The sequence below is a fragment of the Oncorhynchus kisutch genome, linkage group LG19 (genome assembly GCF_002021735.2).
Source record: "Oncorhynchus kisutch isolate 150728-3 linkage group LG19, Okis_V2, whole genome shotgun sequence".
In the NCBI taxonomy this organism is placed as follows: Eukaryota; Metazoa; Chordata; class Actinopteri; order Salmoniformes; family Salmonidae; genus Oncorhynchus; species Oncorhynchus kisutch.
In genome coordinates this window covers 48,589,239-48,661,327 of record NC_034192.2, presented here as the reverse complement: position 1 = coordinate 48,661,327, position 72,089 = coordinate 48,589,239, and the positions used below count along the sequence as shown (strand labels likewise).

The following is a 72,089-nucleotide window of genomic DNA, read 5'->3' as shown; positions in this document are numbered from 1 at the left end:
AGCCACCTGGGAGACACACCAAACATGTGGAAGAAGGTGCTCTGGTCAGATGAAACCAAAATTGAACTTTTGGGCAACAATGCAAAACGTTATGTTTGGCGTAAAAGCAACACAGCTCATCACCCTGAACACACCATCCCCACTGTCAAACATGGTGGTGGCAGCATCATGGTTTGGGCCTGCTTTTCTTCAGCAGGGACAGGGAAGATGGTTAAAATTGATGGGAAGATGGATGGAGCCAAATACAGGACCATTCTGGAAGAAAACCTGATGGAGTCTGCAAAAGACCTGAGACTGGGACAGAGATTTGTCTTCCAACAAGACAATGATCCAAAACATAAAGCAAAATCTACAATGGAATGGTTCAAAAATAAACATATCCAGGTGTTAGAATGGCCAAGTCAAAGTCCAGACCTGAATCCAATCAAGAATCTGTGGAAAGAACTGAAAACTGCTGTTCACAAATGCTCTCCATCCAACCTCACTGAGCTCGAGCTGTTTTGCAAGGAGGAATGGGAAAACATTTCAGTCTCTCGATGTGCAAAACTGATAGAGACATACCCCAAGCGACTTACAGCTGTAATCGCAGCAAAAGGTGGCGCTACAAAGTATTAACTTAAGGGGGCTGAATAATTTTGCATGCCCAATTTTTCAGTTTTTGATTTGTTAAAAAAGTTTGAAATATCCAATAAATGTCGTTCCACTTCATGATTGTGTCCTACTTGTTGTTGATTCTTCACAAAAAAATACAGTTTTATATCTTTATATTTGAAGCCTGAAATGTGGCAAAAGGTCGCAAAGTTCAAGGGGGCCGAATACTTTCGCAAGGCACTGTAGCCTATTTGGTGAAAGACCAAGTCCATATTATGGAAAGAACAGCTCAAATAAACGAAGAGAAAACACAGTCCATCATTACTTTAAGACATGAATTTCAGTCAATATGGAACATTTCAAGAACTTTGAACGTTTTTTTCAAGTGCAGTCGCAAAAACCATCAAGCGCAATGATGAAACTGACTCTCATGAGGACTGCCACAGGAATGGAAGACCCAGAGATACCTCTGCTGCAGAGGATAAGTCGATTAGAGTTACTAGCCTCAGAAATTGCAGCCCAGATAAATGCTTCACAGAGTTCAAGTAACAGACACATCTCAAAATCACCTGTTCAGAGGAGACGTGTGAATCAGGCCTTCATGGTTGAATTGCTGCAAAGAAACCACTACTAAAGGACACCAATAATAAGAAGAGACTTGCTTGGGCCAAGAAACATGAGCAATGGACATTAGACCGGTGGAAATTGGTCCTTTGGCCTGATGAGTCCAAATTTGAGATGTTTCGTTCCATCTGCCGTGTCTTTGTGAGACACGGTGTGGGTGAACGAATGATCTCCGCATGTGTATTTCCCACCATAAAGCATAGAGGAGGTGGTGTTATGGTGTGGGGATGCTTTGCTGGTGACACTGTCTGTGATTTATTTAGATTTCAAGGCAGCAGGGTAGCCTAGTGGTTAGAGTGGTGGACAAATCCCCGAGCTGACAAGGTACAAATCTGTCGTTCTCCCTCTGAACAGGCAGTTAACCCACTGTTCCTAGGTCGTCATTGAAAATAAGAATTTGTTCTTAACTGACTTGCCTAGTTAAATAAAGGTAAAAAAATAATTTTAAAAAGGCACACTTAACCAGCATGGCTACCACAGCATTCTGCAAGGATATGTCATCCCATATTTTCAACAGGACAATGACCCAACACACCTCCAGACTGTGTAAGGGCTATTTTACAGAGAGTGATGGAGTGCAGCATCAGATGACCTGGCCACAATCCCCTGACCTCAACCAAATTGAGATGGTTTGGGGTGAGTCGGACCGCACAGTGAAGGAAAAGACGCCAACAAGTGCTCAGCATATGTAGGAACTCCTTCAAGACTGTTGGAAAAACATTCCAGGTGAAGCTGGTTGAGAGAATGCCAAGAGTGTACAAAGCTGTCATCAAGGCAAAGGGTGGCTATTTGAAGAATGTGTTTAACACTTTTTTGGTTACTACATGATTCTAAATGTGTTATTTCATAGTGTTGATGTTTTCACTATTATTCTGCAATCTAGTAAATAGTAAAAATAAAGAAAAACCCTTGGATTAGTAGGTGTTCTAAAACTTTAGACCGGTAGTGTAGAAGTGTATGCTTTCTCCCTGAGGAAACCTACTGGAGAAGCACTAAAATAGCCATTTTTCATAACCTTAATGTAAGTAGGTAGGTAGGTAGGTAGAGATAGACACATAGATAGATAGATCTTTTCTATAACCTTTAGGGAGCACAATATGGTCTATTGTTGGCATATAGGTTTCTCACTTATCGGTGGCACAAATTGTGAAATGGGGCAGAGGAATTAGAAGGTTATATGCAAATTAAATACTGTGGCTTGTACTAAAGTTTTTAAAAAAGTGTCATTTTTGGGGGATTGTAGTGATTGACGGACATTATTGGAGTATTTACTACTGTGTTTCAAGTAAATGTGTGAAAGATGCAAAATGGCTAAATTCTCCATGGTTGGGAGATTGCAGTAAGCTGAGAATGAATTCACTGTAAATTGATGGAGACATTTATTTAGGAGACATTTTGGTCTGGTTATATGGTGGTTGTGTTGTGTAGGAGCCATTTTGGCATGGTTATGTGGTGGTTGTATTGTGTAGGAGACATTTTGGCCTGGTTGTGTAGCGGTTGTGTTGTGTGTTTTTATGCAAACACATTAATCAAAAAGAACTCATCTGTTGTTCCTCTGACAGTGAACGATAAGCCAAAGATCGCACTGGGCACAGTCTGTTTGAATCAACGCTATTTCCACGTCATTAATTTAAAAGAAAAACGTGGATTAATGTGGAAAAATTATTAGATTTGCAATGTCATCAATCTATACGCATTTCAATATTTTTTTACCCATACCCATACCCATACCCATACCCATACCCATACCCATACCCATACCCATACCCATACCCATACCCATACCCATTCAATATAATATAAATAAAATCTAAACATTTAACTGATGTCTATTCCCTGTGGGACGGCTGTGTTAACAATTTACATTGTTCTCAACATGGAAAAAGTTACATCTTCCCCCAAAAATCCCAGGGCAGATATTGATTTGGACTCAACCAGCTGAGTGCTTCATTTTGGAAAGGGGTTAAGGGGGAGACGGCTGCATTGAGAGATGCTGTCATAGTGGTTGGAGTCATTGCACAGTGGTGGGAGTCATTGCACTTGAATACCACCCACCAAATACCACACAGCTGGTTCCCTCCACACTGCGCTAAACTGCAGCAAGAGAACCAGCACACCAACACATCCAGAGCGATAACAGATGGTGATATGGGAGTCGTTTTGTGAGCCCCATTGCTCCTAATCCAGCAGTGTTGTGTTGGTGGTGAACTTGTGTAACCCTTCACACTGCATCGCCTGTAGAGCTGCAGAGGAGAAGGAATGCTTAGAGTGGAGATGCTAAGTGGCTTAATCCTTTGTCTGTAGCGCTCAGATGGAATATGATATGACTATTTGGTTCATGTCCCAGAGATCTTGGTGGTTTCCAAATATTGCTCGTTAGCAGACATTTACGGGAACAAGTGTCATCGCTGCAGGATTAGGGGTGGCAGTAGCCTTGAGGTTGGGGAGGCAGCCAGTGACCGGAAGGTTGCCAGTTCAAGTCCCAGGGCTGATAGGGAAAATCTATTGGATGTGAGCAGGCAACCAGAGGGTTGCTGGCATCAGAAGTGTTGAACCTTTTAGCAAGGCACTTAACCCCAAACCTGCTGCAGGCACTCTGCTCTGTTGCTAAACCTCTGTTGCTTTTGTGTGTGTGTTGATAGCAAATAAACACATTTCCTTTTCTATTAACAATAAAGTTCTATCCTATCCATGATTCTATGATGTATAATCTAAAGATAGTTCCTTGAAAGATCTACGTACTGTCATGCAAGTAAATGTGTGATTTTTTGTTAATAAATGCAAAATGGCTAAATCCTCCATGGTTAGGAGAATGCAGTAAGCTGAGAATGAATTAACTGTAAATTGATGGAGACATTTCTTTAGGAGCCATTTTGACACGCTTATATTTATTTATTTTACCTTTATTTAACTAGGCAAGTCAGTTAAGAACAAATTCTTATTTTCAATTACGGCCTAGGAACAGTGGGTTAACTGCCTGTTCAGGGGCAGAACGACAGATTTGTACCTTGTCAGCTCGGGGGTTTGAACTTGCAACCTTCCAGTTACTAGTCCAACACTCTAACGACTAGGCTACCCTGTGTAGAAGCCATTTTGGCATGGTTTTGTGGTGGTTGTGTTGTGTCGGAGCCATTTTGGCCTGGTTATGTGGTGGTTGTGTTGTGTCTGAGCCATTTTGGCCTGGTTGTGTAGTGGCTGTGTTGTGTAGAAGCCATTTTGGCCTGGTTGTGTTGTGTAGGAGCCATTTTGGCCTTCTTGTGTAGTGGTTGTGTTGTGTAGGGGCCATTGGCCTTGTTGTGTGGTGGTTGTGATGTGAAGGAGCCATTTTGGCCTGGTTGTTTGTGTAGGAGCCATTTTGGCCTGGTTGTGTAGTGGTTGTGTTGTGTAGGAGCCATGTTGGCCTGGTTGTGTGCTGGTTGCGTTGTGTAGGAGCCATTTTGGCCTGGTTGTGTGCTGGTTGCGTTGCGTAGGAGCCATGTTGGCCTGGTTGTGTAGTGGTTGTGTTGTGTAGGAGCCATGTTGGCCTGGTTATGTGGTGGCTGTGTTGTGTAGGAGCCATTTTGGCCTGGTTGTTTATGTAGGAGCCATTTTGGCCTGGTTGTGTAGTGGTTGTGTTGTGTAGGAGCCATGTTGGCCTGGTTGTGTGCTGGTTGCACTGTGTAGGAGCCATTTTGGCCTGGTTGTGTGCTGGTTGCGTTGCGTAGGAGCCATTTTGGCCTGGTTGTGTAGTGGTTGTGTTGCGTAGGAGCCATTTTGGCCTGGTTATGTGGTGGCTGTGTTGTGTAGGAGCCATTTTGGCCTGGTTGTTTGTGTAGGAGCCATTTTGGCCTGGTTGTATAGTGGTTGTGTTGTGTAGGAGCCATGTTGGCCTGGTTGTTTGCTGGTTGCGTTGTGTAGGAGCCATTTTGGCCTGGTTGTGTGCTGGTTGCGTTGCGTAGGAGCCATTTTGGCCTGGTTGTGTAGTGGTTGTGTTGTGTAGGAGCCATTTTGGTCTGGTTATGTGGTGGCTGTGTTGTGTAGGAGCCATTTTGGCCTGGTTGTTTGTGTAGGAGCCATTTTGGCCTGGTTGTATAGTGGTTGTGTTGTGTAGGAGCCATGTTGGCCTGGTTGTGTGCTGGTTGCGTTGTGTAGGAGCCATTTTGGCCTGGTTGTGTGCTGGTTGCGTTGCGTAGGAGCCATTTTGGCCTGGTTGTGTAGTGGTTGTGTTGTGTAGGAGCCATTTTGGCCTGGTTGTGTAGTGGTTGTGTTATGTAGGAGCCATTTTGGCCTGTTTTTGTAGTCTGTAGTTTGTCTGTCTTTGTATATTCCACTTAATTTGTACACTATCTGTTGGGTCATGGGTCACTAGTCACATGTACTAGTGGAAATGCACATGTAGGAAGAGCTTATCGTTCTTCCTATGCTCAGTAGCATAGCTTCTTTAAGTCAACATGAAAACGCTAGCTTCTTATCATAACAGTAGACAGAGAAAGCCAGCAAATAACCTGAATAGTAACATATAATATCCAACCACTTGCCATCCTTCTTAAAGTTGGTGAGTAAACCATTCCCACACCATTTATGTTTTTTTAAAGGGGCAATGTGGGTTTTGTAAATACATGTTTTGACTCATTTTGATCTTATGGATGGTCAATGCTTGCATCCATAGCTCTGTCTATGAATTTGAAAGTGGTTACATTTCTGCAGCCCCCTGTTTTCCAAAACGTGTTTGTTGTTGTTTGAATCCCGAGTGCCCCTTAAATTACACCAATCAGTGCTATGTTATGTACTGGATGATTTGTGTATGGTAATGTTTCAACTATGTCAAAGTTAGCCCCTTAAGAAAAACTGTGATGACTGATTATATTTTTTGAAAATTGGGGCATTGTTAATATTAATGGAGCATCAGAAAGGATATATCTGTTGGGTCACTGTGACACATCATGACTTAACTGGTCTTGAGCCTTGTCAAACCATTAACAGCCTCAATGGTTTACAGAAGAGTCAGTCGTCAACACAGCAGAAGGAGAGATTTGGCCATTGAATTGAGTCTTGATTTAGTAATCAGCTGAAATAACAGGAGGGTGCCAAACAGCGTGTCGTGTTGATAGATCACTTTAGAAAGCACTGTGATAAATGAACCCGGTGATGTATGGCATTAAAGTTTCACTGCAATCGTTCGCGGATCAACTCTGCTGCCATGCATTACCTCACTTTTTCAAGGAGCAAATATTATCTTTTTCAAAGTGGAATGCTTACAGTGCATGGGCAAGAGGAGACCCTCTCAGTCGCCTGTGCTAATAGTGTTTTCTTTCAAAGGAGCTCCAAGTCTTTGTTAACAGAGTAAGCGAAACTGAATGCTGAAAGATTTGACGTAGTCCAAGCTCTGTGTGGTCATGTTCTAGCCAAAATATTAGAGGGGAAAGTGGGATTGGTTAAAGCTATAATTTACAAAGCAGGGTATTTCTGGAGGCATTATGGGTAAAGAGTCAAAATCCAATCTCTAAACTGCACTGACATTGGAGGAAATGTTGACTTGATCTAAATAGTAAATAATTATTTGAGTGGGTTGTTTCTAATACTGTACATATACAAAATACCATGATAGTGGTTTTTGTTGTTATACTAACCTATTGTACAGTAGTAGTGCTGTACCGCACCTCTACGAAAGAGGAATCATAGGGTCAGATACAGTTCGCAAAACATATCAACAAAATGGTGATGTCCCATTGGCTATCACTGGATTTGAATACTTCATCTCAATTAAAGTAAATTTACCTAAGTTGAATTTATTCATTTATTTTGCTTGGACTGTTGTATGAACTGGGTATATGCTCAACTACTGGGGTTAAAGGGGTTACTGGACTGATATTAATAGATAACCCTTAACCTAACCTAACCTTTTCCCAAACCCTTATACCAGCAAGCTGTTGCAGTTGATAGTTTGTTGTTCGTTTAGTATCTGCGGGTCATCTATAGTATGTGGCAAACTCATTCCATGGAGGGCCGAATTGTTTGAGATTTTAGATTCACCCTTGTACTTGATTGATGAACTAGGTCACTAATTAGTAACGAACTCACCTCACCTGGTTGTATAGTTCTTAACTGAAAGGAAAAAACAAAACCCCGCAGACGCTGGGCCCTCAGTGGAATGAGTTTGACACCCCTGATCTATAGGGCCTATACAAATAAGTATAACCATAGAGTTATGGGTTAGGGTTTTAAGTATTTATTTTACCTTAAAAATTTATCAAGAATCCTACATATCAATCCATCCTAATAAACACAGCAACAGTATACCTACATGTTGCCCAGGTTACATTTGTAGAGTACTGCTCGAACCACAAGATGGGGCCAAAGTGTTTTGTATGCTTTAGACAGATACAGGTCCTAGAGTAATACATGTAAGTGGAATTTGAGTGATGGACAGGCCCAACTGTTCACTACTATTCTCCCAGATTTCAACTGTTCATTTTCAAATCCATGACAAAGTTCATAGGATGATCAGAGTTTCAAACTGCCAATGGAATTGGACATACTGTACACCAGGGGTACTCAACTACTATTTCAGAAGGTCCGGTCAGACACATTTCCTAGGTGGCAAAGGTCCGGGTGGATATGGTCATTTATCGGCATAGTAACAAACCCACCTTGCAACCCATATAACCCCAAATGGTTCAAAATTCTACCCCCCTGTTGTTGGTGGGGAGAATATTTAGCAGTTTTAAAGCTAATTTCCTGAAATTGTATACATTTTGCTATGTCTTATATGTGTTCATATGATACCTGAGTGACTCCCAAAAATTAATTGCGGCCCCCTAGGGGTTGAGGCCACTGGGCACCTAACCTGGCTCCTACCTAGGTAACATGGGCTTGTTGATCAACTGGACATTTCTGTCCTCGCTCACTAAGAGGAGAACTTCCATTGACTACCAAATTTCGAAATTGCAGTTTAAGCATTCTAATATTACAACTCTCAACAGCAGTAAGTTGAAAGTCTGAGTCGCCCGCCCATAAGGAAAAAAGTGTAAATATACAGTACCAGTCAACACTGGACACACCTATTCATTCAAGGGTTTTTCTTTATTTTGACTAGTTTCTACATTGTAGAATAATAGGGAAGACATCAAAACTGTGAAATAAAACATGAAATCATGTAGTAAATGTGTTAAACTAATTTTATATTTGAGATTCTTCAAAGTAGCCACCCTTTGGCTTGATGACAGCTTCGCACACTCTTGGCATTCTCTCAACAAGTTTCATGAAGTAGTCACCTGGAATGCATTTCAATTAACAGGTGTGCCTTCTTAAAAGTTCATTTGCGTTTGAGCCAATCAGTTGTGTTGTGACAAGGTAGAGGTGGTATACAGAAGATAGCACTATTTGGTCAAATACCAATCCATATTATGGCAAGAACAGCTCAAATAAGCAAAGAGAAACCACAGGCCATTATTACTTTAAGACGCGAAGGTCAGTCATTTCTGAAAATGTCAAGAACTTTGAATGTTTCTTCAAGTGCAGTTGCAAAAACCATCAAGCACTATGATGAAACTGGCTCTCATGAGGACCCCCACAGAAAAGGAAGACCCAGAGTTACCTTTGCTGCATTAGTTAACTGGACCTCAGATTGCAGCCCAAATAAATGCTTCAGAGTTTAATCAGGCCTTCATGGTAGATTTGCTGCAAAGAAATAACCACTAAAGGACACCCATAATAAGAAGGGACTTGCTTGGGACAAGAAACACGGGCAATAGACATTGGCCCTGTGGAAATCTGTCCTTTGTTCTGATGAGTCCAAATTTGAGAGTAGGTGAGCGGATGACCTCTGCATGTGTGGTTCCCACCGTGAAGCATGGAGGAGGAGGTGTGTTTCTGGTGACACTGTCAGTGATTTTAATCTAGAATTCAAGGCACACTCAACCAGCATGGCTACAACAGACATTTGCAGCGATAAGCCATCCCATCTGGTATGCGCTTAGTGGGACTCTCATTTTTTTTCAACAGGACAATGAACCATACACCTCCAGGCTGTGTAAGGGCTATTTGACCCATGAAGGAGAGTGATGGAATGCTGCATCAGATGACCTGGCCTCCACATTCACCCAACCTCAACCAATTTGAAATGGTTTGGGATGAGTTGGACCGCAGAGTGAAGGAAAAGCAGCATACAAGTGCTCAGCATTAGTGGGAACTCCTTCGAGACTGTTGGAAAAGCATTCCTGGTCACTACCTCATGAATCTGGTTGAAAGAATGCCAAGAATGTGCAAAGTTGCCTTTAAGGCAAGGGGTGGTTACTTTGAAGAATCTCAAATCTCAAATATATTTTAATTAGTTTAGTGTTAAACTATTTTAATTAGTTTAACACTTTCTTTATGGTTACTACAGGAATGTATTTAGAATGTATATATAAACATATGTAAAATGTATATCGTAATATGTTCCATTTTTTGATTAATTTATTTCAAAATACATTCTGGAATACATTCAACAATATATTTTAGAATATATTAGAATATATATTTTAGAATATTTTAGAATATATAAGATGGACATATTTTGTAAAATACATTCAACAATGTATTTTAGAATGTATTAGAAAAATATGTTGTAAAATACATTCACCAATGTTTTTGAGAAATGTCTTATGCAATATATTGCATTTCATTGTATTTGTAATAAATATATGTTTACATTAAAATATATGGCAAAATATTAAAATTGGCTAATTCGTTTTGCAATGAAATGTTGTCTGTCTTAGCACATGCATATTAGTCTCATTAAAACTGCAAAAGTGGTAGTGTACAAGATAAGACAAGAGCTGGATGACACTTTCCTCCCATGGGTGGTCTAAAGAGAGCTGCCGGAGCTACAATATATTTTTGTCAAAATGTATTTTTATTGTACTTGAAACATACCAAAAGCAATAAAATGCATTTAAATTACTACAAAAAGTACTACAAACATGATATATTGTCGGGCACTTACTATTGTAATGTATACGCAGGGAGTCAGGAAGCAGAAGGTGAGATAATAATAAACATGGAGAAAATACAAAACATGAACATGCGTAGTTAGTGAAGTTCAGGTGTGCGTGACAATGGGGAGCAGGTGTGCACATTGAAGTTTGCCAGGTGTGCACAATGTGGGTTGCCAGGACCGGTGGATAGTAGACCGGAGGTTAGTAGACCTGTTGAGCCCAGGAGGGAGGGAGGGAGCAGGAGTAGGCGTAACAACTATATTCATTTTTATTTATCTAACCTCTTGACAATGGAAAATTCATTTTTTAAGAAATTTAACATTTATGCTAAAATTAGGTGAAATCAAAATGATATATTTTTCTCACCGTAAAAATTTCAATTATATCATTGCCAAAGTTTTCATTAAGTTAATAAGTTTAAGACTGCTATGTAGAACACCATCTTGGTCTGCCTGTTGAGTGTGGCTGCTGTTCACTATATAGTAGAACACCATCTTGGTCTGCCTGTTGAGTGTGGCTGCTGTTCACTATATAGTAGAACACCATCTTGGTCTGCCTGTTGAGTGTGGCTGCTGTTCACTATATAGTAGAACACCATCTTGGTCCGCCTGTTGAGTGTGGCTGCTGTTCACTATATAGTAGAACACCATCTTGGTCTGCCTGTTGAGTACGGCTGCTGTTCACTATATAGTAGAACACCATCTTGGTCCGCCTGTTGAGTGTGGCTGCTGTTCACTATATAGTAGAACACCATCTTGGTCTGCCTGTTGAGTGTGGCTGCTGTTCACTATATAGTAGAACACCATCTTGGTCTGCCTGTTGAGAACGGCTGCTGTTCACTATATAGTAGAACACCATCTTGGTCTGCCTGTTGAGTACGGCTGCTGTTCACTATATAGTAGAACACCATCTTGGTCTGCCTGTTGAGAACGGCTGCTGTTCACTATATAGTAGAACACCATCTTGGTCTGCCTGTTGAGAACGGCTGCTGTTCACTATATAGTAGAACACCATCTTGGTCTGCCTGTTGAGTACGGCTGCTGTTCACTATATAGTAGAACACCATCTTGGTCTGCCTGTTGAGTGTGGCTGCTGTTCACTATATAGTAGAACACCATCTTGGTCTGCCTGTTGAGTACGGCTGCTGTTCACTATATAGTAGAACACCATCTTGGTCTGCCTGTTGAGTGTGGCTGCTGTTCACTATATAGTAGAACACCATCTTGGTCTGCCTGTTGAGAACGGCTGCTGTTCACTATATAGTAGAACACCATCTTGGTCTGCCTGTTGAGTACGGCTGCTGTTCACTATATAGTAGAACACCATCTTGGTCTGCCTGTTGAGAACGGCTGCTGTTCACTATATAGTAGAACACCATCTTGGTCTGCCTGTTGAGAACGGCTGCTGTTCACTATATAGTAGAACACCATCTTGGTCTGCCTGTTGAGTACGGCTGCTGTTCACTATATAGTAGAACACCATCTTGGTCTGCCTGTTGAGTACGGCTGCTGTTCACTATATAGTAGAACACCATCTTGGTCTGCCTGTTGAGTACGGCTGCTGTTCACTATATAGTAGAACACCATCTTGGTCTGCCTGTTGAGTACGGCTGCTGTTCACTACATAGTAGAACACCATCTTGGTCCGCCTGTTGAGTGTGGCTGCTGTTCACTATATAGTAGAACACCATCTTGGTCTGCCTGTTGAGTGTGGCTGCTGTTCACTATATAGTAGAACACCATCTTGGTCTGCCTGTTGAGTGTGGCTGCTGTTCACTATATAGTAGAACACCATCTTGGTCTGCCTGTTGAGTGTGGCTGCTGTTCACTATATAGTAGAACACCATCTTGGTCTGCCTGTTGAGTGTGGCTGCTGTTCACTATATAGTAGAACACCATCTTGGTCCGCATGTTGAGTATGGCTGCTGTTCACTATATAGTAGAACACCATCTTGGTCTGCCTGTTGAGTACGGCTGCTGTTCACTATATAGTAGGACACCATCTTGGTCTGCCTGTTGAGTACGGCTGCTGTTCACTATATAGTAGAACACCATCTTGGTCTGCCTGTTGAGAACGGCTGCTGTTCACTATATAGTAGAACACCATCTTGGTCTGCCTGTTGAGTGTGGCTGCTGTTCACTATATAGTAGAACACCATCTTGGTCCGCATGTTGAGTATGGCTGCTGTTCACTATATAGTAGAACACCATCTTGGTCTGCCTGTTGAGTGTGGCTGCTGTTCACTATATAGTAGAACACCATCTTGGTCTGCCTGTTGAGAACGGCTGCTGTTCACTATATAGTAGAACACCATCTTGGTCTGCCTGTTGAGTACGGCTGCTGTTCACTATATAGTAGAACACCATCTTGGTCTGCCTGTTGAGAACGGCTGCTGTTCACTATATAGTAGAACACCATCTTGGTCTGCCTGTTGAGAACGGCTGCTGTTCACTATATAGTAGAACACCATCTTGGTCTGCCTGTTGAGTACGGCTGCTGTTCACTATATAGTAGAACACCATCTTGGTCTGCCTGTTGAGTACGGCTGCTGTTCACTATATAGTAGAACACCATCTTGGTCTGCCTGTTGAGTACGGCTGCTGTTCACTATATAGTAGAACACCATCTTGGTCTGCCTGTTGAGTACGGCTGCTGTTCACTACATAGTAGAACACCATCTTGGTCCGCCTGTTGAGTGTGGCTGCTGTTCACTATATAGTAGAACACCATCTTGGTCTGCCTGTTGAGTGTGGCTGCTGTTCACTATATAGTAGAACACCATCTTGGTCTGCCTGTTGAGTGTGGCTGCTGTTCACTATATAGTAGAACACCATCTTGGTCTGCCTGTTGAGTGTGGCTGCTGTTCACTATATAGTAGAACACCATCTTGGTCCGCATGTTGAGTATGGCTGCTGTTCACTATATAGTAGAACACCATCTTGGTCTGCCTGTTGAGTACGGCTGCTGTTCACTATATAGTAGGACACCATCTTGGTCTGCCTGTTGAGTACGGCTGCTGTTCACTATATAGTAGAACACCATCTTGGTCTGCCTGTTGAGAACGGCTGCTGTTCACTATATAGTAGAACACCATCTTGGTCTGCCTGTTGAGTGTGGCTGCTGTTCACTATATAGTAGAACACCATCTTGGTCCGCATGTTGAGTATGGCTGCTGTTCACTATATAGTAGAACACCATCTTGGTCTGCCTGTTGAGTGTGGCTGCTGTTCACTATATAGTAGAACACCATCTTGGTCCGCCTGTTGAGTACGGCTGCTGTTCACTATATAGTAGAACACCATCTTGGTCTGCCTGTTGAGTACGGCTGCTGTTCACTATATAGTAGAACACCATCTTGGTCTGCCTGTTGAGTGTGGCTGCTGTTCACTATATAGTAGAACACCATCTTGGTCTGCCTGTTGAGTACGGCTGCTGTTCACTATATAGTAGAACACCATCTTGGTCTGCCTGTTGAGAACGGCTGCTGTTCACTATATAGTAGAACACCATCTTGCATGGCACTATAGTGTTTGTTTATGTCCACCTGAAAAGGACAACAAGATATCACACCTTCCAGTCAGTTATCATCAAACAGTTCAACTTTTTACCTGTCATTTAGCCCTTTAGCAAGGCACTTAACCTCTAACCTGCTCCAGGGGCGCTGCTCTGTGGCTGAACCTGCTGCTTCCAGCCTCTTGGTTGTGTGTGTGTACGTGAGTGGTGAGTGGTGACTTTCACGTTTCAATGTACAATTTACAAAAAAGTGTATTGTACTAAGAATATATCAAATTTATTTAACAACAAATAAGTAGTACAGTCCATCTCAATATAAGACTGTCTCCTGCTGATCTTCAGTCTGACAGCAGAGGGAGACCGATACTCATCCTGAAGCTGTGGCCCCATAACAAATCTTGTATTTTTGTGTATTTATTTTACCTTTATTTAACTAGGAAACTCAGTTAAGAACAAATTCTTATTTACAATGACGGTCTGCCCCGGCCAAACCCTAACACGGACAACGCTGGGACAATTGTGCGCCGCCTTATGGGACACACAATCACAGCCGGTTGTGATACAGCCTGGAAACAAACCAGGGTCTGTATTGACACGTCTAGCACTGAGATGCAGTGTCTTAGACCGCTGCGCCACTCGGGAGCCCCGAGTGTATAATCAATAATCGCTAATAATTTCTACCCAATGTAATTATATGCTTTCCTATGTAATAGAATATTGTGTTTTTTATTGAATCTGATTCAATCAGGATGAGTTATGCTGTAAATATCAAATACTATAACCACTATACATACATGCTGTATACATACTGTCACCACTATTTATACTATTTGCTGTACAGTAGCAGTGCATGGGTACAATCACTGGGGAAGCCAACACAAAAAGAAAGTGGTATTAAAACTTGTGTGTTGTGATAATTGCATTGTTTGCTCTATAACCTGTTAGTTAGTTTATATGCCCTGCCACCATGACATATAGGCCTAAGGCCGAGACAATAAGAATACATTCAACCACACATTTGTTATCACAAAACCGGAGAGCAACATGTGTCCTGTGGAGTCCACAAAACATATCACATTTAACAAACATGACCTACAGCATGGTCAAGCAAGGTAATGTTTCCAACATTTTCGACTACTGAACAACTATTGACTTAAAACACTGGAAAGTTACTGCAAGTCGCAAAGAAAACAGGAGTTGCCTCCACTGTTCCAGCACCATTTCAACTTCAATGGTAAGGATTTCTGTCTGTGTGTGTGTGTGTGTGTGTGTGTGTGTGTGTGTGTGTGTGTGTGTGTGTGTGTGTGTGTGTGTGTGTGTGTGTGTGTGTGTGTGTGTGTATGGAAAAAACATGTTGACTCAACCTACTTGCTTTTAGTTTTTGTGGTCCTGGGCTACCTGGCTAAAAGTCTTGCTCGCTAACCTAACTTCCTTTCATGGGTAACGATTAGTCAGCTAGTTAACATTAGCCTTCTACATATTGAACTTCCATCCTCTCAAGTCAGAGGCACCACGTATGAATTTATGGTTGGTTCAGAATTGCCGTTATAATCATTGGCTAGTATGGAGAATGAAGTCAAACCACAAGTCCAAATCCATATCTCCGTCCACGGCTAATTTAGGAAAGGGCCCATTTTAGCTAGCTAGATAGCTAGCCACCAGAGGACAACAACACAACAAGATGCAACAATTCAAGTTTGTTTTCTGTTAATGATGTGTGAAGCCAAATGAAGTGTGAAGGTGTGAGGCCAAATCCAAACTTGCTGCACTTGACATTTTGGTGCACCAGCACCATTCACAGTTGCGCTCACTCAGTTTAGCTCAACCCTGATTGGCAATTATTGTATATGTTTTTAGTTTTTTTATCAAGAGAGGCCAAATGCTCAATTCATGCTCAATTCATTTCAGTGACACACTTATGGAGGAATAGATGGGTTAGACAAACCCTTACAGGAAGATGCTTTGAGACCTAGAAGAATTAGAACCATAAAACAGACATTCCAGCAAGGACACTTACAGTCATTGCGATATTGCAAGTAAAGAGAGGCTCTCAAAATGCCACGCCTCACCAAGGCTTAAATCTCCCTAAAATGACTGCACTCAGAGTAAATACAAGCCATATTTATTTAATCGTACCCACGGTGCATTCATCAGAAAAACTCAAGAACAAGCTATTTTTATTTTTTTAGATTGGTGGTATTTTCCAAATGTAGTTCAGCACCAGTGTAGATATGCACACAGGCAACAGATAAGTGAATCTTATTTTATAGGCGTTGGTGCATTTTATATCTTGAAAGAATGTATTTCTTCCTCTTTGCATTCCATATGAGGGAACTTGGGTTCAAGGAATTTTCATAAAACACCATTTAAGCAGCGTTGATAAGGCCCCCTTTGGACGGAGATAAGAGCCTATCGAGGCACATTATTGATTTTCGTCCTGACCTGTTTGTGTAAGGAAAGCTGGAAGTGGTGAAGCTCTTGTCAAAACAGTGAAGCTTGTCTTTGGGGAAAAGAGGTCGGGTGAGAGGAAAAGAGGGGGGAGAGAGCGAATGACCCTGGCTGGTTCTGACGTGTGAACCGAGTGGCGGTTTGCTCTTTCATTCGCTCACTGTGATTAAATCCTATAGGGGGGGACCCTAAATCACTACACTAGGCTGACACACAGAAGCACTGGGGGCATGCAACAGATGAAAAAAAATTCTATAGCAAACCACAAGTCCAGGCAGGTATCAGTCTGTTTTCTTCCATTTGGTGGCTAATGAATACAACCATGACATGGATAAGAACAGGGAACACCTTTCTACTGTGAACTTCATACAAATACAGTAGTAAACAGTTGTGGGTGAGCCATGGTGTCCCGTTGATAACATGTTTGCTACAATACTTACTGTGCCTAATCACAACTCTTCAATGAATTTGTGGCATACAGCTCAACTTTTTTCCAGACGTAAGTACAAGCAGTGATCTCTATTAACATTGCCACGTTTTTCAATGGAGCCTATTTTTGAGTTGATTGGTTCTGAAAGACTAAGAAGTCGTGTTTCTTGGGTGGGTCTTGTATACACTGAGGCTCTGTGGGATCCTTTTGCCGTAGTTAAAAACAGCTTTCTGTTCTGGTGTCTGGGAGTGCCAACCGAGCACCCTGACTGCGTGCTAGATGGCAGAAGCACACTGGGGGCTGATGCACATGACCTTCTGCTATCAGAACAGACACGCTCGTTTATCACAGCAACCTTGAATCATTGTTTTACTCAGCTTGAGCCTCATGTTTCTGCTCGCAAAAATTTGCTTCCTTTTTCTTTACAACCCATAGTCACAGTCAGCCAGCCAGCCGCTTGGCACTAACTCATCTTTCTCTCTGTTCTCTGCTCTACTCTTTCTGTAGCAGAGCTCATTAATGCCTGACTACACGGCCTTCCACAAATACGTTTCAATTCTGTGTTCCTTTACTATTGCTCTTTTATTTGACTGTGTGTTGGAGCAGAGGGCAGTCGGACCCAGGAGGCCCCATTTGCATTGTGTTCGCTAGATTGGGTTATTTACGATGCAAGGTTGAAGCTCATAAACCCGATGAGAATTCCTCAGTGGTAGCCGGGTCTGAGAGGGGGAGTCAGAGGGTTCTCCAGGGGCTGACGCAAGCTGCCCAATCACCCCTAGCTTTATGGGCTAAAAGACAGGGTTAAACAGTGGACAAATACACAAGAACAGGACACATACTAGAGTGACAAGGAGAGATTAAGCATTACGATCGGTGGGTTTGATGGGAAGCAAGTTAGCCAGACCATTGAAGAACGAAGAACTTCAGAGTTTTGAACTGTAACTGAACTTTTGTCTATGTTTAAGTATCATATCACATTCACAATAAACTGAAAACATCAGCCCATGGGAAAGACTGGGTGAGGCAGGTTGTAACATACGTTTGGTAGTGAGTGGTAGAACAGCTTTGCATTTAGGCAAAGATTGACCTCTGGTTAAGTTTGGGTCTTGTTTTTGTCAATATTGTTTTCATCCAAGGAGCTTGAAGTAATAAATGAACAAAAGTACAGAGCCACAAGCAGGACGATTAATGTATTGTCTATTGTGAAGTATTGTAATTCTAGTCAAGAGGAAACTATTAGGTGCTAAGCTATCCTCCCTGAATGGCAGGTGAAAACATTTCCTACACCAATACCCAGAGACATTTCTCCAAAACGCTCCAAATTGCGCTCACGTTTCGCTTGACCCTTCGCCTCAGCAAACTCTGAAATTATATTCAAGGTTGGGTGTTGCTATGTTAAATTAGGGGAGTTTATCTCTTGGTGGGACAGGAGTTGTAGCTGGAGGGGGAGAGCGAGCGTGATTGATCGGCCCAACTTCCTGCCGGAGAAAGGTTTGATTAATGGCGGGCCAATCGGCAAAACACACCAACTGTGAGGAGAGATAACTACCAATACAAAGAGCAAATTACTGTCTGTACTGTAGCAATTAACCTCAGAGACTCTCTCAGACTCCCTCCAAAATCCCTCTCTTCTGTTCGGCTACCTCACACTAACTCACTCCAACCACAATGGTCCTTGTCTGTGAATCACTTCTCCGTTTTCAGGGCTTGAATTTAGGGTTACTTTCGGGTTGAATTAGCTGTTTGTGAAGATGTATGGGCGAATTACTGTCAGTTTTTTTAAAGGTGCCTCATTGTGGAACGTGCAGTTGTGTTCTTGCATCATCCCTTTTAGGATGGTTACCTAAATAGTGTTTCAGTGAAGTGTATGGGACGGAATAATTGCTTGTCATAAGAGAAGATACAAATGAGGTAAAAGAGCAAAGTGACCTGTGTATGATTTGCAAGAGGATGTTTTGTTTCCTCTTCAGTGTGCAGTTTTCAGGGCTTTAAGGGCATGTTACTCTCATAACATGTTACTCTCATCCAGTGTTGGATAGTAGTGAACTACATGTAGTTCAACTAGTAATTACATTTAATTTAGCCGTAGCTTGGTGGTAGTTTCACTAAATCCCAATCTAGGTAGTGTTTTCAGTAGTTCATTACTTTTTTGGCACGTACTGGTGTAGCTAACTACTGGAACTACACACTACTTTTTTGCAAAAATACAATAAAATGTGTAAAATAGGCAATCATTTCCTTTCTTTTAAACATAGCTTTTGTGTTTCATATGCTAAATTACACGTTCTGTTAACATACGTTCTGTTAACAAATGTCTATGACATTTCAGAATTACATATGAATTTTTTTTACTAAGTAGTTTGTAGCTTTAGTGTTGCTTAACTTCTTCCAGTGTGAAGTAATTGGTTGCTTGGTAAACTACATTTTCAGAGTAGCTTCCCCAACACTGCTCTCATTACACTCAAAGAATTACTGGGTGTGCTGACTTGTCCCCAATGCAGAGGGGGTATTATTTATTGACTGGAGTAGGAAAATACAATATGAAGACATGAAAAGCGTTGGTAATACAGGTGTTTGTAGGGTCAAATGTAGAAACATTCTACTCGACTCAACTACTCCATGTTTAATTGAAGTTGCCCACACAAGTTTTGTGTAGCCAGATACCATAATCATGCATTCCAATTGACGCTGACAATAATTACAGGACTCAAGCTTTTCATAATCAGTCATATCTGACTCATACAAAGGTAATGGCTGTCTATGATATCAACAAATGTTTCTTGTCATAACTTATTCAACCATAATGAAACAAATGTTATTTCAAGCAAATTTGATTCGAAACATGTGCTTGAATGTCAGAGGGATTTATGGATTCCCCACTGATGACCTTTTTACTTCTCTGTGCATAAAAAACAGAGTTGCACCCTTGTCTGACATCGTTCTGTTATACACCCCACAGAGGTCTGGTTTCTGTTTACTACAACATATCCAGGAACATGTGTGTTTACCATACAAAGCACTGTTTACAGACACTATGTCATAGTACTGTGAACTATGGAAAATATGTGTTTTATTCCCTGCTGCACTGTAAGACGGTCTGGACATGTCTAACTCAATCAGTTCCATGTGTGGTTGTTATGGTTTTTTATCATTGTTTCCCTAGAAAGGTGAAATTCTATAGCTTAACAGTCCATAGACCACACAGTGTGGAATTTAAAGGGCGTAGGTAATCTTATTAAAATAGTATGTCGAGTTCAACACAGGGCCATGTCCAGGGTATGATGAGAAGACGTTGCATGTATCTCCTCAATCACTTTATTAGATTTGGAATAAATAGTGCAAATCTATTCATGAACAATAAATCACATACAATTAATGTTTGATGAACCGGGGTTGAAATATCAGGGCAGTTGTAATATGAACAAATGCTGCACTTTGGTCCCATTACCAACTGTCAACATGGCTTTATAATACAACCATGTAGGCAGGGCACTTATTTTTATGACTAGTGTTAGAAGGATTATTTTCATTATTAAACCCGACCTCTGTCCTGGATCAGGCCTTATTGGTTCAAACGTGACAAAGATAGGTGCACTAAAGGTTTAGGAAAGCTGGTGGAATAATACTATGTGCTTTTTGACAGCTTAATTATTGACCTGTCGTCCCAGCCAATCTGTTTCGTATAGACTTTGCCATGTGGGCTGCAACCAATATGGGCAATTACACTACAAGGCGTAAACTTCCAGTCACAGTTATCAGACATTTCCCCGTAAAGACTAAAAGGGAATTAAACTGGTCCAGTTCCTCTTTTTGTAGGTTTAATTATCCTAAAAACAATACAATGGTTTAGAAACCAAACATGAATGCACAAAGAAGCATGAGCCATATGTCGTTTTCTAAACAAACAGACATGACCACAACCAAGACCCACATATTTCCGATCCAGTTTGTTCACATGAACTTAATTTAAGACAAAAAGGAAACGATATCAAAAGTTTTGGTTCTCCATGTTTGGGGTAATCTGGTGTAAACAGAAGTTATAACCACAGGGAGGCTGAAGGGGTCCTTGGAAAGCAGAACAGTTCTCAGAAGTGTTCTGAGAACAGGAAGTTCCATAGTGCTATGGATTTATGAAGTGAGAAGCAGAACTGTCCTAAGAACCGTGCAGTATTGTGAGGAACATTTTTTGAAGTGGCAAATGTCTTTCCCCTCCTTATTCTGTCTTGACCTTAACATCAGCCAACAACTTATTTGGGTGGCCACTCACCCATGGGGTTTCGCTGTCTGACACTCCTCCTCTATATAAAGATGACAAATACGCACCCAATACCTCATAACAGAATACTCTTGCTGTAAATGTATTTTTCCATGTATCGTACACACATTGGTGCAACGTGACAGATGATAGGCCTCATTTTTCATAGAGCAATTGTGGGACTTGGAGATTAGTTTTACACACTCCTCCTCCAATATACCCGGTTTAATTTGGGCTTCTCTGCCATGGCGTGTTTACTCTGATTCAACACCCCTCAGCTGGAGGCTTCACTCCACATGCCATTTCCTTTTCTCTCCCTCAAGACTTCACAGTCCTTTCTTATTAGTCTGCCTCTAAACAGCTGCCATAGCAGGAGGGGAATAGATTTCAGCAACACCCCAGTGACTTTCAACAGCATTATCACAGGGGGAAAAACTGCATTATCACAGGAAAGAGAAACAAATGAAAATGTAGACTGAGAATCACATGACAGAAAAAAAACAAAAGCACACAGTCACAGCAGGACGATTAATGCATAGTCTATTGTGAAGTATTGTAATTCTAGTCAAGAGGAAACCATATGTCATGGCTTTTATCTTCTACTGCTTCAGTTCAAAATCATGGTTCTGGTTCCTGATTCAGTCCAAAATCATGGTTCTGGTTCCACATAGCACAAAGGGTGATAATGAGGTTGACGTCAAAGTTAAGTTCCTGTCTCTAGTTAGTTGCAGTAGTTAGCTGTCTCTAGTTAGTTGCAGTAGGGATCCAACCCTTTTTTTTCTTCCAAATTTAGCCTAAAATGACATACCCAAATATAACAGCCTGTAGCTCAGGACCTTTAAAAAATATATATATATTTTTGTACCTTTATTTTATTTAACTAGGCAAGTCAGTTAAAAACAAATGCAAATTTTCAATGACGGCATAGGAACGGTGGGTTAACTGCCTTGTTCAGGGGAAGAACAACAGATTTTTACCTTGTCAGCTCTGGGATTCAATCTTGCGACCTTTCAGTTACTAGTCCAATGCTCTAACCACTAGGCTACCTGCCGCCCCAAGCAAGGATATACATATTTTTGATGCCATTTGAAAGGAAAGGAAACACTTTGAAATGTGTGGAAATGGGAAATTAATGTAGGAGAATATAACACGTTAGATCTGGTAAAGATAATTCATTTTTTTGTACCATCATCTTTAAAATGCAAGAGAAAGACCATAATGTATTATTCCAGCGCAGGCTAGATTTTGGCCACTAGATGGGATCAGTGTATGTGCAAAATTTTAGACTGATCCAATGAACCATTACATACCCCAGGGGTATGCACAATGCCACCGGGGGTACGCCAAATAAAATTGTGATTCACATGATTTTTTAGCCATTTATTTAAAAAAAATAAAAAGTTATTCACATTTTCAAACTTTCCATTTATATATTTCAACGGGGCTATACATTTGGGCGATTTTTTTTCTCTCGCCTAAGTAGCCTCGTTTCAGAGAAATAACAACACAATGTCAAATACAGGTAACCTAGCCAAATAATTGACATCCAATCACATTAACCGTTACTCTCTCGCAGGAATTCCACTGACGGTCCATATGTAGCCAAACGTAGCTGCTGCTCATTCAGTTTGCTTGAAAATTGATAAACGGTTCAAAAAAAGTAAGTCCACAAAGACACATACCAGCTTTACTGGTAGTACTGCTACTACCAGCAGTACTACACCTGCACCTGTTGACTACACAAGCTGTTCTGCTTCCATGAGCACATCCAATGCTGGAATCAGTAATTCTACATTTGTCATTAGCCCAGCTAACATGGACACTGACAGTTGTGAATCTGATGCAGCCGACGAGCTATTGTCCCCTTACCCGGGAAAGCACCGAACAACAGACGGGGACGTTGGACCATCGAAGAGGTGCAAATATGATGAGAACTACATTGATTTGGGGTTCACTTATATTGGGAGTATTGCCTTTCCTCAGCCACAGTGTGTTATATGTGCAAAAGTACTCTCTCACAACTCGATGAAACCTTCACTCTTGCTCAGACATTTAGAAACAAAATGTTCCAATTTGAAAAATAAGCCACAGTAGTTTTTGAGCGAGGATTAAGACAACTTTCGAGTAATAAGACATGTATAAAAGCAACAGATACCATTAATAATAAGGGGCTAGAAGTGTCTTATATGGTGAGCTACCGAGTGGCTAGGACAGGCAAGACCCATACTATTATGGAGACCTTACAGTGGCAAGACAAATAATGTGAACCCTTTGGAATTACCTGGATTTCTGCATAAATTGGTCATCAAATTTGATCTGGTCTTCATTTAAGTCACAACAATGGGTAAACACGGAGTGCTTACAATAATTGGTGTGTTATTAGTTTATTTTTCTTGTCTATATTGAATACATCATTTAAACATTCACAATGTATGTTGGAAAAAGTATGTGAACCCCTAGGCTAATGACTTCTCCAAAAGCTCATTGGAGCCAGGAGTCAGCTAACCTGGAGTCCAATCAATGAGATGAGATTGGAGATGTTGGTTAGAGCTGCCTTGCCATATATGAAATACTCACAAAATTTGAAGCATTGCCTGATGTGAACCATGCCTCGAACACGAGATCTCAGAAGACCTAAGATTACAAATCGTTGACATGCATAAAGCTGGAAAGGGATACAAAAGTATCTCTAAAAACCTTGATGTTCATCAGTCCACGGTAAGACAAATTGTCTATAAATGGAGAAAGTTCAGCACTGTTGCTACTCTCCCTAGGAGTGGCCGTCCTGCAAAGATGACTGCAAGAGCACAGCGCAGAATTCTCAATGAGGTAGAATTGAATCCTAGAGTCTCAGCTAAAGACTTCCAGAAATCTCTGGAACATGCTAACATCTCTGTTGACGAGCTTACGATACGTAAACCACTAAACAAGAATGGTGTTCATGGGAGGACACCACGGAAGAAGCCACTGCTGTCCCAAAAAAACTACATTGCTGCACATCTGAAGTTCGCAAAAGTGCACCTGGATGTTCCACAGCGCTACTGGCAAAATATTCTGTGGACAGATTAAACTAAAGTTGAGTTGTTTAGAAGGAACACACAACACTATGTGTGGCAAAAAAATGCACAGCACCAACATCAAAACCTCACCCCAACTGTAATGTATGGTGAAGGGAGCATCATGGATTAAAGCAGCCCCAGGGCCTGGACAGCTTGCTACCATCAATGTAAAAATGAATTCCTAAGTGATTCAATACATTTTGCTGGAGAATGTAAGGCTATCTATCCACCAATTGAAGCTCAACAGAAGTTGGGTGATGCAAAAAGGACAACGACCCAAAACACAGAAGTAAATCAACAACAGAATGGCTTCAACAGAAGAAAATACGACATCTGAAGTGGCCCAGTCAGAGTCCTGACCTCGACCCGATTGAGATGCTGTGACATGACCTCAAGAGAGTGGTTCACACCAGACATCCCAAGAATATTGCTGAACTGAAACGTTTTTTTTGTAAAGAGGAATGGTACAAAATTACTCATGACCGTTGTGCAGGTCTGATCGGCAACTACAGAAAATGTTTGGTTGTGGTTATTGTTGCCAAAGGAGGGTGAACCAGTTATTAAATCTAAGGGCTCACATACTTTTTCCAACCTGAACTGTGAACGTTTACACTGTGTGTTCAATAAAGACATGAAAACCTATAATTGTTAGTGCGTTATTAGTTTAAACAGATTGTGTTTGTCTATTGTTGTGACTTAGATGAAGATCAGATCAAGTTAAATGACCAATGTTTGCAGAAATCCAGGTAATTCCAAAGGGTTCACATACTTTTTCTTGCCACTGTAATTCTGCTTGCTGTCCCCGGATATGGCTGGGAGAAAAGGCCCAAAAAACTATACAGTGACATAATCAGAAGCCACTGCTAGATTTCTGGATTGGGCTGTGCTCAGAGTATCCTGGCTTGGCAAATCGCGCTGTTAAGACACTGATACCCTTTGCAAGCACATACCTATGTGAGAGTGGATTCTCAGCCCTCACTAGCATGAAAACTAAATACAGGCACAGACTGTGTGTGGAAAATGATTTAAGACTGAGACTCTCTCCAATACAACCCAACATTTCAGAGTTATGTGCATCCTTTAAAGCACACCCTTCTCATTAACATGTGGTGAGTTATTCACAATTTTCGATGAACAAATACAGTTTAATATGTAAGATGGCTAAATAAAGAGCAACATTATTGATTATTATTATTTGTGCCCTGGTCCTATGAGAGCTCTTTGTCACTTTCCACGAGCCGGGTTGGGACAAAGACTCACACTCATTCTTATGTTTAATAAATGTATCACATAACGTGTGTGTGGCAGGCTTACAATGACGGCAAAAAACAACATTTGAGAGTGCGCTGACCCTGGTGCTAGAGGGGGTACGCAGCTGGAGGTTGAATGTTTGAAGGGGTACGGGACTATAAAAGGTTTGGGAACCGCTGGTGTAGATGAAGTGGAGAAGACAATTCAGAGGGTAAATGGACAAGACAAACAATTTAAGGGCCTTTGAATGGGGTTGAAGGTGCTCCGCTTTGTGTCAAGAACTGCAATGCTGCTGGGTGTTTCACACTCACAGTTTCCAGTGTGTATCAAGAATGGTCCACCACCCAAAGGACATCCAGCCAACTTGGCACAACTATAGGAAGCATTGGAGTCAACATGGACCAGCATCCCTGTGGAATGCGTTCGAAACCTTGTAGAGTCCATGTCCCGACAAATTGAGGCTGTTCTGAGATGGTGCAACTCTATATTAGGAAAGTGTTCCTAATGTTTGGTATAATCAGTGTACATCTAGCTTGTGTTTCTATGCATCCGCAGGACAGAACGTCAGTGTTGGGTAAGCTAAAGGGGGGGGGGGGGGGGGGGGGTACTCTTTGTTAACTGATTGTGCGCAATCTCTAATATTAAGGAAGTCTCAAGGTTCTGCTTGACTGAGTTAGAATGCCTAAGCTGTAGACCATACTATTTACCATGAGAGTTTTCATCTATATTCTTTGTAGGTGTTTATTTATAACCACAAACCGATGCTGGCACTTACCGCACTCAACGAGTTGTATAGGGCCATAAGAAAACAAGAAAATGCACATCCAGAGGCGGCGCTCTTTGTGGCCAGTGATTTTAATGCAGGGGAAATTAAATCCGTTTTATCTCATTTCTACCAGCATATCACCTGTGGAACTACACGCAAAAAATCTACAGTAGATCCCCTTTACTCTACACACAGAAACACAAAGAAAGCTCTCCCTCACCCTCCATTTGGCAAATTTGACCATAACTCTCCTCCTGATTCTTGTTTACAAAAAAAACACAAACAGGAAGTACCAGTGGAAGTGGTCCTATGAAGCAGATGCTAGGCTACAGGACTGTTTCGCTAGCACATACTGTAATATGTTCCTGGATTAATCCGATGGCATTGAGGAGTTAACCACATCAGTCACTGGCTTCATTGAAAAGTGCATTGACGACGTCATCCCCACAGTGACCGTACGTACATACCCCAACCAGAAGCCATGAATTACTTGCAACATCCGCATTGAGCTAAAGGCTAGTGCTGCCGCTTTCAAGGTGCGGGACACTAATCCGAAAGCTTAAAAGAAATACCCCTAAGCCCTCCGACGAACCATTAACAGGCAAAGTGCCAATACAGGACTAAGATCGAATCCTACTACACCGGCTCTGATGCTCATCGGATGGGGCAGAGCTTGTAAACTATCAAGGATTACAATGGGAACCCTAGCCGCGAGCTGCCCAGTGGCGCGAGCCTACCATATGAAATAAATGCCTTCTATGCTCGCTTCGAGGCAAAGAACACTGAACCATGCATGACAGCACCAGCTGTTCCGGAAGACTGCATGATCACGCTCTCCGTAGCCGATGTGAGAAAGACCTTTAAAACAGGTTAACATTCACAAGGCTGCAGGGCTAGACGGATCACCATTATGCGCACTTAAACATGCACTGACCTGCTGGCAAATGTCTTCACTAACATTTTCAACTTCTCCCTGACCCCATCTGTAATACCTACATATTTCAAGAAGACCACCATTGCTCCTGTGTCCAAGAGCACCAAGAAAACCTTTCTAATTGACTATTGTCCCATAGCGCTCACATCTGTTGCCATGAAACACTTTGCATGGCTGGTGTCATGACATTGTCCTGGGGGATAGGTTTATGACAGTCATGAATACCTATTCCCCCCTTTTCCCTTCTCTAACCTACTGAGGTTACATTTAAAAAAAACCTTGGTTAACATAGAGATTCTGGGAACATCAGTATGTTGGGTGAAATGAACTATATTCTGGTAATCCGAACAATTGAACATATGTGGTGGTACTTAATGAATATGATGTCAGTTCGGTTGTCATCTGAGACATTCTCATTAATGATAAGATGACAAACTCTACAGTCTAAAGTATATACATGTACATCAGAGTTATCAGATTCACATGGAATTGTTGTTTAATTTAAAGGTTTGAATATGAAATTATTATTGATGGGATGAAATGGGATTTTAGCTTCTAAAATGTGAGATGTGGGTTTAGTTAGGGCTGCTCACTCAGTGGCCCGCCCACGTGAAGAGACAGAGGTTGTAAACTATGACACACACACCTTTTCTCCCTTCCTATATAAAGCCTTGACGACAACATAACTTTCTGTTCCAATGAGGTAGGATGACGAGCCTATGTCAGAATGGTTTAGATAAAACTACAGAACGAAGCCAACATCAGCATGAGCTTTGTTTGCGAATGGTATGAACTTTGAACTCTTATTCATGACAGAAATTATACCTCCTAGCCATTGAGTTAGCGACCGCAGTTGCAAACGCAGGTTAGGAAGGAACGGACAGAGTATCCCATCTACCACACAACGACGTTACTACAACTTATCCAAGTGACCACCAGATACATTCTTCAAAGGACAGAGGACTCGGTTTGGCAACACGGTCTTCCATCTAGCACCAACCTACTGATGCGCAGCTCAGAGTAAATATTCATTGCATTTTCCTTTTCCAAATGGGCGGTAATTTAGAATGCACACGATACTGTATTTACGATAGCACAGCTTCGCCTTTGTTCCAGTCTCCCTCTCTTTTACTCAACCCAGCCCATTTTCCTTTGTGTAACAAGCTGTCATATCTGTTCCGCCCACTAGGGACGTTTTCCAATGACGTAAAGCATTATCCAGGTATAATTCATTATTTGTATATGTAATTCTGTGTGATTAGTTAGGTATTTAGTAAATAAATAATTAAACCCAATTTTGTATTGCTGATTCAACTTGTTAGCCAGGGTTCTTGAAGATAACCAAGAATTTACAACTTTCAGATTATGAGACTGAAGTAAGATGACGATTAATGTTGACTGGATGTAAAATAATTACTAGGTCTTTAAAAGTTTATTCGGAAGATAACAGCTATATAAATATTATTTTGTGGTGCCCGACTCTCTAGTCAATTACATTTACATGATTAGCTCAATCAGGTGATATTAATTACGGAGAAATTATTTTATAGAATAGCATGTTTTAGCAATTAATCCAACATAGCCACTGGTCATGGCTCACATCAACATCATCATCCCAGACACCATGTACTCACTACAATTTGTGTACTATCCCAATACATCCACAGAAGACACAATCTCTATTGCACTCCACACTTCCCTTTCTCCCCTGGACAAAAGGAACTACTATGTGAGAATGTTGTTCATTGACTACAGCGCAACATTCAACACCATAGTGCGTTCCAAGCTAAGAACCAATTGCCAATTTTAAACAATCACATTTGTTACCCAGAAATAATTGTGAGATAGGGCTGAACACTTCCCTCTGCAACTGGATCCTGGACTTCCTGATGGGTCACCCACAAATGGTGAGGGTAGGTAACAACACATCCACCACGCTGACCCTCAACATGGAGACCCCTTAGGGGTGTGTTCTTTGTCCCCTCTTGTACTCCCTGTTCACCCACGACTGCGTGGCTGCACATGACTCCAACACCATCCTTAAGTTTGCTGATGACACAACTATGCCTGATCACCAACAATAATGAAACAGCCTGTAGGGGGAGGTCAGAGACCTGGCAGTGTGGTGCCAGGACAACAATGTCTCCATTACCTCCCATTTACATCAATGGGGCTAAAGTGGAGCGGGTCCTTCAAGTTCATCGGTGTCTACATCACTAAGGATCTATCATGGTTAACACATATCAATACAGTCGTGAAGGCACAACTTCCCCCTCAGGAGCCTGAAAAGATTTCGCATGGGCCCTCAGATCATCAAAAGGTTCTACAGCTTTCTAGTGCGTATGGCCCAGTACATCACTGGGGCTGAGCTCGCTGTCATCCAGGACCTCTATACCAGGCAGTGTCAGAGAAAGGCCCTAAAAATGGTCAAAGACTCCAGCCACCCAATACATAGTGGTAACAATTCACCAAGTCTAGAATCAACAGGACCCTGAAAAGCTTCCACTCCCAAGCCATATGACTGCTAAATAGCTAGTTAAATAGTTAACCAAGTAGCGATCCAGACTATCTGCATTGAATCTTTTTACACTAACTTTTGTAACTCATCACATACGCTGCTGCTACCGTTTTATTATCTATCATTTTATTCCTATATGTAAATATCTACCTCGATTACCTCGGAACCCTGCACATCAACTCAGTACTGGTACCTCATGTACAAAGCCAACAATGCAGTAAGCATTTCACTGTTAGCCTGCACCTGTTGTTTATGAAACACGTGGCAAGTAACATTTGATTCGATTTGGATCTCTAGTTAGTTGCAGTAGTTAGCTGTCTCTGTACATAGTAGTGGACACGAGGCCTCAGATTTTGCACTGAAGTTAGAAATTTGTAGTAATGTCATTGGGGTTGGTAGAAGTCAAAGCTTAAAGCAGTGAAGAGGAGGCCCGGTGGAGGGATGTCCCTTTGTTTGTTTAAAGGGCAGGGAAATCAATGGCCCTTGGTTTTGAGTCATGAATCTGACCTCTCGTGTTGGCACCTGTATCAATCATGACTGAGCTTAGTTCTATGCATCACTGCTCGTCACTTTTGTCTCTTCTGGCTCAGGATGTCTTAAGCTATTCTCAGATGCTAGTCAGTACTTCATGCCAGATGTCCATTAATGAACAAATAACAAACGTCGACATCCATCCCTGGTTGTGAACTTTGTTGGAGGCAAGCTAATAGTCATAAGATATAAATGGATTGAACAGTTAGAGCTACCATTACTGTAAACGAATCAAAAATAACAGAATAAACTGCATTATGCTAAAATATTATTAGAGGATGAGCCAGCTTTGAATGTAAAACAGGTAAGGGCCAAAAACCAGCCATACATCGTACTGATACTACCCGTTCCACACACAAACCCTACTTTCATGGAAATATTAGGACTGCAGCCCTACAGTCCCTATCCCATCTTATCGATCCTGTTACAGATCCTGGCGATTCAAAACTGAACCAAAATATAAACAACATGAAAGTGTTGAAATGAAAGATCCTAGAAATGTTCCATACGCACAAAAAGCTTATTTCTCTGAAATGTTGTTTGCAAATTTGTTTACATCCCTGTAAGTGAGCATTTCTTCCTTTGCCAAGATAATCCATCAACATGACAGGTGTGGCTTATCAAGAAGCTGATTAAACAGCATGATCATTACAAAGGTGCACCTTGTGCCGGGGACAATAAAAGGCCACTCTAAAATGTGCAGTTGCGTCACACAACAAACACAGTGCCACAGATGTTTTCAGGGAGCGTGCAATTGGCATGCTGACTGCAGGAATGTTCACCAGAGCTGTTGCCAGAGAGTTTAATGTTAATTTCTCTACCATAAGCGTCATTCTAGAGAATTTGGCAGTTCGTCCAACCGGCCTCACAATCAGAGACCACGTGTAACCATGCCAGCCCAGGACCTCCAAATCTGGCTTCTACATCTGTGGGATGATCTGAGACCAGCCATCTGGACAGCTGATGTAACTGTGGGTTTGCACAACCGAAGAATTTCTGCACAAACTGTAAGAAACCGTCTCAGGGAAGCTCATCCCTGGGCTCATCATCCTCACCAGGGTCTTGACCTGACTGAAGTTTGACGTCGTAACCGACTTCAGTGGGCAAATGTTCACCTTTAATGGCCCCTGGCACGCTGGAAAAGTGTGCTCTTCAAGGATGAATCCTGGCTTCAACTGTACCGGGCAGATGGCAGACAGCGTGTATAGCGTCATGTGGGCGAGCGGTTTGCTGATGTCAACGTTGTGAACAGAGCGCCTCATGATGGCAGTGGGTATTGTATGGGCAGGCATAAGCTACAGACAACGAGCACAATAAAATGTATCAACAGCAACTTGAATGCACAGAGATACCGTGACGAGATCCCGAGGTTCATTGTCGTGCCATTCAGTCGCCGCCATCACCTCATGGTTCAGGATGATAATGCACGGCCCCATGTCACAAGGATCTGTACACAATTCTTGGAAGCTTCCATGGCCTGCATACTCACGAGACATGTCACCCAATGAACATGTTTGAGATGCTCTGGATCAATGTGTATCACAGCATGTTCCAGTTCCCACGAATATCCAGTAACTTCGCACAGCCATTGTGTTGCCCTGCCTAAGGCAAATGGTGGTCACACCAGATACTGACTGGTTTTCTGATCCATGCCCCTACTTTTTTTGTATCTGTGACCACCAGATGTATATTTGTAGTCCTAGTCATGTGAAATACATGGATTAGGGCCTAATGAGTTTCCTTACATGAACTGTAACTCAGTAAAATCTGAGACATTTTTCCATATTGCATTGATATTTTTGTTCAGTGTATATGTAATTCAATGGTGTGTGTGTCCGGAATGACCAACTGGCACTATTGTTGTCTCAGTGATTGTGTTGAATGGAATTCCAATAGAGCTGGCCTGTTCCTATTCATCTGTCACTGCTATTGAAGTTGGAACAAGCAGATAATATCAAATTGATATGACCGATTTAGACCAATATTTACAATCTTTTAAAGTGCCAAAGAACATATTTGTGTGAGCTAACATGGGAGGGGTTGCAACGTCTCTCGTCAAAAGGAGTGGACCAAAGCGCGTGGAAAGTGTTCATTATATTTTATTTAAAAAAAATACTCAAACAAAATAATCAAAGTGAAAACGAACGCGCACAGTTCTGTCAGTTACAGACACTAAACAGAAGACAAGATCACACCAAACCACAGAAGGAAAATTACAATTTATATGTGATCCCCAATCAGAGACAACGAGAGACAGCTGCCTCTGATTGGGAACCACACTCTGCCAAAAACAAAGAGATAGAAAACATCAACTTTCCCACCCGAGTCACACCCTGACCTAACCAACCATAGAGAATAATAGGGATCTCTAAGGTCAGGGCGTGACAGGGATCACTGAACTGCACATTGTAATTTTCTCTTAATAAAATTAAACAGTTTGGCAAACATCACCTTACAATGAAAAGTACCTCAATTTGAATATGGGATAGAGAGCCAATACAACCAACCAAAGGCGTCATTCAAGAATGATGACTAAAACAATGGAGCCTAGGTTGGATTGGTCTAGTTGTCAAGGCCCACCATTGACAACTAGACTAATTACTAAGTAATGGGCATTATCCTTCTCTTTCACACAAAGATTGGAACTGTGGATCACAGCATCGGCCATACATACAGATCAGCCAGCCCTATCTAACATGAGACCCATCCAAACTTTGGTCTGTGGCAGTCGTTCTAATGTCATACCATAATCTTAGCCAGGAGTGTAAAATGTCTATTTAAGTGCTAGTTACAGCATGCTCAGTTTGATTTGAGGTGCAATACGGCTCTGATGATTACACAACATGCCCATACTGTTATTCCCAGAGACTAGCATTCCGATACAGTTAAAATGTTATCGCCATTCTAGTCATTGCATGCTAGGAATATGGGACCAAATAATTAACATTATACTACTTTAATACACATACACTGAGTATACAAAATATTAGGAACACCTGCTCTTTCCGTGACATAGACTGACCAGATGAATCCAGGTGAAATTCACTTCAATCAGTGTAGCTGAAGGGGAAGATACAGGTTAAAGAAGGATTTTAAAGCCTTGAGACAATTGAGACATGGATTGTGTATTTGTGCCAATCAGAGAGTGAATGAGCAAGACAAAATATTTAAGTGTCTTTGAACAGGGTATGGTTGTAGGTGCACCGGTTTGAGTGTGTCAAGAACTGTAACACTGCTGTTTTTTTCAGTCTCAACAGTTTCCCGTGTGTATCAAGAATGGTCCACCACCCAAAGTACAGCCAGCCAACTTGACACAACTGTGGGAAGCATTGGTGTCAATATTGGAGTCAGCATTGGAGTCAAAACGCTTTTGACACTTTGTATCATCCATGCCCCGATGAATTGAAGCTGTTAAGAGGGCAAAAGTGGGTGAAACTCAATAATAGGAAGGTGTTCCTTGTGTTTTGTACACTCAGTGTAAGTTAATTTGTCTCAATACTTTTGGTCCCCTAAAATGGGGGGACTATGAACAAAGAGCTATAATTTCTAAACGGTTCAGCTGATTATGGATGAAAATAAACCTCTAATGAACGCTGAGTCTGCAAATTAACCTCAGTCATTGTATCATGTGCCACTCACTGTCCAAAAACGTTTGGCGCTCACTGTATTATCATTGGAAATCATTAATACTCTGATCTACTGTCATTTCATAAAGCAATCTGTTGTAGCTAGATCTGGAATATTACATAGACTGGATTGGACCTTGGCCAATGCATATTGATAGTGTAGGTCTTACCCCTCCACACGATTACTGTGTGTTGGTTGGAGTGGATGAGGAGTGGATTAATAAACAACTTCTTATCTAAAGCCTTGTTCACACTGCAAGCCGTAATGCTCAAATCGGTTTGTTTTTCAAATATGTTTTGGAATACTGACTGTCAAACAGCAAGTTACAAGTGACCGAATCAGATTTGTGTGTGTTCAGTCATGTCAGTCATTTGCTGACATGGCTAAACTAGTTGTCATAGTAACGACTGGTGTGTGCTCAGTGGTGTAGGCTGATTGCTGGTGGTGCTTGTGCTTCCTATCCCTCAGAAGTTATGTAGCAAGCCAAGGTGACAACTATGCCTGCCATGGACGTTTCCCAGTTGCTTTGAATGTTCAAAATCATAGTGTAAGAACGCTTTTAAAGCCTCCAAAGGATAAGATAATCCAACTTTCAAAATAAGTCATCTTTGGCTAGCCACAGGAGTAAACTAGCTTGCTAGGTAGCGGTTTAGCTTTTAAGCACATTACTAATTTGTTTGTAAACAATTAACAAGCTAGTTATCTACCACATGTTATTGTCAAACAGAGTAGCTATCAAGCAACAAGATATGCCAAATAACAGTCTAAAAACCACTTGAGGGCAAATAAATCAAATTTGTAGAATAGGGGAACCCAAGAGCAGACTCAGACAAGGAGACTGAGATGAAGTAACGAAGGTATTTATTGAAACACAGAGGGGAGATGGAGTGCAGGACAGGGGAAACCAGGTGCGGAGGCTGAGGCGAGAGGGGTTGAGACAGGGTAAGCAGGTCCAGAGGGGAATCCAAGGGAGTAGTAGAGTGGGGAATCCAGGACAGAGTAGCAAGATGATGAGACGTGGGACTGGAGACAGGGACCAGAGTCAGAGAGGGCAGAATGAGCAGAGATTACAATCTGGCAGTGTGAAAGTGGCAGGGCTGAGTATTTGTAGAGGTCTTGATTATGGAACAGGTTGCAGCAGGTGGGGATCTGCTCTGACTCCAGCACACATGTCTCCGCCCACACAATCACACACACACACAGAGAGAGAGGGAGAGAGTACTGGGGGAGTGGTGGCAGGTCAACAAGGTGAACAAGGCTTTAGAGGCCTGTTTATAGTCAGTGAGTGTTCAAAGCCATAGAGACGAAGCTGCCATGTTTGCTTTGAGTGTTTTAACTGAGTTTGAATCAGTTGGAGTCTGTTGGAGCTGATATATTTCAACATATTGTGTCTACCTCTACTACAGCATATGGGTGCCACAGCCTTGAGTTGTGTGAGACAACCTGTGAAACATCAAGATATTTGGACAGATTCCACTGTGTTTCTTGCACCTTATTTATATATTTATCCAATTGAAAAGTTCAAGTTGGAATCCTTAGTTGCTACATCCTTTTTTAAAACGTACTTATACATTAATGATATGCTGCATACCCATTGATTCTTGAAGAATATAACTTTGAAATGTCTCTTGAGTTTAGTTCAACTGTCATGCCCAATTAGAATCCAGAATAAAATCTTATTTTACAAGTCACTTTTGTTATAACGTAAATGTAAATAAACACTATATAGCCTTAAAAGATGTTTAAAACCATCCATTGATATCATGGATGGTCAGTCCTTACATCCATAGCTCTGTCTATGAATTTGAGAGTGATTACATTTCACCTGCCCGATCCCGTAGCTTTTTTTTTTAGCAAAACAGGGCGTTGAATCCCTTTGTTAACTTAGTTTAAAAAACATACCTTTCTGTATTTTCCCAGAAGACCGTGAGTCTCTCAGCACCAGCATATGATAGGAGTCTTCCTGTGTGTTTTAAAATGTCTCAAAGCCAATAAATCATTTAGAGATAACAAAACAGTGGACTCTCCAGGATGTGTATCAAGAATCGATGTTTGTTAAAAAAAAGTCAAAGCTCAGTGTGGGCAAGTCATTGATTCCCAATATGTCAGTGTCTCACCTGCTGCTGTAAGTAGTCCACAGTTCTCTTGAAAAACCTCTTAATTTCTAGATACATGCAATCAATGGTGCTCTCTGCCCCATAACATTGGTTTGTTTTTGTTGTGACTGTTAAAGAATTAGAAAGAGTACAGTGTCGTGCCACAGAGGGGTGTCATTAACATAAAAAATACATTTTAGTCAATAGTTTATCTAGGAACTGTAATATCCTCTTAGGACATTTGAAATGTAGTGCCTGTTGAAGTTCATCAAGCTCTTTTGTAAATTGGACCTGCAGTGGATTGACATTGGTTTGGTATTTGAATAGATTTCTAAGGCTGTCAAGTTCCATCAGAAACATTTGATTAAAGGCTTACTGTGACTGGTTAATGTATTAGATTCATTGGCCTGCAGTTCACATAACAGGAAATCAAATCCAGTTTTTTGCTCCAATCGATTTGCGGTAATTGGATTTTGTCATTGTCACAGTTGTTGATCCTTTTATTAGTCCTCGTTAAAATGGAGGTGAACGCCGGTCGAGACAAGACTGCTCATCTGCCATCTTCCCAGCTTTAATAGCCAGGGTCGAGAGAAGTGGCTTGCGCCCTAAATGGCATCCTATTCCCTATATAGTGCACTATTTTTGACCAGAGACATTTGGCCCCTGGTCAAAAGTATTGCACTATAAAAGGAAAGGGGGGCCTTTTTGGACAAAACTATAGACTACTGATTGGAGAGGATAACAACATCGCTGGGATTAAATGAAAAACTTGACTTTAGGATCAATACAACTAATCTACCTCAACACAATTAGCAAGATAACACTCTTAGAAAAAAATAAGTCATCTAGAACCTAAAAGGGTTCTTTGGCTGTCCCCATAGGAAAACCTTTTGAAGAACCCTTTTTGGTTTCAGGTAGAACCCTTTTTTTCACAGAGGGTTCTTTCTACCTGGAACCAAAAAGGGTTCTCCCACATTCTTTCCTATTGACCCCCACTATAAAATAAATAACAAAACATGCCAAAAAAAGCTGCTGTGTTGTTCAATGTACATGGTAACCAGGTCAAAATTCTGACCTACGGTTAGCAACGCTCCCTCAAAGGGAAATAGAGCCTGCGAGAAGAGCCCTGTGGCTTCAGGCTATTCGGCGTGGGAGTGTGGAAAATGTGGAGACCGGGTTTCCAAGTATAGCGATGTGTGTGGAAAACCTTTAATCACAGATAAGACATTTTATTGGCAAGAAAACAAGAAAATTAGGTTTGAGAAATGTCCCGTATTTGCTATGAGCCAATGGGGTAACCTAGGTAACAGCCGAATAACCTTTTTTGGAACCCTAAGAGTGTATGTTATGAGCAATTTAGTGAGTTATCTGGCTAATTATATTCTGTTAGATTACGTATGAACTGCATGATTGTCAGTGTATGAATACTAAGACTGAAATGTGCTACATCAGGCTACCATTTCTCTTATCATACTATTCTCTTTGACACAAATTGAATCAGATACATTAGGTGTTACTCCTCACTCCCTGCCATGTGCAAGGTCTGAAACATACTGTGGGAGGGGAAATGGACTGTTTGATTGAATACGGAGAAAATGTAATTAGCAGTTTCCCAAAACTGTGTACATGTTACGTTCTGACCGTTATTTCCTTTGTTTTGTCTTTATATAGTATGGTCAGGGCGTGTGTTGGGGTAGGCAGTCTGTTTGTTTTTCTATGTTTGGTTTCTGTTTCGGCCGAGTATGTTTCTCAATCAGAGGCAGGTGTCGTTAGTTGTCTCTGATTGAGAATCATACTTAGGTAGCCTGGGTTTCACTTTTGGTTTGTGGGTGTTTGTTTCCGTGTCATTGTTTGTCGCCACACGGTACTGTTTCCGTGTCAGTGTTTGTCGCCACACGGTACTGTTTCCGTGTCAGTGTTTGTCGCCACACGGTACTGTTTCCGTGTCAGTGTTTGTCGCCACACGGTACTGTTTCCGTGTCAGTGTTTGTCGCCACACGGTTCTGTTTCCGTGTCAGTGTTTGTCGCCACACGGTTCTGTTTCCGTGTCAGTGTTTGTCGCCACACGGTACTGTTTCCGTGTCAGTGTTTGTCGCCACACGGTACTGTTTCCGTGTCAGTGTTTGTCGCCACACGGTACTGTTTCCGTGTCAGTGTTTGCCGCCACACGGTACTGTTTCCGTGTCAGTGTTTCCCGCCACACGGTACTGTTTCCGTGTCAGTGTTTGTCGCCACACGGTACTGTTTCCGTGTCAGTGTTTGCCGCCACACGGTACTGTTTCCGTGTCAGTGTTTCCCGCCACACGGTACTGTTTCCGTGTCAGTGTTTGTCGCCACACGGTACTGTTTCCGTGTCAGTGTTTGTCGCCACACGGTACTGTTTCCGTGTCAGTGTTTCCCGCCACACGGTACTGTTTCCGTGTCAGTGTTTCCCGCCACACGGTACTGTTTCCGTGTCAGTGTTTCCCGCCACACGGTACTGTTTCCGTGTCAGTGTTTCCCGCCACACGGTACTGTTTCCGTGTCAGTGTTTGTCGCCACACGGTACTGTTTCCGTGTCAGTGTTTGTCGCCACACGGTACTGTTTCCGTGTCAGTGTTTGTCGCCACACGGTACTGTTTCCGTGTCAGTGTTTGTCGCCACACGGTACTGTTTCCGTGTCAGTGTTTGTCGCCACACGGTACTGTTTCCGTGTCAGTGTTTGTTGCCACACGGTACTGTTTCCGTGTCAGTGTTTGTCGCCACACGGTACTGTTTCCGTGTCAGTGTTTGTCGCCACACGGTACTGTTTCCGTGTCAGTGTTTGTCGCCACACGGTACTGTTTCCGTGTCAGTGTTTGTCGCCACACGGTACTGTTTCCGTGTCAGTGTTTGTTGCCACACGGTACTGTTTCGGTTTCATTTCTTCACGTTTCTTTAGTTATTTTTGTATTCAGTGTTCAGTGCTTTCTTTGATTAAAGTTATGGACACTTACCACGCTGCATCTTGGTCCGATCCTTACTCCTCTTCAGACGAAGAGGAGATCCACCGTTACAGTACAAATTTAACTTAGGGTTCCAAAGGTCAGATGTAAACCCATTACATGGCTTTTGTTCTCCACTTTTGTTCTCCACTGTTTTTTAACTCCCTCGATTGATTTGTCCCTTTCATTGCACTATTTTATATCTAACAGAGTTATCTATCTCTTAATCTCTGTATATGTGTATATGCTGTCTGCCTAATGCCCCCATTAATTATGAATAATTCTTCAAATTGTATTATTTTCTATATTAAAAGTCAATTTGCAGAGAACATAAATGCATTAAACACTCACAGCTATGAATTTTCTAGCTTCAAAATGAGGAGGGGGTACGTAGTGCGATGAACATACAAACTAAGTTTGACGCAGACAAAGATGTTAGTGACTTCAGTGGGTTAAACAACTTTAGTTTTTTAAAACCAATGCATTTACATTTTAGTAGACACTCTTATCCATTTATCCATAGCAATTAGGGTTAAGTGCCTTGCTCAAGGGCACATCGACAGATTTTTCACCTAGTCGGCTCAGGAATTCTAACCATTGACCTTTCGGTTACCGGTCCAATGCACTTAACTGCTAGGCTTCCTACCGCCGATTCAGGCTACCTGCCTACCTGCAGCCGTTGGATTAGTTTGAGTCGTTCCAACTGGAAGAAGTGATGCATTACAAGTTTAAAACCCTTTGTAGACGACGTCCATATTTTCCTCTGAAGCATTTGCATGTCAACAGATACATTTGTCTCATCTATGATTATTTGTACATCAGTTGTGAAACTGTCACACTGCAATTATTTTTTTTGTTCATCAAACAAATTAGATTTTTGTTGTTGTCATGCATTAAAACATTGCAGTTACATGATAAGTAGGTCCTGATCACACAGAAGGAGATAATGTATTGCCAAATGTTGTTACAGCCTGAATTTCAAATGTATTACATTGAGATGTTTTATCACTGGCTGACTAACACTACCCCATAATGGCAAATTAAAATCTGAAATGTCTTCAATCAATAAATAATCATCTCCTTTGTTAAGGCAAGCCTAAATAAGTAGTTCAGAAGTAAGATGTGCTTAACAAGTCACATAGTTGATGGACTCACTCTGTGTGCAATAATAGTGTTTAACATGATTTTTGAATGACTACTTAATTTCCAATCCCTTGCTAAGAAGGGCACATATTGGTAGATGGGTAAAAAAAAAAGCAGACATTGAATATCCCTTTGAGCATGGTGAAGTTATTAATTACACTTTGCATGGTGTATCAATACACCCAGTCACTACAAAGATACAGGCATCCTTCCTAACTCAGTTGACGGAAGGAAACCGCTTAGGGATTTCACCATGAGGCCAATGGTGACTTAGTTTAATGGCTCTGATAGGAGAAAACTGAGGCTGGATCAACAACATTGTAGTTACTCCACAATATTAACCTAATTGACAGAGTGTAAAGATGGAAGCCTGTACAGAAAGCAAATATTCTAAAACATGCATCCTGTTTGCAACAACGTGTAACGCTCGTCTTCTTCCTCTGACGAGGAGTATGAGAGATCAGTCCAATATGCAGCAACGTGTTCGTCATGTTTTAATGAACAAAATCACTAAACACGACAATACAAAATAACAAATTGAAAGACAGAAACGAAAACCGAAACAGTTCTGTGTGAAACACACAGACACAGAAAACAATCACCCACAACTAAAAAGTGAAACCAGGCTACCTAAGTATGGTTCTCAATCAGGGACAGCGATTGACAGCTGCCTCTGATTGAGAACCATACCAGGCCAAATCCCAAATTATAGAAAAAAGAACATAGACAACCTACCCAACTCACGCCCTGACCATACTAAAACAAAGACAGAACAAAAGAACTAAGGTCAGAACGTGACACAAGGCACTGAAGTATACTGCAAAAAATGTGGCAAAGCACTTTTTTGTCCTGAAAACAAAATGCTACAGTATGTTTGAGGAAAATCCGATACAACAGATTACTGAGTACCACTCTCCATACAGTGCATTCGGAAAGTATTCAGGCCCTTTAACTTTAAAAAAATGTTGTTACCTTACAGCCTTATTCTAAAATGGATTTAAATGTTTTTTCCCTCATCAATCTACACACAGGTTTTTAGAAATGTTTGCAATTGAATATACAAAAGCATTTACATACGTTTTCAGACCCTTTGTTGAAGCACCTTTGCATTGGCAGCAATTAAGCTTGAAACACCTGTATTTGGGGAGTTTCTCCCATTCTTCTCTGCAGATCCTCTCAAGCTCTGGCAGGTCGGATGGGGAGAGTCGCTGCACCGCTATTTTCAGGTCTCTCTAGATATGTTCGATCGGGTTCAAGTCCGGGCTGTGGCTGGGCCACTCAAGGACATTCAGAGACTTGTCCCGAAGCCACTCCTGCATTGTCTGGTCTTTGTGCTTAGTGTTGTTGTCCTGTTGGAAGGTGAAATTTCACAGTTTGAGTTCTGGAACGCTCTGGAGCAGGTTTTCATCAAGGATCTCTTTGTACTTTGCTCCATTTATCTTTCCCGCAATCCTGACTAGTCTCCTAGTCCCTCCCGCTGAAAAACATCCCCACAGCATGATGCTGCCACGACCATGCTTCTCCAGATGTGACGCTTGGCTTTCAGGCCAATGAGTTCAATCTTGGTTTCATCAGACCAGAGAATCTTGTTTCTCATGGTCTGAGAGTCCTTTAGGGGCCTTTTGGCAAACTCCAAGCGGGCTGTCATGTGCCTTTTACTGAGGAGTGGCTTCTGTCTGGCCGCTCTACAATAAAGGCCTGATTGGTAGAGTGCTGCAAAGATGGTTGTCCTTCTGTAAGGTTCTCCCATTTCCACAGAATTTCACTGGAGCTCTGTCAGAGTGACCATCGGGTTCTTGGTCACCTTCCTGACCAAGGCCCTTCTCCCCTGATTGTTCAGTTTGGCTGGAGCCAGCTGTAGGAAGAGTCTTGGTGGTTCCAAACTTCTTCAATTTAAGAATGATGGAGGCCACTGTGTTTGTGGGGACCTTCAATGCTGCAGAAAGTTTAAATGCCATTCCCCAGTTATCTGCCTTGACACAATCCTGTTTAGGAGCTCTACGGACAATTCCTTCAACCTCATGGCTTGGTTTTTGCTCTGACTTGCAAAGTCAACTGTTGGACCTTGTATATAGACAGGTGTGTGCCTTTCCAAATTATGTCCACTGGTCTGAATACTTTCCGAATGCACTGTACATTTTAAGTATAGTGGTGGCTGCATCATGTTATGGTTATGCTTATAATCGTTAAGGACTGGGGAGTTTTTCAGGATAAAAAGAACAGAATGGAGCTAAATCCAGGCAAAATACTAGAGGACAACTTGGTTCTGTCTGATTTCCACCAGACACTTGGAGATTAACTCAACTTTCATCAGAACAATAACCTAAAACACAAGGCCAAATCTACACTGGAGTTGCTTACCAAGAAGAAAGTGAATGTTCCTGAGTGGCCAAGTTACAGTTTTGACTTAAATCTGCTTGAAAATCTATTGAAAGCCTTTAAAATGGTTGTCAAGCAATGATCAACAAACCATTTGACAGAGCTTGAAGAATTTTGAAAAGAATAATGGGCAAATGTTTGCACAATCCAGGTGTGGAAAGCTCTTAGACACTTACCCAGACATACTGACAGCTGTAATCACTGCCAAAGGTGATTCTAACATGTATTGACTCAGGGAGTTGAATACTTATCTAATCAAGATACATGAGTGTTTAATTTTTCATGCTTTTTATTATTATTATTTTTAATACAAATGTTAGAATTATTTTTCCACTTTGACGTTGTAGAGTATTTTGTGTAGATTGTTGAAAAAATGACAATTCAATCCATTTTAATCCCACTTTGTAACACAACACATTGTGGATAAAGTCAAGGGGTGTGAATACTCTCTGAAGGCACATTTTTCCCAACTCAGAACTGACAGAAATTCCTTACGTTTCATTGTGCTCGTACAGATGGTGAATGTCAAACTTTTATGAACTTCACAAACATGATGATTCATTGTCCTGATCAACATACCACGGCCCTGGAGAGAGAGGCTCTGGCTACTATGGACATGTGAGCATTCATTGACGAAAGGTTACCAAGCATGCTTTTACTGATGTAGCTAGTTCCACTACACAGTATATCTCAACCACTGTCATTATAGGTTCTTCAAATCACTGATTCTCAAGCACTTGACTGAATTTACTGTTTTAGTAGATATTTCAACTGCAAATAATGCAAATAGGATGAAGGTCTAATCGGAAGAGCTGAACACAAAATGATCTTGTTCGCATTGCAGCATTATTTGATACGTTTACCAATGCAACGGCAGCAGAAACTGCTTGTGTAATTATTTCCTTTTACCTTAATGGAAGCTGATAGCCAAAGGTGGAGGAAACACTTGCATATCCATAACGATATGGCCTAATTGAGCCATATCGCTGTATGGAGTCACGGTAGACATGCTAGCGCTCCAAGAAGTCATAGGTTCCCGGGGACAGGTCTTTATTATTAAAACAAAAGTAACCTTAATGATCTGAGGCACATCCGTTTCATCCCTAATGAGAAAGGGGAAGAGTGACAGAAGAGGGCATGGACAGAAGAGGAAATGACAGAAGAGGCTATGGCAGAGGTAATGACAGAGGAGAGAATGCCAAAAAAAAGGAAAATAGGCCTAATCACAGCACAGTGCTCTGGGAACTTGCTCAGGGTGTCAAAGGGAACGTGTCAGAGAGATTGTTACAGTAAGGTGGCAGGGTAGCCTAGTGGTTAGAGCATTGGACTAGTAACCGGAAGGTTGCAAATTCAAATCCCTGAGCTGACAAGGTACACATCTGTTGTTCTGCCCCTGAACAGGCAGTTAACCCACTGTTCCTAGGCCGTCATTGAAAATAAGAATTTGTTCTTAACTGACTTGCCTAGTAAAGTAAAGGTAAAAAATAAATAAAAAATTGCACTGTGCAGTCCCTTATCTGAAATGGGTCATCCTCCCCTTCGACTAGTTACCTGTCATCAGTTGTCATTTTGGACATGTGGGATATGGTGATGATGATGTTCTGCTCTCATTACTTACAGTATTTCCAGGGCCCTGAGCTTTTCCTGACCATTGACCTGACAAACTAACTATACCAGACTTGGACCAGTTATACCTGACTAGATATAGTTATACCTGACTAGAATTAGTTATACACGACTAGAACTAATTATACTTTACTACACTCTTAGAAAAAAAGGTTCTGGATAGAACCAAAAAGGGTTCTATCCTTACTTCATATATGGCATCCCTAAGGTTATATATATATAACCGAAATTGATTCCATATATACATCTATATGGAACCCAAGGGTTCGATATGGAACCATATCAAATTTGATTGGTCACATACACATGGTTAGCAGATGTTAATGCGAGTGTAGAGAAATGCTTGTGCTTCTAGTTCCGACCATGCAATTTCACAACAACTACATTATACATACAAGTGTAAAGGAATGAAAAGCAATATGTTCATATAAATATATGGATGAGCGATGGCCGAACGGCATAGGCAAGTTGCAGTAGATGGTATAGAGTACAGTACATACATATGAGATGAGTAATGTAGGGTATGGAAACATTATATGAAGTGTTAAAGTGACTAGTGATACATTTATTACATCCAATTTTTAATTATTAAGTGGCTAGAGATTTGAGTCAGTATGTTGGCAGCAGCCACTCAATGTTAGTGATGGCTGTTTAACAGTCTGTTGGCCTTGAAATATAAGCTGTTTTTCAGTCTCTCGGTCCCAGCTTTGATGCACCTGTACTGACCTCGCCTTCTGGATGATAGAGGGGTGAACAGGCAGTGGCTTGGGTGGTTGTTGTCCTTGATGATCTTGTTGGCCTTCCTGTGACATCGGGTGGTGTAGGTGTCCTGGAGGGCAGGTAGTTGGCCCCCGGTGATGCGTTGTGCAGACCTCACTACCCTCTGGAGAGCCTTGCGGTTGTGGGCGGAGCAGTTGTCATACCAGGCGGTGATACAGCCCGACAGGATGCTCTCGATTGAGAATCTGTAAAAGTTTGAGTGTTTTTGGTGACAAGCCACATTTCCTCAGCCTCCTGAGGTTGAAGAGGCGCTGTTGCGCCTTCTTCACTACACTGTCTGTGTGGGTGGACCATTTCAGTTGGTCCGTGATGTGTGCGCCGAGGAACTTAAAACGTTCCACCTACCTCCACTACTGTCCCGTCGATGTGGATGGGGGGTGCTCCCTCTGCTCTTTCCTGAAGTCCACGATCATCTCCTTTGTTTTGTTGACTTGGAGTGTGAGGTTATTTTCCTGACACCACACTCTGAGGGCCCTCACCTCCTACCTGTAGGCCGTCTCGTCATTGTTGGTAATCAAGCCTACCACTGTAGTGTCGTCTCCAAACTTGATGATTGAGTTGGAAGTGTGCATGACCACGCAGTCATGGGTGAACAGGGAGTAAAGAAGAGGGCTGAGAACGCACCCTTGTGGGGCCCCAGTGTTGAGGTTCAGCGGGCTGGATATGTTGTTTCCTACCCTCAACACCTGGGGGAGGCCTGTCAGAAAGTCCAGGACCCAGTTGCACAGGGCAGGGTCGAGACCCAGGGTCTTGAGCTTGATGACGAGTTTGGAGGGTACTATGGTGTTAAATGCTGAGCTGTAGTCGATGAACAGCATTCTTACATAGGTATTCCTCTTGTCCAGATGGGTTAGGGCAGTGTGATTGCTATTGCGTCGTCTGTGGACCTATTGGGGTGTTAAGCAAATTGGAGTGGGTCTAGAGTGTCAGGTAGGCTGGAGGTGATATGGTTCTTGACTAGTCTCTCAAAGCACTTCATGATGACAGAAGTGAGTGCTACTGGGCGATAGTCGTTTATCTCAGTTTCCTTAGCTTTCTTGGGAACAGGAACAATGGTGCCCCTCTTGAAGCATGTGGGAACAGCAGACTGGGATAGGGATTGATTGAATATGTCCGTAAACACACCAGCCAGCTGGTCTGCGCATGCTCTGAGGACGCGGCAAAGGGATGCTGTCTGGGCTGGCAGCCTTGCGAGTGTTAAAACACATTTAAATGTTTTACTCGCGTTGGCTGCGGTGAAGGAGAGTCCGCAGGTTTTGGTAGAGGGCCGTGTTGGTGGCACTGTATTGTCCTCAAAGCGAGCACAGAAGTTGTTTAGTTTGTCTGGGAGCAAGACATCGGGGTCCGAAATGGGGCTAGTTTTCTTTTTGTATTCCGTGATTGACTGTAGACCCTGCCACATACCGCTTGTGTCTGAGCCGTTGAATTGCTACTCTACTTTGTCTCTATACTGACACTTAGCTTGTTTGATTTCCTTGTGGAGGGAATAGCTACACTGCTTGTATTTGGTCATGTTTCCGGTCGCCTTGCCCTGATTAATAGCAGTGGTTCGCGCTTTCAGTTTTGTGTGAATGCTGCCATCATTCCACGGTTTCTGGTTGGGGATGTTGCCGTGGATACATCACCACCGATGCACTTGCCATTCGCTCACCGAATCAGCGTATACATCAATGTTGTTGTTTGACGCTATCCAGAACATATCCCAGTCCACGTGATCGAAGCAATCTTGAACCGTGGAATCAGAGTGGTCGGACCAGCGTTGAACAGACCTGAGCACGGGCGTTTCCTGTTTTAATTTCTGTCTATAGGCTGGGAGCAACAACATGGAGTCGTGGTCAGATTTGCCGAAAGGAGGGCGAGGGAGGGCTTTGTATGCATCACGGAAGTTAGAGAAACAATGATCCAGACTTTTTCCAGCCTGGGTCGCGCATTCGATATGCTGAAAAATTTAGGGTGCCTTGTTTTCAGATTAGCCTTGTTAACATCCCCAGCTACAATAAATGCAGCCTCAGGATATGTGGTTTCCAGTTTACATAGTCCAATGAAGTTCTTTCAGGGCCGTCGAGGGGTCTGCTTGGGGGTGTACATGACTGTGATTATAATAGAAGAGAATTCTTTTGGTAATAATGCAGTGGGCATTTGAGTGTAAGGAATTCTAGGTCAGGTGAACAAAAGGACTTGAGTTCTTGTATGTTGTTATGATCACACCCCGTCTCGTTAATCATAAGGCATACACCCCCGCCCTTCTCCTTACCAGAGAGATGTTTGTTTCTGTCGGCGCGATGCGTGAAGAAACCATGGTGGCTGTACCGACTCAGATAACGTATCCCGAGTGAGTCATGTTTCTGTGAAACAGAGAATGTTACAAGCTCTGATGTCTCTCTGGAAGGCAACTCTTGCTCGGATCTCTGCTGGGATCCAATCCATTGTCCTGGGTGGTGGACCAAACATAATATCCGCATCAGGAAAGTCGTATTCCTGGTGGTAAGACTTAAGATTTCCTGGGGTAACAGTGTAAGAAATAATACATAAAAAACGAAATACTGCATAGTTTCCTAAGTACGCGAAGCGAGGCGACCATCTCTGTCGGCGCCGGATTTTGGTGCTGATTAAAGATACCCAGCTCCCGAGTGGCGCAGCAGTCTAAGGCACTGCATATCAGTGCTAGAGGTGTCACTACAGACCCTGGTTCGATTCCAGGCTGTATCACAACCAGACGTGATTGGAGTCCCTTAGGGCAGCACACAATAGGCCCAGCGTCGTCCGGGATAGGGTTTGACCACGGTAGGCCGTCATTGTAAAAAATAATTAGTTCCTAGTTAAATAAAGGTTAAATAAAGGTTCAATAAAAAACTGAGCCAGCGTTAATGTTAAAAAAAGAGTTCTACAGTGCCTTCAGAAAGTATTTAGACCCCTTGACTTTTTACAGCCTAATACTACTGTTATGATAAACTAGGAGTGGTGGATGGAATCAGGCGCAGAGAGCAGGGTTCAGTCGTTTGTCAAATTTATTCACCGGCGCAACAAAAACGGTCATGCCAACACACAGGGCCTATACAAGTTACCAGTCCAAACAACAGGACAAAAATAGTCCGGAGAATAAAGACACGAACAAATAACACCATCCAACAGAGTAACAAGAAACAAGCCGGCACAAATACCCAGCGGGCCTAGTGCCCTTAAATAGCTTACAAACAAACCCTAACACAAAACAGGTGTACCCAATTACCCAATAACCAAAAACAAACGGAAAGGTAATCGATGGCAGCTAATAGGCCGGCGACCACGACCGCCGAGCATCGCCCGAACAGGAAGAGGCACCATCTTCGGCGAGGTTCGTGACAACTACACACAATACCCCATAATGTCAATAAGAAACAGGTTTTTAGATTTTTTTGCAAATGTGCTAAAAATAAAAAATGGATACCTTATCTACATACAGTACCAGTCAAAAGTTTGGACACACCTACTCATTCAAGGGTTTTTCTTAATTTTTACTATTTTCTACATTGTAGAATAATAGTGAAGACATCTAAACAATGAAATAACATATAATGAACCATGTAGTATCCAAAAAAGTGTGAAACATCAAAATATCATTTAGATTTGAGATTATTAAAAATAGCTACCCTTTGCATTGATGACAGCTTTGCACACTCTTGACATTCTCTCAATCAGTTTCACCTGGAGTGCTTTTCCAACAGTATTGAAGGAGTTCCCACATATGCTGAGCACTTGTTGGCTGCTTTTTCTTCACTCTGCGGTCCAACTCATCCCAAACCATCTCAATTGGGTTGAGGTCAGGGGATTTTGGAGGCCAGGTCATCTGATACAGCACTCCATCACTCTCCTTCGTGGTCAAATAGCCCTTACACAGCCTGGAGGTGTGTTGGGTCATTGTCCTGTTGAAAAACAAATTATAGTCCCACTAAGCTCAAACCAGATGGGATGGCGTATCGCTGCAGAATGCTCTCCATTTTGGTTCAGTGTTCCTTAAATTCTAAATAAATCCCTGACAGGGTCACCAGCAAAGCACCCCCACAAGATCACACCTCCTCCTCCATGCTTCACGGTGGACTGCACTTCACGTTGGACTGCACTTGAAGAAACGTTCAAATTTCTTCAAATTTTCCTCAGTGACTTACCTTCATGTCTTAAAGTAATGATGAACTGTCGTTTCTCTTTGCTTATTTGAGCTTTTCTTGCCATAATATCGACTTGGTCTTTTACCAAATAGGGCTATCTTCTGTATGCCACCCCTACCTTGTCACAACACAACTGATTGCCTCAACACATTAATTAAGAAGGAAAGAAATTCTGCATATTAACTTTTAACAAGGTACACCTGTTAATTGAAATGCATTCCAGGTGACGACCTCATGTAGCAGGTTGAGAGAATGTCCTGGAGGGCAAGTCGTTTGCCCCCTGTGATGCATTGGGCTGCTCCCTCTGCTGTTTCCTGAAGTCCATGATCAGCTCCTTTGTTTTGTTGACGTTGAGTGATATTTTCCTGGCACCACACTCCCAGGACCCTCACTCGTCATTGTTGGTAATCAGTCCTACTACTGTTCTGTAGTCTGCAAAATTAATGATTGAGTTGGAGGGTTGCGTGGCCATGCAGTCATGGGTGAACAGGGAGTACAGGAGAGCGTTGAGGATCAACGAAGTGGAGTTGTTGTCTCCTACCTTCACCACCTCGGGGTGGCAGTCAGAAAGTCCAGGACCCAATTGCACAAGACGGGGTTCAGACCTAGGGCCCCGAGCTTATTGATGAGCTTGGAGGGTACTGTGGTGTTGAATGCTGAGCTATAGTCAAAGCAGCATTCTTACATAGATATTCCTAATGTCCAGATGGGATAGGGCAGTTTGCAGTGCGACCCACGACACTACATGTTATAGCTGGGACCCTTTGGATGACAAATTAGAGGAAGATTTTCAAAAAGTGAATATTTAATCTTTATATGTGAATGTATGAAACCGGTGGAAAAATATTTTGATGTGGGGCGCCGTCCTCAAACGATCGCATGGCATGTTTTCGCTGTAATAGCTACTGTAAATCGGACAGTGCAGTTAGATTAACAAAAATGTAAGCTTTCAGCCGACACTTTATGGACCTAACTGTTTTAAAATCCATATTATTTATTTGAATTATGCGCCATCCAGCGGGACACCGATCCTTAAGAATAGTTTTAAGTTTCTGCCTACAGGCAGGGAGGAGCAAAATGGAGTCGTGATCAGATTTGCCAAAGGAAGGATGGGGGAGGGCCTTGTAGGCATTTTGAAAAGCTGAGTAGCAGTGGTCCAATGTTTTCTCAGAGCGAGTGCTACAGTCAATGTGTTGGTAGAACTTCGGTAGCGATTTCCTCAGATTATCGTTGTTAAAATCCCTGGCTACAATAAATGCGGCCTCAGGATAAATGTGGTTTCCAGTTTGCATAGAGTCCAGTGTAAGTCTTTGAGGACTTTCGTGGTATTGGCTTGAGGGGGAATATACACGGCTGTGACTATAACCGAAGATAATTCTCTTGGGAGGTAATACATTCAGCATTTGATTGTGAGGTAGGTCGGGTGAACAAAAGGACTTGAGTTTCTGTATGTTATCACAATCACACCATGAGTAGCTAATCATGGAACATACACCCCCACCCTTCTTCCCGGAGACATCTTTATTCTTGTCTGCTCGATGAACTGAGAACCCAACTGGCTGTACAGACTCAGACAGTATATCCCGAGAGAGCCATGTTTCAGTGAAACAGAGTATTTTACAATCCCTGATGTTTCTCTGGAAGGAGATCCTCTCCCTGAACTTTAGCAAGTAATATACTCGGAAGCGGTGGGTGGTGTGTGCGCCTCCTGAGTTGGACTAGGAGTCCACTCCGAATACCTCTTCTCTGCCGGCGGTGTTTTGGATCAGCCTCTGGAATCGATTCAATTACCCTTTGGGGTACGAACAAAGGATCCAGTTCGGTAAAGTCATATTCCTTGTTGTAATGCTGGTAATGCTGGTGAGTTACTGCCTCTGATATCCAAAAGATATTTCTCGTTGTATGTAATAATACCAAAAAAATTCTGGGCTAGTAATGTAAGAAATAAAACACAAAAAACTGCAAAGTTGCTTAGGAGCTAGAAGCATGGCTGCCCTATCTGTCAGTGCCATCTAATACAGTCAGCATAATTTCCCCTGAAAGCAGGGTGAAGGAGATAAGAAAAGAGCATTTCATTGCCATGGCAATCCTGGTTCCTATCTGAACTGACATGAGCTAGCTAGCTAGCTACCCAGCTAAGATACCTAAATAGCTAGCTGACGTTAGCCAAATTAATCTGAATGATTGACTGAGCTAACAAACTGCAATGAACAAAAATATAAACACAACATGTAAAGTGTTTTTCCAATGTTTCATGAGCTTATATGCACAAAAAGCTTATTTGTTTACATCCCTGTTAGTGAACATTTTCTCTTTTGCCAATATAATCCATCCACCTGACAGTTTTGGCATATCAAGAAGCTGATTAAACAGCATGATCATTACACAGGTGCTGGGGACAATAAAAGGCCAATCTAAAATGTAAAGTTTTGTCACACAACACAATGCCACAAATGTCTCATGTGTAGGACGTTGTGTGGGAGAGCAGTTTGCTGATGTCAACATTGTGAACAGAGTGCCCCATGGTGGCATTGGGGTTATAGTATGGGCAGGCATTTTATTGATGGCAATTTGAATGCACAGAAATACCTTGACGAGATCCTGAGGCCCATTGTAATTTTATCAAGGTATGTTTGACCAACAGATGCATATCTGTATTCCCAGTCATGTGAAATCCATAGATTAGGGCCTAATGAATATATTTCAATTGACACATTTCCTCATATGAACTGTAACTTAGTCAAATCTTTAGAAATTGTTGCATGTTGCGTTTATGAGCAATTTTATTTTATTTTAATTCATCTTTTAAAAACTGTTTCACTTTGTCATTATTGGGCATTATGTGTAGATTGATGAGTAAAAACTATTTTTTTGAATAAGGCTGTAACGTGACAAAATGTGGAAAAAGTCAAGTGGTCTGAATACTTTCCCAATGCACTGTAGCTAGCAATGTCAGTTTTCCATGTCGTTATTCTATTGGAATGTTTTCTTTATTAAATTCCTTCATTGTTCACATGTCTAGAGTTTACATTGACAGAAGGGCACAACAAACTAAACCGAAATGTGTGTACAGTTGAAATGTTCATGAGATTTCTGCAGCAGATCATTTGTAAATTTGAAAAGGCTTGTATCTTAAGTGCCCACAAACAAGAAGGTCTGAACATAACCTGTCCCTTTGAAGGATGTTCAAAGACTTTTAAAGTCATCCTTCTGCTCCCATGTCTCCAGATATCAGAAACAGTGGGGTGTCAATCAAATAGCACCTGTTCACATATGTGACAAGAACTGCAACGTTTTAATTTTCATGCTTAACAGTTTCACGTGTGTATCAAGAATGGTCCACCACCCAAAGGACATCCAGCCAACTTGACATAACTGTCCACATGGGCAAGCATCCCTGTGGAACGCTTTCAACAGCTTGTAGAGTCCATGCCCCGACGAATTGTTCAGTACACTTAATTTTTTTATGTTTTTATTTCACCTTTATTTAAAAACTTGTTGAACCTAGGGGTCTTTTTTTTTTTAAATTTTGGAAAAATAACATTCCCAAAGTAAACTGGTTATTTTTCAGGACCAGAAAATAGAATATGCATATAATTATAAAGCTTAGGATAGAAAACACTCTAAAGTTTCTAAAACTGTAAAGATATTGTCTGATATTGAACTGATATTGATATTGAACTGATATTGCAGGCAAAAGAATTAGAAAAATCCAATCAGGAACGCAGCGGTTTCTAAATAAGAGTCCCTTCCTATGCTTCCCTATTGAGCCGTGAATGGGATATCAACGAGATTCCTTTTTCTATGGCTTCCTTAATGTGTCTAGTATCACAAGACATAGTTTCGGGCTTTTATTTTGAAAAATGAGCCTGAGCGACAACATTGCGTCAGTGTCCACGTGATGGCTCTTTGTGTATTTCTCGTGCAAACGACAGGTAGCCATTTTTCCACCCGGTCTTACTGAAAAAAGCTCTGTCCCGGTTGATATATTATCGAATAGATATTTGAAAAACACCTTGAGGATTGATTATAAACAACGTTTGCCATGTTTCTGTCAATATTATGGAGCTAATTTGGAATATTTTTCGGTGTTGTCGTGACCGCAATTTCCGGTCGTTTTCTCAGCCAAACGTGAAGAACTAAAGGAGCTATTTTTGGCTACAAAAAAAAAAATCTGGAAAAAAGGAACATTTGTTATCTAACTGGGAGTCTCGTGAGTGAAAACATCCGAAGCTCATCAAAGGTAAACGATTTAATTTGATTGCTTTTCTGATTTTCGTGACCAGATTGCCTGCTGCAAGCTAGGCATAATGCTATGCTAGGCTATCGATAAACTTACACATGCTTGTCTTGCTTTGGCTGTAAAGCATATTTTCAGAATCTGAGATGACAGGGTGATTAACAAAAGGCTAAGCTGTGTTTGAATATATTTCACTTGTGATTTCATTAATATTAATATTTTCTAGTAAGATTTTTTGTCCGTTGCATTATGCTACTTAGTGTCAGTTGATGACAATTCTCCCGGATCCGGGATGGGTAGAGGGTATAAATGAATAAATAAAATAAATACAGTAGGAAAGAGGTAGTTGTTTGGAAGGCAAGTTAAGAACAAGTTCTCATTTACAATTGCGACCTGGCCAAGATAAAGCAAAGCAGTTCGACACATACAACGACACAGAGTTACACATGGAGTAAAACAAACATACAGTCAATAATAGAGTAGAGACAAGTCTATATAGGATGTGAGCAAATGAGGTGAGATAAGGGAGGTAAAGGCAAAAAAAGGCCATGGTGGCAAAGTAAATACAATATAGCAAGTAAAACACTGGAATGGTAGATTTGCAGTGGAAGAATGTGCAAAGTAGAAATAAAAATAATGGGTGCAAAGGAGCAAAATAAATAAATAAATAAAATAAAATATATAGAGTAGGGAAAGAGGTAGTTGTTTGGGCTAAATTATAGGTGGGCTATGTACAGGTGCAGTAATCTGTGAGCTGCTCTGACAGCTGGTGCTTAAAGCTAGTGAGGGAGATAAGTGTTTCCAGTTTCAGAGATTTTTGTAGTTTGTTCCAGTCATTGGCAGCAGAGAACTGGAAGGAGATGCGGCCAAAGAAAGAATTGGTTATGGGGGTGACCAGAGAGATATACCTGCTGGAGCGCGTGCTACAGGTGGGTGATGCTATGATGACCAGCGAGCTGAGATAAGGGGGGACTTTACCTAGCAGGGTCTTGTAGATGACATGGAGCCAGTGGGTTTGGTGATGAGTATGAAGCGAGGGCCAGCCAACGAGAGCGTACAGGTCGCAATGGTGGGTAGTATTTGGTGACAAAACGGATGGCACTGTGATAGACTGCATCCAATTTGTTGAGAATGGTATTGGAGGCTATTTTGTAAATGACATCGCCGAAGTCCAGGATTGGTAGGATGGTCAGTTTTACAAGGGTATGTTTGTCAGCATGAGTGAAGGATGCTTTGTTGCGAAATAGGAAGCCAATTCTAGATTTGACTTTGGATTGGAGATGTTTGATGTGGGTCTGGAAGGAGAGTTTACAGTGTAACCAGACACCTAGGTATTTGTAGTTGTCCACGTATTCTAAGTCAGAGCCGTCCAGAGTAGTGATGTTGGACAGGCGGGCAGGTGCAGGCAGCGATCGGTTGAAGAGGATGCATTTAGTTTTACTTGTATTTAAGAGCAGTTGGAGGCCACGGAAGGAGAGTTGTATGGCATTGCAGCTCGCCTGGAGGGTTGTTAATACAATGTCCAAAGAAGGGCCAGAAGTATACAGAATTGTGTCGTCTGCGTAGAGGTGGATCAGAGACTCACCAGCAGCAAAAGCGACATCATTGATGTATACAGAGAGGAGATGAATTGAAACCATGAATTGAAACCTGTGGCACACCCATAGAGACTGCCAGAGGTCCGGACAGCAGACCCTCCGATTTGACACACTGAACTCTATCAGAGAAGTAGTTGGTGAACCAGGCGAGGCAATCATTTGAGAAACCAAGGCTGTCGAGTCTGTCGATGAGGATGTGGTGATTGACAGAGTCGAAAGCCTTGGCCAGATCAATGAATACGGCTGCACAGTAATGTTTCTTATCGATGGCGGTTAAGATATCGTTTAGGACCTTGAACGTGGCTGAGGTGCACCCATGACCAGCTCTGAAACCAGATTGCATAGCAGAGAAGGTATGGTGAGATTCGAAATGGTCGGTAATCTGTTTGTTGACTTGGCTTTCGAAGACCTTAGAAAGGCAGGGTAGGATAGATATAGGTCTGTAGCAGTTTGGGTCAAGAGTATCCCCCCTTTGAAGAGAGGGATGACCGCAGCTGGTTTCCAATCTTTGGGAATCTCAGACGACACGAAAGAGAGATTGAACAGGCTAGTAATAGGGGTGGCAACAATTTCGGCAGATCATTTTAGAAAGAAAGGGTCCAGATTGTCTCTAGCCCGGCTGATTTGTAGGGGTTCAGATTTTGCAGCTATTTCAGAACAGCAGCTGACTGGATTTGGGAGAAGGTGAAATGGGGAAGGCTTGGGCGAGTTGCTGTGGGGGGTGCAGTGCTGTTGACTGGGGTAGGGGTAGCCAGGTGGAAAGCATGGCCAGCTGTAGAAAAATGCTTATTGAAATTCTCAATTATAGTGGATTTATCAGTGGTGACAGTGTTTCCTATCTTCAGTGCAGTGGGCAGCTGGGAGGAGGTGTTCTTATTCTCCATGGACTTTACAGTGTCCCAGAACTTTTTTGAGTTGGTGTTGCAGGAAGCAAATTTCTGCTTGAAAAAGCTAGCCTTGGCTATTCTAACTGCCTGTGTATAATGGTTTCTAGCTTCCCTGAAAAGCTGCATATCACGGGGGCTGTTCGATGCTCATGCAGAATGCCATAGGATGTTTTTGTGTTGGTTAAAGGCAGTCAGGTCTGGGGAGAACCAAGGGCTATATCTGTTCCTGGTTCTAAATGTCTTGAATGGAGCATACTTATTTGAGATGATTAGGAAGGCATTTAAAAAAAAAAGAAAATAGGCATCCTCTACTGATGAGATGAGATAAATATCCTTCCAGGATACTCAGGCCAGGTCGATTAGAAAGGCCTGCTCGCGTAAGTGTTTCAGGGAGCGTTTGACAGTGATGAGTGGAGGTCGTTTGAATGCTGACCCATTACGGATGCAGGCAATGAGGCAGTGATCGCTGAGATCTTGGTTGAAGACAGCAGAGGTGTATTTAGAGGGCAAGTTGGTTAGGATGATATCTAAGAGGGTGCCTGTGTTTACGACTTTGGGGAGATCCTGGTAGGTCCATTGATAATTCGTGTGAGATTGAGGGCATCAAGCTTAGATTGTAGGATGGCTGGGGTGTTAAGCATGTTCCAGTTTAGGTCGCCTAGCAGCACGAGCTCTGAAGATAGATGGGGGGCAATCAGTTCACATATGGTGTCCAGAGCACAGCTGGGGGCAGAGGGTGGTCTATAGCAGGCGGCAACGGTGAGAGAGTTCAAATTGTTTGGGTACAGATCTGGATAGTAGGACAGAACTCTGTAGGATATCTTTTCAGTAGATTGCAACACCACCCCCTTTGGCAAATGTTGTCGTTTGGGATGAAAATGTCAGAATATCTGGTGGTCTTCCTAAACCAGGATTCAGACACAGCTAGGACATCCGGGTTGGCAGAGTGTGCTAAAGCAGTGAATAAAACAAACTTAGGGAGGATGCTTCTAATGTTAGCATGCATGAAACCAAGGCTATTACGGCTGCAGAAGTCATCAAAAGAGAACGCCTGGGGAATAGGAGTGGAGCTCGGCACTGCAGGGCCTGGATTCACCTCTACATCACCAGAGGAAAAGAAGAGGAGTAGGATAAGGGTACGGCTAAAAGCAATGGGAATTGGTCGTCTAGAATGTCTGGAACAGAGAGTAAAAGGAGGTTTCTGGGGGCAATAAAATAGCTTCAAGGTATAATGTACAGACAAAGGTATGGTAGGATGTGAATACAGTGGAGGTAAACCTAGGTATTGAGTGATGATGAGGGAGATATTGTCTCTAGAAACATAATTGAAACCAGGAGATGTCATCGCATGTGTGGGTGGTGAAACTAAAAGGTTGGATAAGGTATAGTGAGCAGGACTAGAGGCTCTACAGTGAAATAAGACAATAAACACTAACCAGAACAGCAATGGACAAGGCATATTGACATGAAGGAGAGGCATGCTTAGTCGAGTGATCAAAAGGGTCCAGTGAGTAGTGAGGTTGGTTGGGGTCACGGCGATTCAGACAGCTAGCCGGGCCATCGGTAGCAAGCTAGCATAGAGGTCTGTTTTTAGCCACCTCGTGCGTTTCCGTCAGTAGGATTAGTGGAGTTCTGTGTGGTAGAGGGGAACAATCCAATTCGCAAAAAAAAATAAAGATAGTTATAGAGGCCCAAGAACAAAAGAAATGTATGTCAGTATGTCTACCATTGCTCATGATTTGTTTTTGGTGATGTGTTCTATCCATAGGACCAAAGGCTGTCCCCAAGCCCTCTCCACCAGTTTTGTCAGAGTCCTCTCTGAGAGCAGGTCCCAGTTCCACATCCAGTGAGGTGGTTACAATTCCTTGGCACAAACTACTCTCTAACCTCACTCTTGACATGGAAGAAAAGAAGAGACCAAGCAAATCACTCGGAAGAGAGATGATTCGCATTGTCACTGCTGATCTACTGAGCAAAGAGACCAGGCCCGGAAGAGGAGAGCTGTGGCAAGTTGCAAAAGAGATTGTAGAGAAATATCCCTGCTTGATGTAGTCATTGCGTGCTATGAATATGGAACCAAATAGTTTACTTTATAATACTTTAATATACATATTAATTGGTTTTGTCCAAATACATTTGGCCCCATAAAATGGGAGGACTATGTACAAAAAGTGCTGTGGAGGAGGAATAATGATCTGTGCTGTTTTTCATGGTTCAGGTTAGGCTCCTTAGTTCCAGTGAAGGGAAATCTTAACGCTATAGCACACAATGACATTCTAGACGATTCTGTGCTTCCAACTTTGTGGCAACAGTTTGGGGAAGGCCCTATCCTGTTACAGCAATGCCCCAGTGCACAAAGCAAGGTCCATACAGAAACAGTTTGTCGAGAATGGTGTGGAAGATCTTTACTGGCCTGCACAGAACCCACAGAACCTCAACTCCATTGAATACCTTTGGGATTAATTGAAACGCCGACTGCGAGCCAGGCCTAATCGCCCAACATCAGTGCCCAACCTCACTAATGCTCTTGTGGCTGAATGGAAGCAAGTACCCTCAGCAATGTTCCAACATCTAATGGAAAGCCTTCCCAGAAAAGTGGAGGCTGTTATACCAGCAAAGGGGAAACCAACTCTGTATTAATGCCCATGATTTTGGATTTAAATATTTGACAAGTAGGTGTCCACATACTTTTGGTCATGTAGTATGTTTTCCATATATAAGAAAACATATATGCTTGTATATACAGGTACATGCACTATTTTAGCAACATTTCTGTATAAAAAGTGAAAAATTTACTGGCAAAAAATTACCGGGACAAATTCTATTATTTTACAGCCAGTTCCTTCAAATAAACTACAGAAAATACTGTATAAACACAGTGACTGTCCGTTAACATACGGAGCTGATACTGTATGAAAAACAAAGCTGTGTAAACGATTCCAATACACAACCTATCAAACCTGTAATTCAGATTGAATCATGATTGAATGTTATTTAACTGCCTTTGGTTTATCACATCTCCAAAACTTCACGCATAACCTTGATTTCCTCCATACAATAACTTTCCAATAGCCCCTGAGTTTAGATATGTATTAATCTTAGCTTATGGGCTAGAGAGGCCACTGGGGTGACCATCCACCAAAGAAGACATTTCAGCTCAACCATAACAGCTAAAGAGATTTCATCATACCCTTATTGTCCCCTCAAGATATGAATGCTACATTTACATTAATTACCTTGATTATTGGACACCCTTTATCCAGGACCACTGTACACACGCTGAGGCTGCGTTTAGACAGGCAAACTAATTCAGATCTTTTTTTTCACTAATTGGTCTTTTGACCAATCAGATCAGCACTGAAAAATACCTGATGTGAAAAGATTTGATGTGATTGGTCAAAATACCAATTAGTGGAAAAAATATCCGAATTGTGCTGCCTGTCTAAACACAGCCGTAGTTTTGTATCCTCCATCTCACATGGTCTTTGCCACAACTTAAAATTTCCCTTCACCAGTTCTTGCATTAGTAAGATACTAATAATTGTATTGCATCTAGTTTTAAAGAATTTAACTTTTGGCTTAATTCAACATAAAAAGTGGGCGCCCTACTATTGTACATGCAAGGGATATATTCACACTACAGGTACCATGTCAATACATTTTCAGACCATAGTGGCTGTGGATAAGCATTGTCAGGGTAGTTTCTTGGAATCACAACTTGAAGGAAATTCAATAACATGTTGTGAGAGAGCATACAACATATTGTTTTTATATTTTTTTTAAATGCTACCTAACATTCGAGGTAATTTAGATGAGGTTTTGTTATTAATATAGCACACTGCCATAACACGGTACTGACTACAACGGCAATGTGAATGGATTGAAATGAATGAGAACGACTGTTCTAATCTGGCCTTTACAGTACAGTATATCCCACCTTTTATGTATGTAGTGAATAGACTGCAGAATGGAGGGGAGGGCGAGTGCAGACAAACAGCCTGTCCCCTATTTATGTGAATTCATTTCATTGCATATCCACTTTGATCCGCTTTTGATATCCACAAAATACAGTCAGATACAGTTTATGACGATGGTTTATGAAAGAATATGGTTATCAGATGTTATCATTCTAATTGTTAACCTTTCAGCACCTAAATATTGATTTGGTGAAAAGGTTGTTTTAAAATCTGAAGTCATTCAATATTGATTTCAACATCCATTTTTTTTCTAAACAATTGCTGTGTATCACTTCAGCACATAGTTCTGTCATGCCTTGTACAATATCACTGACTGGTTCTGTCCCTTGGCTAGCTTTTTATCTGACCTGCTATTCATTACATAGACACCAACCCTCTCACATGCCACAAAAACATGATCTCAGATAAACTGTCAGTCTTAGTAAAGGGAAGGATGATAGGAAGGAGGAGGCGGTAGAGAGGACGGGGTTATGGCTTCCCCATCGCATCAGTGCAAGCCCTGCCATCACACAGTCTGTTTTGCTGAGCTGGCAGGCGGGAGGGGAAGCTCTGGGGACCTCTGAGCATGCTGCTTATCAGAGAGACACACATGGACCACAGATTCAATGACGCAATGAAAACCATGCCCTCTCTGATCACCCCGGTACCGTCTCAAATGGCACCCTATTCCCTATTTATTGCACCACTTTTGAACAGGACCCAGTAGGGAATAGGGTACAGTTTGGGGCGCAGACCCGTCCCACATATCTCTACCACCTCCCCCCTTCATCAGTTGTTTTACATAACAATGAACTGTGCTGCATCATAAAGTGACTCAGTTAATCAGACTGAAAGGGCTACTATAGTGAGCCCTACTTACTGTAATACCCCCTATGACCAAGTCTTTATTGAGACAGCCATTTGACTCTGTTCTGCCAGCACCATTGAGAGGGCTGGCCTTGTCTCTCACATAGGAGACTGAGGACAGTGCAGACTAATGTACAGTAATGTGTCTGGCTTAATGGCTTGCCACAACACATACATGTATTAACAAACATTTCCTAATTTGCTGTTAGTGATTTGTTGTCCATGTGCCCAAACTTGTTTAATCCCTTTTCCCTGATATATGAACCTGAACAGTAGAGGTTCATGTCAGGGTCAAAGGACATAACGGACTCCTTCCTCAGCTCATTATGAAGCTAGTTTAATGGATGATCGAGTTTGACAGGAATCTGATTTACCAAAAGTAAAAATATGGAAAAGTACAATTATGAAGATGTACAGTAGGTGTGTGTACTGAATGTATAGCAGTGAACTGTTAGCACAGCTGTGTCCAATTAAAAATGTAACAACTCTCAGTCCTTCTCTGTGTGTTCATGCATGCATATGCTCACGAAAGATAACACATTTTTTGGGTGAAAATATGGCAATTAAATCGCAGTAGGGTAAGCTTTTCCCAGCGCCACATGTGTTCTGGGATTCGCAGTCTCGAGGCAAAAATGCTGTAAGCACATTGCATGCTTGTTTTTGTGTACCAAAAAGCTGAATACATTATGTGGCTGGAAAAAGAGTACAACATTGAATCACAGGAAGGCCACAATGGTGTAGACCAGGGTATTGGTTATTTGGGAAAATCCTGATCTTGTCTGATCTTTGGCTGAAGACCAGATGCAGACTAGGTGCCAAAAATAACAAACAGCAAACCCAATGTGCAGTAAGTCGGCAGGTTTATCACTTCCTACAGATGTGGGGTGGTGGGGTGTGGGTTGAAAAATGTCACCAACAATCGTCTTGTCAAAGTGACTCTGGATCAGGAAGATATATTTGTTGAAATGACAGACCACAGATAAGGTCACTTCCCATTTTCCTGAGGAACTCTCTCTCAGATAAAGATCTTGCCTATTTTAATCCTTTTCCTTGGAGCAGTTCAACCTTCACATACATACACTACCGATTAGCTACAGGGAGTGTAAAGACTCACTTTATAGCCTGGTTCAAGTTCCTATTCTTTGATCTAAGATCACTAGGTTTGGTGGGGTGTTTATCTTTCCTCCTTCCCATTTTAGCAAATATCCTTGCCCTGTCAACAGACCCTTTCAAAGAGCATTTATCACAGTGAAAGATTCAGAGCTATTTAATGCAGATAAACATGAAATGAAATGTGCCACTGGGGTAGCTACATAGGCTACCTGATGTGAATTGGATATGAGAAAGAAAGAGACTGGATTGTGCTTTCAGACTTTCTCCTGCAATGACCTCTTTAGAAAAGGAGAACAGATATTATGAGAAAATAAATGTATGTCATCAATTTGCATTTATAGCGCCATAGCTGCTCGCTAGCCACTACAAGATTGGATGCAAATGAGCCGTTACTTTTATCAATGATCTTTATTGATCATCACATCCTCATCTCATGTATGTAAAAAAAAAAAAGGATACAAGAATACATTAGGAAATCTCAACATTGTAATGGCTTTTGAGGAAGCAGAAGAGGAGAATATCTCTCTCTCTCTCTCTCTCTCTCTTCAAGATGGTTGTGATGGTTACAACTCATCTTTTGATGATGTTATATGGTTGGCATTTAAACAAATTCGACTTTTTAGGGAGCACTTATCATGGTTTACCTGCACAGGGTCATAATTTAAGTACACTCAATTCACTCTCGTCTTTTGGAACAACAATACCTTCCTGAGGTTGGACGTAATGCCCATTACTGTCCACCATGAAGACGTGACGTGTAATAACGAATGTGATTAAACCTCCTCTGTTTTCATTAGAACTCATAAAGGTGTGCCATAATTGAATCATTTCCCAATGTGATCGCGTTGCCAGCTTTTTGAGATTCATTACAACCGTATCCCCGTAATTAACATCCGAATCGTAAAACAACAAATAAGTTGCCTGAATCTACACACAGATGATTTCATTTAGGGAAAAAAGGCTCAAGGCAAGGTCCTATTGAACAAAATAACATACACTGTAGAACTGTTGTACTCGCACCTCATATCAAAACCTTGTGTTCCATTAAATCCTTTTGAGAGAATTGTTTAAAAAATCCTTAAATAACACTAACTACTAGGATCCCTTACAGTTTGTGTATAACAGGCTCATATTGGTGTGGGGGAGGATATTATTGCAACATGATGTTTATCCAAAAGAATACATATTATTTATATGCCCATCTAACTAGGACTGGTAGCTCTGTGAGGATTATACTCTTTCTCCATTCAACACCATACAACATCACACCATACAACATCACCTACTGGGATAGTCATAGTCATCCCCACAGAATGATGCTGCCACCACCATGCTTCACCTTAGGGATGGTGCCAGGTTTTCTCCAGACGTGACGCGGGCTGTCATTTGCCTTTTACTGAGGAATGATTACTCTACCATAAAGGCCTGATTGGTGGAGCGCTGCAGAGATGGTTGTCTTTCTGGAAGGTTCTCCTATCTCCACAGAGGAACTCTGTAGCTCTGTCAGAGTGACCATCGAGTTTTTGGTCCCCTCCCTGACCAAGGCACTTTTCCCCGATTGCTCAGTTTGGCTGGGCGTCCAGCTCGAGAAAGAGTCTTGGTGGTTCCAAACTTCTTCTATTTAAAAATTATGGAGGCCATTGTGTTCTTGGGGACCTTCAATGCTGCAGACATGTTTTGGTGCCCTTCCCCAGATCTATGCCTCGACGCAATCCTGTCTCTGCGCTCTACAGACAATTCCTTCGACCTCATGGCATGTTTTTTGCTCTGACATGCACTGTCAACTGTGGGACCACATTTAGACAGGTGTGTGCCTTTCCAAATCATGTCCAGTCAATTAAATGTACCACAGGCGGACTCCAATCAAGTTGTAGAAGCATCTCAAGGATAATCAATGGAAACAGGATGTACCTGAGCTCATTTTCGAGTCTCGTAGCAAAGGCTCTGAATACATATGTAAATAAGGTATTTCTGTTTTCTATTTTTAATACATTTGCAAAAAAATCTAATAAATGTTTTCGCTTTGTCATTATGGGGTATTGTGTGTAGATTGAGAATTTGTATTTTATTGAATCTATTTTAGAAGAAAACTGTAACGTAACATAACAAAATGTTGAAAAAGGCAAGGGGTCTGAATAATTTCCAAATGCACTGTATGTGTAACTGATAGATGCACACACACACACACACACACACTACATGTTAATGTATTTTGTCTGTAATGCCTTTTTTGTTATGTGTCTGACCCCAGTAAGACTAGTTGTCGCCAGTGGAGGGGATCCTAATCATAATTTTTTTTAAACAATCCTTTAGCAACAGTAAACGAAAACAAGCACTTCTTATTGGACAAATTCATCCAAGCCCCTTCCCGTTTCACCTGTTTGCTTCCATTTGGTTCCTAGTGAATGTTACCCAGCTAGATACTTGTCCAGACTTGCAGGCCACAATGTGTCAGACTGAAAACGGTGTCAGAGAATTCCTGACATGTTCGCTTTGCTACAAATTATTAGCCATTATTAGCCATTATTAGCTTATTTTGTATTATAAACTGGGTGGTTTGAGCCCTGAATGCTGATTGGCTGACAGCTGTGATATATCAGACCATATACCACGGGTATGACAAAACATTTAATTTTACTGCTCTAATTACATTGGTAACCAAGTTACTCTTGTCTTGCCTATATTTTGCAACAACAAATTAATAAAAATGTCCTGAAAATATGCCGTAGTTAAATAGAAACTAAACATTTATGCGTTGTTCCAATGAAGCACAGTTCAATATTACATTTTCAATACTAATTTGTAATACATTATTTCAAATTGACACCTTGTAATGATTCATCAACATTACATTATATGTTCAATATGCACACACAAATTGCTAAGGGTTAAAAATGTAATGGATTATACTGTCTTCAAGGATCAATAATGGACTATGTGCATGATTATTATGTTGTGTATGTTACACTGTGGTTATTATGTGTCTAATCCTGAATGCTGATTGGTTAAAATCGCATTCCAGCCGGTGTCTATTTCACAAATTACCACCGGCTAAATATATGACGTTAAAATGCCTATTTACTCTGTTCCATCTGACTGTGCAATCCACTGTCTAATCAGCCCAGCCAGGCAATTTATAAACTTGATCTCCACTATAAAAAGCATTTACTTTTCAACAGTGGAGATATCTATAAACCTTGCTGTCAGTCTCTCCGAGATTTGCACAATTGTTGATCTCCAGCTGTCTCATAGTAATGAACGTGTCGGAACGAGACAGACAGCATTTCTCAGCCTGTTGAAATCATGAATCAGCTGGTATGTTACACTATGATTATTATGTGGTGTATGTTACACTGTGATTATTATGTGCTGTATGTTACACTGTGATTATTATGTGGTGTATGTTACACTGTGATTATTATGTGCTGTATGTTACACTGTGATTATTATGTGCTGTATGTTATTCTGTGATTATTATGTGCTGTATGTTACACTGTGATTATTATGTGCTGTATGTTACACTGTGATTATTATGTGCTGTACGTTACACTGTGATTATTATGTGCTGTATGTTATTCTGTGATTATTATGTGCTGTATGTTACACTCTGAATATTATGCACTGTATGTTACACTGTGATTATTATGTGCTATATGTTACACTGATTATTATGTTGTGTATGTCACACTGATTATTATGTACTGTATGTTACACTGTGACTATTATGTCCTGTATGTTACACTGATTATTATGTTGTGTATGTCACACTGATTATTATGTCCTGTATGTTACACTGTGATTATTATGTGCTGTATGTTACACAGAATTTTTTTTTTTTTAATTATTTTTTATTTCACCTTTATTTAACCAGATAGGCTAGTTGAGAACAAGTTCTCATTTGCAACTGCGACCTGGCCAAGATAAAGCATAGCAGTGTGAACAGACAACACAGAGTTACACATGGAGTAAACAATTAACAAGTCAATAACACAGTAGAAAAAAAGAGAGTCTATATACATTGTGTGCAAAAGGCATGAGGAGGTAGGCGAATAATTACAATTTTGCAGATTAACACTGGAGTGATAAATGATCAGATGGTCATGTACAGGTAGAGATATTGGTGTGCAAAAGAGCAGAAAAGTAAATAAATATAAACAGTATGGGGATGTGGTAGGTAAAATTGGGTAGGCTATTTACCGATAGACTATGTACAGCTGCAGCGATCGGTTAGCTGCTCAGATAGCAGATGTTTGAAGTTGGTGAGGGAGATAAAAGTCTCCAACTTCAGCGATTTTTGCAATTCGTTCCAGTCACAGGCAGCAGAGAACTGGAACGAAAGGCGACCAAATGAGGTGTTGGCTTTAGGGATGATCAGTGAGATACACCTGCTGGAGCGCGTGCTACGGGTGGGTGTTGACATCGTGACCAGTGAACTGAGATAAGGCAGAGCTTTACCTAGCATGGACTTGTAGATGACCTGGAGCCAGTGGGTCTGGCGATGAATATGTAGCGAGGGCCAGCCGACTAGAGCATACAGGTCGCAGTGGTGGGTGGTATAAGGTGCTTTAGTAACACAATGGATGGCACTGTGATAAACTGCATCCAGTTTGCTGAGTAGAGTGTTGGAAGTTATTTTGTAGATGACATTGCCGAAGTCGAGGATCGGTAGGATAGTCAGTTTTACTAGGGTAAGTTTGGCGAAGTGAGTGAAGGAGGCTTTGTTCCGGAATAGAAAGCAGACTCTAGATTTGATTTTAGATTGGAGATGTTGGATATGAGTCTGGAAGGAGAGTTTACAGTCTAGCCAGACACCTAGGTACTTATAGATGTCCACATATTCTAGGTCGGAACCATCCAGGGTGGTGATGCTAGTCGGGCGTGCGGGTGCAGGCAGCGAACGGTTGAAAAGCATGCATTTGGTTTTACTAGCGTTTAAGAGCAGTTGGAGGCCACGGAAGGAGTGTGGTATGGCATTGAAGCTCGTTTGGAGGTTAGATAGCACAGTGTCCAAGGACGGGCCGGAAGTATACAGAATGGTGTCGTCTGCGTAGAGGTGGATCAGGGAATCGCCCGCAGCAAGAGCAACATCATTGATATATACAGAGAAAAGAGTGGGCCCGAGAATTAGCTGAGGTGCACCCGTGACCGGCTCGGACACCAGATTGCACAGCGGAGAAGGTACAGTGAGATTCGAGATGGTCAGTGACCTGTTTGTTGACTTGGCTTTCAAAGACCTTAGATAGGCAGGGCAGGATGGATATGGGTCTGTAACAGTTTGGGTCCAGGGTGTCTCCCCCTTTGAAGAGGGGGATGACTGCGGTAGCTTTCCAATCCTTGGGGATCTCAGACGATATGAAAGAGAGGTTGAACAGGCTGGTAATAGGGGTTGCGACAATGGCGGCGGATAGTTTCAGAAATAGAGGGTCCAGATTGTCAAGTCCAGCTGATTTGTACTGGTCCAGGTTTTGCAGCTTTTCAGAACATCTGCTATCTGGATTTGGGTAAAGGAGAACCTGGAGAGGCTTGGGCGAGTATTGGTTCCTGACTTCCCTGAACAGTTGCATATCGCGGGGACTATTCGATGCTATTGCAGTCCACCACAGGATGTTTTTGTGCTGGTCGAGGGCAGTCAGGTCTGGAGTGAACCAAGGGCTATATTATGCACTGTATGTTACACTGTGATTATTATCATGTTAACATTATTATCTTGCAGCTAGCTAGCTGCTACCGAGTGACTGTTGGCTTACGTCGGTCCCGGAGCAAACATCAATTATTCCGGAGCTAGCCAGCTGAAGAGTTCCATCAGCCACTCCTATCTGGACCTGTTTTACTGCCGATACGGAGCCCCACCGGGCCTTCACGACTGGACTACCGACGTTATCTGCCCAAGGGAGTATTCCAACTGGCCCCTCCGTCCCGACGTACCCTGAACGCCCATCTGCCGCCCGCTAATCGTTAGCTGTCTTATCGGTTGCTATCTGAATAGGTCCTTCGGACAATTTTTCTTGGGTCACTATAACTATATCTATTTTGCCAATTGGATTGGTCCCCTCTACCACACGGAACCCCACTAATTTACCGACGGAAACGCACGAGGTGGCTAAAAACAGACCTCCATCCTCTGCCATTTTGCTACCCATGGCCCGGCTAGCTGTCTGAATCGCTGTGACCCCAACCAACCTCACTACTCACTGGACCCTTATGATCACTTGGTTAAGCATGCCTCTCCTATATGTTAACATCCATTGTTCCATTGTTCTGGTTAGTGTTTACTGGCTTATTTCACTGTAGAGCCTTTAGCCCTGCTCATTATACTTATCCAACCTTTCAGTTCCACCACCCACACATGCGACGACATCACCTGTTTTCAATGATGTTTCTAGAGACAATATCTCTCTCATCATCACTCAATGCCTAGGTTTACCTCCACTGTATTCACATCCTACCATACCTTTGTCTGTACATTATACCTTGAAGCTATTTTATCGCCCCCAGAAACCTGCTCCTTTTACTCTCTGTTCGAGACGTCCTAGACGACCAATTTTAGGCGTACCCTTATCCTACTCCTCCTCTGTTCCTCTGGTGATGTAGAGGTGAATCCAGGCCCTGCAGTGCCTACTCCCCTCCTATTCCGCAGGTGCTCTCTTTTGATGACTTCTGTAACCGTAACAGCCTTGGTTTCATGCATGTTAACATTAGAAGCCTCCTCCCTAAGTTTGTTTTATTCACTGCTTTAGCACACTCTGCCAACCCGGATGTCCTAGCCGTGTCTGAATCCTGGCTTAGGAAGACCACCAAAAACTCTGAAATCTCCATCCCTAACATTTTCAGACAAGATAGAACGACCAAAGGGGGCGGTGTTGCAATCTACTGCAAAGATAGCCTGCAGACTTCTGTCCTACTATCCAGGTCTGTATTTGAACTTCTACTTTAAAAAATCCACCTCTCTAAAAACAAGTCTCTCTCCGTTGCCACCTGCTATAGACCACCCTCTGCCCCCAGCTGTGCTCTGGACACCATATTTGAACTGATTGCCCCCCATCTATGTTCAGAGCTCGTGCTGCTAGGCGACCTAAACTGGAACATGCTTAACACCCCAGCCATCCTACAATCTAAGCTTGATGCCCTCAATCTCACACAAATGATCAATGAACCTACCAGGTACCTCCCCAAAGCCGTAAACACGGGCACCCTCATAGATATCATCCTAACCAACTTGCCCTCTAAATACACCGCTGCTGTTTTCAACCAAGATCTCAGCGATCACTGCCTCATTGCATGCATCCGTAATGGGTCAGCGGTCAAACGACCTCCACTCATCACTGACAAACGCTCCCTGAAACACTTCAGCGAGCAGGCCTTTCTAATCGACCTGGCACGGGTATCCTGTAAGGATATTGACCTCATCCCGTCAGTAGAAGATGCCTGGTTATTTTTTTTAAATACCTTCCTCACCATCTTAAATAAGCATGCCCCATTCAGAAATGTAGAACCAGGAACAGATAAAGCCCTTGGTTCTCTCCAGACCTGACTGCCCTTAACCAACACAAAAACATCCTATGGCCTTCTGCATTAGCATCGAACAGCCCCGCGATATGCAACTTTTCAGGGAAGTTAGAAACCAATATACACAGGCAGTTAGAAAAGCCAAGGCTAGCTTTTTCAAGCAGAAATTTGCTTCCTGCAACACAAACTCCAAAAAGTTCTGAGACACTGTAAAGTCCATGGAGAATAAGAACACCTCCTCCCAGCTGCCCACTGCACTGAGGATAGGAAACGCTGTCACCACCGATAATTCCACTATAATTGAGCATTTCAATAAGCATAAAGCTCCGCCTTATCTCAGCTCGCTGGTCACCAAAGCAGCACCCACCTGTAGCACGGGCTCTAGCAGATATTTCTCTCGGGTCACCCCCAAAACCAATTCCTTCCAGTTCTCTGCTGCCAATGACTGGAACGAACTACAAAAATCTCTGAAACTGGAAACACTTATCTCCCTCACTAGCTTTAGGCACCAGCTGTCAGAACAGCTCAAAGATCACTGCACCTGTACATAGCCCATCTATAATTTAGCCCAAACAACTACCTATTCCCCTACTGTATTTCTTTATTTTGCTCCTTTGCACCCCATTATTTCTATTTCTACTTTGCACATTCTTCCACTGCAAATCTACCATTCCAGTGTTTTACGAGCTATATTGTATTTACTTCACCACCATGGCCTTTTTTTGCCTTTACCTCCCTTATCTCACCTCATTTGCTCACATTGTATATAGACTTATTTTTCTACTGTATTTTTGACTGTATGTTTGTTTTACTCCATGTGTAACTCTGTGTTGTTGTATGTGTCGAACTGCTCTGTTTTATCTTGGCCAGGTCGCAGTTGTAAATGAGAACTTGTTCTCAACTTGCCTACTTGGTTAAATAAAGGTGAAATAAATAAAACATGTGTATGTTACACTGTGATTATTATGCGCTGTATGTTACACTGTGATTATTATGTGCTGTATGTTACACTGATTATTATGCGCTGTATGTTACACTGTGATTATTATGCGCTGTATGTTACACTGTGATTATTATGTCCTGTATGTTACACTGTGATTATTATGTGCTGTATGTTACACTGTGATTATTATGTGCTGTATGTTACACTGTGATTATTATGCGCTGTATGTTACACTGTGATTATTATGCGCTGTATGTTACACTGTGATTATTATGCGCTGTATGTTACACTGTGATTATTATGGGCTGTATGTTACACTGTGATTATTATGTCCTGTATGTTACACTGTGATTATTATGTGCTGTATGTTACACTGTGATTATTATGTGCTGTATGTTACACTGTGATTATTATGCGCTGTATGTTACACTGTGATTATTATGTCCTGTATGTTACACTGTGATTATTATGCGCTGTATGTTACACTGTGATTATTATGCGCTGTATGTTACACTGTGATTATTATGCGCTGTATGTTACACTGTGATTATTATGTCCTGTATGTTACACTGTGATTATTATGCGCTGTATGTTACACTGTGATTATTATGTGCTGTATGTTACACTGTGATTATTATGCGCTGTATGTTACACTGTGATTATTATGTCCTGTATGTTACACTGTGATTATTATGTGCTGTATGTTACACTGTGATTATTATGCGCTGTATGTTACACTGTGATTATTATGTGCTGTATGTTACACTGTGATTATTATGCGCTGTATGTTACACTGTGATTATTATGCGCTGTATGTTACACTGTGATTATTATGCGCTGTATGTTACACTGTGATTATTATGTGCTGTATGATACACTGTGATTATTATGTGCTGTATGATACACTGTGATTATTATGTGCTGTATGATACACTGTGATTATTATGTGCTGTATGATACACTGTGATTATTATGTGCTGTATGATACACTGTGATTATTATGTGCTGTATGATACACTGTGATTATTATGTGCTGTATGTTACACTGTGATTATTATGTGCTGTATGATACACTATGTTCAGGCTCTTCAAAAGTGTTTCTGTATCTCCTCAGCTTTCACAATGCATATTAGGCTGCTGAATATCTTTCCATTGAAATGTTTGCCGCTCAATTAAAATAAAATTTGTGATGTTTTCCTCCCCACCGAAATCCCTGTTACGTAGTCATCATATGGAGGCAGGGACTTTGTTTCCCTAGCATTCTATTACGCCTTTTGAGATGTGTTCAATAACACCTTCTCAGATCTAAATTGCCTATGCCATTGCTTGTGGGGCTTGGGGAAAGGAAATTATTTACCTATTTTCATACAGTTGCAACAATAGTTTTGTGATCAAATAAACCAGAAATATTCAAAAAAAATGCTGGTTACACTATAATATGTTTACCCACCTTACATATTTCCTTTTTAATTGAACAATTAATATTAGTCTATGAGCTTATCAGGAGAATAGCCCAATATTAAAATAAAGCAAGGACTGTCATGGATCTGTTCCATAGCATCCCAGATGTTAATCTGGGTTATATACTGATGATTAATTCAGGAACATCAGTAATACATCGGTAATACATCAACAAAATGTGGTCTGGTGCCATATGTATCAAGCGCCTCAGAGTAGGATTGCCGATCTAGGATCAGGTCCCCCTTGTTCATGTAATCATATTGATTGTGATCTGAAGGGGCTAAACTGATCCTAAATCAACACTCCTACTCTGAGACATTTGATACATATGGCCCCAGGATTCAACTTTTGAGACACACTAGACAGTATGTGATGTGCTGTAAGAGTTTGAGGAAATGTTACATTATTGTATGGTTCAAACTGACACATTTCCAACATGCTATATGCTAATGCACACATAGGACTTTGGACCGGTGTTGTGTGTTCCATATTTGCTCTCTCTCTCGCTCTTCCCCATAATCACTTGGGCATGTCTGTTTACAGCTAATACACAGTTTGACCTGAGGCTAGCCTCGGCACACACCAGTCAAGACTGGAAAATCCGTCTGCCGTGACTGTGTCTACATCTGCCACACCGAAGCACAAAGTTAGCCTGCCTTTCATGTAAAACAGAAACATCAGACAATCTGTAACACAGTTGCAATCAAACTGGAATTACATGAAGATCAAAGTTTAATCAGAACGTTAACCTCGCAGGCTTCACACAACTGATTCATTCTCAACCACCATAACATGCAATGTGCCACCACAACATGGCAAGAGCAAGAGGAATTGACTAGGATTGCAGTTCCGGGAACTTTAAATAAATTCCCTGGTTTTAAA

At 41.8% G+C, this 72,089-nt stretch overlaps 1 long non-coding RNA gene across 1 annotated transcript; it reads left to right on the top strand.

The window, feature by feature from the left end:
• The first annotated feature begins 27,502 nt into the window (after positions 1 to 27,502).
• On the top strand, positions 27,503 to 60,675 carry LOC116355089 (uncharacterized). Its single transcript, XR_004204323.1, has 2 exons — positions 27,503 to 27,848; positions 57,130 to 60,675. It is a non-coding gene; the product is annotated as an uncharacterized LOC116355089 (long non-coding RNA).
• Positions 60,676 to 72,089: the final 11,414 nt, after the last annotated feature.